Below are 58,206 nucleotides of genomic sequence, written 5' to 3' on the forward strand. Positions count from 1 at the left end.
CATGTATGAACACGAATATACTTAGACTGCGCATGTATGAACACGAATATACTCTGACTGCGCATGTATGAACACGAATAGACTTTGACTGCGCATGTATGAACACGAATAGACTTTGACTGCGCATGTATGAACACGAATATACTTTGACTGCGCGTTTATGTACTCTGACACATAGTCACTGCACAGAAATGTACGCGAATACACAATTAATAATTGCTTGCGTACGCACACGAATATGCCCAAGCTGTGCGTACGCGCGGTTTGCTGGTCGTATGCATTTGAGTATATTTCTCAATGGGAAGCATCGGCATTGCAGGAGGGCCCTTGTGTTGAAATAAAGCGCTTGTGACCACAGACATCGACGCAGACAATGTGAGTTGGCAACGTGAATCTTGAGTGATACTGTCATCTATGTTTAACAATTGAATCCTGATTCTACTTAAACTATAGTAAGATCTAGTTTTGTCACATGCTGACTGTGATCGTGTGTATCGCTCTTTCATATAGATGCAGTGTCCATGTTTGTATTGTTTATTCATTTGAGTGAGCACTCATTCATTTGTGTTCAGTGTCTGCTTGTGTAAGGCTCATTCATTTGAGTAAATGCTCATTCATTTGTGTGATGTGTCTGTGTGTGTGTATCGCTCATTCATTTGAGTGGTAATCTTCGTTCTTGGTCACGTGCAGTGTATGTGTTTGTATTGTTCATTCACTTGAGACCGAACCTCCTCTTGAATGACAATGCAGTTTTTGCTGCAGTTTTTGTCACTGCTCTGCAGACTCTGCAGCGTGACATGACACTCTTCCGGTCACAAGCAGCAAGGCACACATGCTTCGAGTCTAATGCGATTTTTATTTGTAGAAACTCGTATGGATTTTGTTTGTTATATTCTGTGTTTTGTTGAATGATTTACACGAAAATAAATTTTCATTCGTCTTTGGATTATTCTTATAGATATTGCGATTTTTCTTGATTGCTGTACGTTTAATTATTTTAGAACGGAATGTTTAATTTTTTCTCTCTATTTACATTCAAATATTTGTACATTGAGTAATGCGTTCGTACGAGTTTTATTTTTTAGCTGCGCTAGATGATTTGACGAACTCTTTGAGAAATCAGCATGAATTTGAAAAAAAGAATTGTGAATCGTATCAGCTTGATTTCCTGAACTTTATAAGAGGAATTCTAATTTTGAATTTAAGTTGATAATCTTACTTTAACGCTTGTTCACTGTCGCTAGTAATGTAAATGTGAAATTATACAGATTTAAATCAATTTTTATAAGTATGAACACGGAATGATTCAATGTTGAGTTAGACAAATTTATTATTTTTTTATGGTATTATTGTATTTTATATTGCTTCTTATATTTCTCATAACTTCTGTTCTGCTGTTTGACAAGGCGTATTTCGATCTGATGTTTTTCTCTTCGTAGAGTGAATTTTTATTTCAATTGTAGCTGACTGAAGCAATCGATTTGATTGTAGTAAATTTTTATTTTAAATATGGCTGGATTTTTTTGGTTTTCTAATATGGCAAGATGAATGCGTAATTCGCGTCTGTTGAAATTCATTATCATTTGAATCCAGTTTATCGAATTATTCCGAATTAGGTATAAATCTCATATACCTAATTCGGTGGCTCCTGTAACATGAGTTTTGGATTGACATGGATGGCTTGGGTAGTTGAGACTGCGTGAGCCTTCATCGCGATTGTTTGTTTTCAGCAGCACTCGAGCAGCGAACGACCGCTCAAAAAATTGTCTCAGGATAAATAAAGGAATAACAGCGGCTTTAGAACCTGAGCCTGCGGAATGCCCAAGCAAAAAAAGGTGTCTCCATTTGCGAGTGGGAGTCGGTACTATTTTATCAGCTTTCGTAAAGAGTTTAGTCTGTTGCTTGAACTTCAAGTTATAATAGGTGATCAACATCACGTGTGTGAAAGATTTTATGGATTAGTGAGCTGGTTGTATGAGCTGTCGTAAGAACTGTAGACATTAACTGCAGGCACGTCTAGCGATAGCCTTCTAATTTCTGCTATTTCTATTTACGGTATTTTAATTTGTTTAGACAGCACTCATACTAATTTAATTCATGTTAAACTTTGTCATCTTTTATCTCTCTTATTCGCGTTTTTAAGCAATAATTTTCTTTACATCGAACTTTTTCTTAATTACTTACATTGTTTTTCAGAACTCGCTCATTCCCGCCATCGGCTGTGACGTGGCATAATTCGATATATTATCTCTATTTGTATTCAGTATCCCGACTGTAACACCCACAGTCAGAGGCCCTCACATCGATTCGGACTTGGATTAGAAGGAAGGGGTTCGTTTTCCTGTTTGAAATAAATCAGCGTCCGTGAGAAGCTTAACTTCATATTTGTTCTCACGCGTGATGTTGAGGTTCAGGCTCGAGTCGTTAAGAAGACGGGTAACCTTGCCGCTCGCACCCTTGGCATGATGTTCAAATGTGGGTGATGTTATGTCTCCCGTATTTCATTAATTACAATTTAATGATGACGTAACTTTAATATTAATAAGCACAAATTCTCTAATATTCGAATTGAGATTAGCTAATTTCTATAATTACCTCCACCAGGCAAAATTTGAGTGAGATTTTCTTAAAGATGCAACATTAGAACATAAAGACAATATTATCCCACATTGAGAGCCAACACGTTGATGTGGTCAGATGCCCATGGTGTATATGGTGACCAATTATTTTGGAGTTGTGCATCTAAGTGAGTGTGAAACGGAGGGATGTTTTGACAAGACAGCTGAGCATTTTTACGATTTGCAAGCCAAAAAAGGCAATAGCGTTCAATGGCGTTGTAAATGGGAGTATAAAATAATTAATAAAATGGAAGGTATGAAAGTAATACATTTAACTATGGTGGAAGTCACAGGAGATGTATAATTAAAACGACCCATATCAGCAAATTTCATTTAATACATTGGCATAATTTGGAGCAATAAGAAGCTTCTAAACGCATCCTTATTCTGATGACTCCTGCCGCATTATCAACGAAAATTTTCAATCCCTGTTTGGGATTAACAACGCCTGTTGTGGGCGGGGCATGTGAGGCGTCCTGAGGGCATGCGGGCTACCCTCGCTTGCCCTCAGTACAGCACCTGTCGCAGTGCACCGCCAGGCGTGGTCCAGTGAGCGTGTTATGTGCTTCTCGACCTGCCACGCTTACAGGCGTAAATTGCTGCTAATCCATGCTACTAAATATTTTAATTGATGCGAGATCAGAGTCTAGACACGTTATCATTTATAGACACAATTATTCGTAATTCTCGCTAAAGAACCGTGCGTAGTTCTTTAGTTTGTCGTTGTTTTTCGCATAATTTTTTATATTTGTATACCATCTAAACAAGATTTAGATTTAATGTGATCAAAAAGTTGAGCAGAAGAAGCTTGTATTATGGACGCATTGATGCTATCTTGGTGACCACGAAAATTATCAATAATCTCGCATGAATCTATAACTGCCTTCTTGTGAAAGCTGTTTTAGAGAACAACAATAAAAAAACTTGGTGAGTATAAATTTATGCAAAGGAAATAAACATATTTTTAATATTATTTCGTTTGTCATGCATCGCAATTTACCATATATTATGAACTCGAGAAGACTTTCTTTTTATTGAAGCGAAAAATACAACAAGATGCGCTATTAAAAAATTTGAGTCATATCAGGTTGAGGGCGGCGCTGAGTTAAATTAAGTAATTTGAAAACATACCAGTTGATTTTCTGGATAATCTATAGTCTTTCGTATGACACGTACACCAGGCACGACTTTCACGTATCCGTCTGGGCGGGGCTTTTATCACTCATCGCAATATCAAAAGAATCGAAGCTAATGGAAAAAAGTTCAAAGCATTGGCTTTTACATATATGTGTGTGGAATTACAGATTTTTTTAATTAAGATAATACTCAATCCAAAAACCAGCAAAGTAAAAAATCAATTATTATTTTTCTCATTATCCATTTTCGCATATTGGTATGTAAAGGAAATCTGCATTTCTCTACCTCTTCTTCGATTCTACAATGGATTATGAGGACCGTTACTTACATTGTTCACGTATATTCTATTATTCCTTCCTTCACTATTCACATATATGTATATAGGAGTCACCATGTTTGCCAAGCTCCGTTTTGTCATCCACAAAAGCCAATTTTCGTTTTGTCATTCACAAAAGCCAATTTTCATTTTGTCATTCACAAAACCAATCTTCGTTTTGTCATTCACAAAAGCCAATCTTCGTCTTGTCATTCACAAAGCCAATCTTCGTTTTGTCATTTACAAAAGCCAATATTCGTTTTGACATTCACAAAAACCAACCTTCTCCTTGTCATTCACAAAAGCCAATTTTCATTTTGTCATTCACAAAGCCAATCTTCGTTTTGTCATTCACAAAAGCCGATCTTCGTTTTGACATTCACAAAAACCAATCTGCGCCTTGTCATTCACAAAAGCCAATTTTCATTTTGTCATTCACAAAAGCCGATCTTCGTTTTGTCATTCACATAAGCACCAATCTTCGTTTTGTCATTCACAAAAGCCAATCTTCGTTTTGTCATTCACAAAAACCAATCTTCGTTTTGTCATTCACAAAAACATATCATCGTTTTGTCATTCACAAAAGCCAATCTTCGTTTTGTCATTCACAAAAAGCAATCTTCTTCTTGTCATTCACAAAAGCTGTCACGTTCTCCAACCTGCGTCGCGTTGGTCGCCCGTGCTGCTTATGAGCAGTTTTTATTGAGCCGATTGTCCTTTGTGTCCTTTCGGCTCTTCCCGAACTCGATTTTCGCTTTAACTTCATTCACTTGACTATTGTCCACCCAATGAAAAAGTCGGTGCATGAAAAACTTCTTCGAGCTGAACTCTCATGAGTTTTTACGAGAAAATAAAAACGTTGCTTACATTTTTGATTGATGATGGTTTGAACGAAAATGAGTCGCACAATATACGTGCGTTTTTTGTCAAGTTAATTTTATTTAATACGTGACTTGAACGTCTCAAATAATATCATTGATCAGGCTTAGTTACACTTATTTTTATTCGGTTTCGGGAAAACCTTTGGAATTTATTTCATTGTCACATACTAGAAATATTCAGCATGTGATCAAGAGTTTTAAATGATATCAAGTAAAGTTTATTTATTCTGCAAATCGTCATTCGTACAATTGCGACCTTACCTTCATGCTGCTCATGCCGAATCTATTTCTTATTTCCTATCATCAAAATATTAATTCATTAGCTACACTTCCATATGTGTGTGTGTTTAAATTGTGCTTATAGTTTACGTTCTTTCGTTACAGGCAAAATGCACCTCGAGAGCGGGCCCGACCCCGCGCCGTTCTATTCACCCTACGGCAATCAAAGCTGTGAACTCGCGGTGGTCGAAATGTCGGAAAATTTGAGGTACTTTTCAAGACAGCCGTCTCCCGACACTACTTACAGCTCACTCTGCAATAATTATCTTCGAGACAACGCCTCTCCCTCACAGTTCAATGCAAATACCAATCTTGCCTTCAACCAAACTTATTGCACGGACCAATCTGAACACGACAAGCAGATGGTAGGCGAGTGTTTCACGACTGCCATTCATTCGATGCCTCTCACCCCTCCATCCATTAATGTGGAAGAGGCCGAAGGTTGCATTCGGGACACCTCGCTGATGACCTCAAGCAACGCCATCGCCGAGGCCCTTGGAGGCCTCAATGAGGACTTCAACCTCATCGAAGATGAGTGGTCGAGTTCACTGGACTCTCTGCTGACGGAGATACCGCCAACAACTCAACTGCCGGAGCTCGTTGTCGGCGACCAGAATGAGAAAGTAAACGCAATTGCGGAGACACTATCGCATTCGGGTGAAGTTTTGGACAGCATTCCACTCAATCAACTTTTGAACTTGCCAAATCCCGGTACATTCGAAGCAGTCGTTGCTACTTCAGAGACGACAACTCAATGTTCTCCCATGAGCATTTCTCCTTTTGGATCCTCCTTCCCATCGCCTCAAACTTCTCTCAGAAGTTCATTTAATTACGGACGCCGGTTGAAGAGATCACATTCCGCCTCACCTCTTCATCCCGAAGGTCTCGATGTGAATTCCATAATCAGGGTCTCCCCCAACTGCTTGCAATCAAGACCACAGTGCTCAGGGAACAATTTTTATGAAAATAATTTTATTTCATCAACAAACGGAAGTTACGGACACCTGTTAACACGCCCGGAAACGAACAATAATAATGTCCAACGATCCAATTTGAATTTTACCAATTTGCTCTCAGATTTCAATTCAAGAGCAATTCGTCACACCAGGTCATCTGACTTTATGAACGCAACGAACCCTTTGGAATCGTCACCCTTTTTGCTCGATAGCTCGAAAAAAGATAGCTCGGTTGATCAATTTCTTTATCTCGAGAGGACTTCAGGCAATGTAGAGCAAACATTCACTCCAACCACTCAATATGAACCACCATCGATATCACAGACCTCATTCCCTCAAGACCGCTCCTTCCTTTACTCCACATCAAGTCAGTCGCCAAAACTGGACGAATTTACCGTCAGTTCCTCATCTTCGCGACCTCCCCTCAGTCCTCCGCACTCGAGGGGCTGTGCAGCAGAGGAGCCATCAACACCCGACGACGACTTCACCGAAGATGAGCCCCGCGTGTGTCGCTGGGTTGACTGCAACGCTTCGTTCAGTGACCGGGCGGCGTTGTCGCGGCACATCGAGAGGGCGCACGTAGACCAGAGGAAGGGCGACGACTACACTTGCTTCTGGGCGGCGTGTCAGCGGAAATACCGAGCGTTCAATGCCCGCTACAAGCTGCTCATACACATGAGGGTTCATTCCGGGGAGAAGCCAAACAAATGCACGGTACGTAGTTTGATTTTAAATTCGATCATATTTAAAATCTGAATCGTTACTATTAGAAGACATGCAAGTTAACTCAGCTAGCGCTAATAAATAATTTAATTGATTAATTTTAATAATCACTCAATTTTTGAAGACATGCAAGTTAACTCAGCTAGCGCTAATAAATAATCAAATTTATAAATTTTAAAAATCACTCAAGTAATGAAATGAATAATCCGGTATGACTGTGTTAGTTTCTCTTATAGTTTATCCTCATTTATCGTATTCACGTGTGAGGTCAAACGTCAATTGACTGTCAACAGGCACTGAACAAGTTCGTTCACTTGAACTATTATGTGAACCATTAGTTCGTATAACTCAGCCAAATTTTAAAAAATCTCTGTATAATTATTTCTTTTTAAGTTGATTTTCATGATTTTTATGTATGAAATCTTTTAAATTTCATTCAAGTTCCTTCAATGCTGATTAGGACTCGTATGTCGTCGTGTACTTCCTATTTCTGCTCCTTTCTTTTATGTGCGTCCTATTATCAGCTTCTTTTATTCTGAACTACTTTCTTATAAAGGCATCTTAGTCCAGAACTTTTATTTGTTCCTGGTCTTCTTGTACCGTGAAATTTTCTTATACCGGGACTTCCTCTTATTTCCTCTCAAGATTTTTTGTACTATTCCTCTCAAGATTTTTTGTACTAGACTTATTCATATACTGGGTCTTTTTCATATGCTGGGATTTATTATACTTTGACCTAACAATACCCGGATTTCTTCATGTACCATAAATATTAATACCGAGCCTTTATCTTATACAGGGACTTCTTGCATGGATGTCTTCTAATATCGAAACTCCGTCCTATACCAGAACTTTTATACCGGACTTCTTCCTATACCGGAACGTCTTATACCGATCCTTTTTCTCATACCGGTACTTCTTCCCATACCGTAACTTCTTACACCGAGCCTTCTTCTCATATCATGCACGGCTTCTTTTTCCCCACAACTTTTTAACGATACAGAACCGTAGAAGCTGCGTCTTTATTACTCATTGTTTTAACGTTTAGAGAAACAGTTGGTAAGTAGGAGACGAGAAGTTGTCATGTGTCGAGACGGGCGCTGCATCCATCATCCTCGAGAGCCTCGCAGGTTCAGTAATGCGACACCGCCTCTTCAAGTCGCTGCCGAGGCCTTGCATAGGCAACATTGCTCAACATTTTCATCTCAGTTGTCGCCTTGCGTTGAACAATAAATTATTTCAATAATTGAACATTGTTTAGAAGCGATCGGGTTCATTTCGTTGCTTTGGTTGCGTCGAATTAATAGTTGTCCTGGGAAAAAGTGTCCAATAGATGATCTTTAGTAACGACTTCGCCTGCAATATATGCACGGAACTTGTCGGCGCGGTAGGTATGAAGCAGCAGCTCGCGCTTGCAATACTCGAGTACAATTTAAATTGTAATTTGAATGAAATTAGACAATTATAAACATAATCTTCGTTTTTAATGATACTATCGTTCTAAAGTGTAGATAAAAAGAGTACATTACAACTTTACAAGATAATAACAAATAAAAAAGACATGAAAATAACCTATTTTTTAATAATTTTATTCAATTTGATTTATTTGAATGCTAGAAACTTAGCCTGATTTCGGGCACAAAGACAGTGAGGAAGCTGAGCGTTTAGTGCCTGCCCTACGTTAATGCTTGTAGCTGATACTGCGACAACACTCACAAGTGTTGGTGTCGGGTGTCATAGCACCAGCGCTGTTAACGGCTTCGTGCTTAAACCCATTTCCTTCCCTCTTTTTATTCGGTTCTTCATGTTATACCTTAATCTTATTGGCTTTTCACTAAAGTAAACCTGGTCTCTTGTTTCTACTCTGGTGCTCTTACCGCGTATTGTCTCAAACTGGGAGCGTCAACTATAATCTCAGCTAAGGTCATTGCCATTGAATCAGTTGGCGTTTACGTCGCCAGCCTTCAATAAAACCGATGTATATAATAAAAACCGAAACCATAGTTTTATAGCAAGCTCAAAACTGCTTAGGAATTAATATTTGTTCATCGAAGCTTACAAACCGCAGCTCCGAACAGTGAGTATTACACGGTTTTTGTTGAAGAGCTGCGAGCTTAGTTTAGTCTCTGGTGACTGGCGACTCCTGACATCGACGTTGCACAGTTAACCCAAATAATGCATGCGGCTTTTAGTACTATTAATTTTGGTTTTATAGTCTTATTCATTTTGGTTTTATAGTCTTATTCATTTTGGTTTTATAGTCTTATTCATTTTGGTTTTATAGACTTATCCATTTTAGTTTTATAGTCTTATCCATTATTTTTCATTATTGTTCACAGTTCAGCGGATGCGACAAGGCCTTTTCTCGACTGGAGAACCTCAAGATTCACCAACGGAGCCACACAGGCGAGCGGCCGTACGTGTGCGTGCACCAACACTGCAGCAAGGCCTTCAGCAACTCTTCGGACCGCGCCAAGCACCAACGCACGCACCTCGACGCAGTTAGTGTCAACTCTCTAACTAACAACCGTTATTGCACGCACCTCGACGCTTTTAATGTAAAATTTCTACTTAACAACCGTTTGTGCAGATTTGTTCTTTTCCCAATTTTTGTGAAAATGGCCTCGCATGACATGGTGTGTAGTGGCCATATTAATGGCCTCGCATGACATGGTGTGTAGTGGCCACATTAATGGCCTCGCATGAAATGGTGTGTAGTGGCCACATTAATGGCCTCGCATGAAATGGTGTATAGCGGCCACATTAATGGCCTCGCATGAAATGGTGTGTAGTGGCCACATTAATGGCCTCGCATGAAATGGTGTGTAGTGGCCACATTAATGGCCTCGCATGACATGGTGTATAGCGGCCACATTAATGGCCTCGCATGACATGGTGTATAGCGGCCACATTAATGGCCTTGCACGACATGGTGTGTAATGGCCACATTAATGGCCTCGCATGTAATGGTGTGTAGCGGTCACATTGGAGGAATGGAAATGGAAGAAGGCAGAAGCATAACACGGTTGTCGTAGTGTGATTATTAGAATTTTAAAATCACAATCTTGAATCGAGATAAAAAAATATATTGCAAGAACTAAGAAAAGTAAACTCATCAATTTTAAATGAAACAAGCCAGTCATGAAATAATGAATATTAATGATAGTAATCATTATAAGTAATGATAAAATTTGTTCTAATGTACACACGTACGTATCACAGAAGCCGTACGTCTGCCACGTGCCAGGCTGCCACAAGCGCTACACCGACCCCTCCAGCTTACGCAAGCATGTGAAGAACCACAGCGCCAGAGACCAGCTCATCGCTAAGGTTCTTAGACTGACATTCTCACATAGACTAACATTCTCACTTAGACTGTCTAACATTCTCACTTAGACTCACTCACTGACTGACATTCTGACTTAGACTGACTGACATTCTGACTAAGACTGACTAACATTCTCACTTAGACTCACTGACTGACATTCCGACTTAGACTGACTAACATTCTGACTTTGACTGACTAACATTCTCACTTAGACTGACTAACATTCTCACTTAGACTGACTAACATACTCACTTAGACTGTCTAACATTCTCACTTAGACTCACTCACTGACTGACATTCTGACTTAGACTGACTGACATTCCGACTTAGACTGACTGACTGACATTCTGACTTAGACTGACTGACTGACATTCTGACTTAGACTATGTATGTATTCACTGTATATTGTACATTACAGCGCCAGTAACTGCATATATTCGCTGTATATTGTAAATTACAGCGCCAGTGACTGTATGTATTCGCTATATATTGTACAGTAAAGCGCCAGTAACTGCACGTATTCCCCCCAGAGTCGGTCATGCGACAACTACAGCAGCGTCCGACGACCTTCCCTCGCACCCTCGCCCTCCCTGCTGACGGGGGGCGACAAGCCCGGCTGTCCTAACGCCCCTGGTGCTGCCTCCACTCCCCAGGCCGAAGGTCAGGGGCGAATATTGTTTATTTCAGAACAAAATAAATCTTTAATCTCATTTATTTTGATCTAGTATCGCATACATGACCTATTATTTATCAATAATAAATATTATAATTTATTTCTCTTCCTATTCATTGTCGAATTTTTCTTCAACCCTGATTTAAGTTACTTATATTCATGATAAGTTATCGCGACACAAAGATGGTCTTCTGTACGAATACACAAAAAAAAACTGCCTGGTGATATCTTCTCATCAGAAGAGTTGTCTCTTCAAACGTGATGCTGTGACGTCATATTTTAGCCACTACTATCAATGCAGTTACTCCGTCTCCATAATGTAAAAGCTGACACGCATAGGTTGTCAATTCTCAACAGTGAACAGTTTATGCATAACAGTGGTTTTGCCGTGACGCTAATAACAATGTTGCAGCGCTGCCGTATTAGCTTCAAGGAACATGATGCTTTTATGGTTCTGTTAGAGACAGGCAGTATTGAACCTTCAGACACATCGTTGCGGTAGGACAAGAATATATTGCAGCTAGATCACAATCTTGAACGTCCACACCAGGATTATTATTATTATTATTTTACGAAGCATTTATCGTGGCGTCTGTTCCAACGAACTTCGAGGGCACGTCACAAATAAGATTAATAGCAAGCGAAAAATAAATAGACACATGAAAGGATCGGAACGGATAAAATGACTAAGCTCTAGATTCATAGGCTCTACGAAATAGTTCCGTCTTTAGGCGTCGACAAAACACCTGCAACGAAGGAGCCGAAGTTACGGAAGCCGGCAGACTGTTCCAGGTTCTGGCGGCGTCTTCATCAAGATATCGTTCATTTTACTGAAGGATCTAAAGATCACTATCTTAATGTTGACAGAATAATAGTTCGTTAACCAGCAGAATCATGATCTCGTAAATCAACCATCGTATTTGGTCAATATATTTGGTCATTAACATAAAGAATAATGATTATTGTTGTTGCAGGAGGAGACTCCCCGCCTCCCTGCGCCGGGGGGGACGTTGTGCGTTTCAGCCTGCGCTGCCACGTGCTGTCGCGACGCCCGCGGGACATCCACGAGACAACTGGACTCCCGCAGCTCGAACTGGCATCCCAAGAGGACCTGGATCTCTGGATCAGCTGAGGCGCTGGTGTCAGGAAGGTCTGGATCAGCTGAGGCGTTGGTGCCAGGAAGGTCTGGATCAGCTGAGGCGCTGGTGCCAGGAAGGTCTGGATCAGCTGAGGCGTTGGTGCCAGGAAGATCTGGATCAGCTGAGGCGTTGTTGCCAGGAAGGTCTGGATCAGCTGAGGCGTTGGTGCCAGGAACGTCTGGATCAGCTGAGGCGCTGGTGCCAGGAAGGTCTGGATCAGCTGAGGCGCTGGTGCCAGGAAGGTCTGGATCAGCTGAGGCGCTGGTGCCGGGAAGGTCTGGATCAGCTGAGGCGCTGGTGCCAGCAAGATCTGGATCAGCTGAGGAACTGGTTCAGTGTATTTGATCTCAGTCGACGGTATTTCATTAGATCAGTTAAGCCTTTAAAGACAGCAACAGGCAGTAATTGTATCAATAACACGGATATCAAGAGGAAGTTGAGTGCTGGTTTCAACCAGATAATATATGAGGTTTGCAAATGCTTTTGTACATAGAGCACCAAGTTAAACAATACAAATTTATTACAATACTCAGTAATGTATTTGCCGGAACGCTACTCGACCACACTCTGCATTGCAGGATAAGTATAAGTCGTAGTCGTCATTGGATAAGTCGTAGATTTAAATTTCATCAACAGAGCTTAGCTTGGAGCAAAAGTGCAAACATTGCGAATTGCGCTGTACAAGATGTTCAATGATGATAGGTCTTTGCGATCACAATTTAAGCCTTAAACTCAACACAAAAGTAATCTTAAGTTATTGTGATACCTGAAGTGGTACAATGGGCTTTCACTGGTGTGAGCGAGTATTAATACATTCGTCGTCACTCCTTGCAGTTTTTTTACCACAAAATAAACACGTGCAAGGTACTGCGGGACGCTGCATATTACACCAAAAACAAAAATAACAATTGTTAACATAATAATTGTTCACGGTTAACAAGCGAGCGAATGAAAACGCGTTCGACACTCGTTCTTGAGTTCTTAACGGGCGTCAACAGCCAAACGTTTTCGCGGTGTAAATAAACATCGAGAAAACTTGCACGTGCCTAGTGCAAAGCGACTGCTAGTTCAGGTGCATTGCAACGTGTGATATTAGTATTTGGCCAAAAAAATACGTGTACGATGATAACGTATCTGAAGAAAATTTTATAATAGGAGTTGATGGCCCGACTCGATAAACGTGGCTTGGATGAGGTTCGTGTATGCGTTTACGCAGGCCAATGACGCATGTTCCTGACGCAGTGAATGTCACGCACGAGATAACAATGCAGAGGCGTTATGCTCTATTCAACATGTTTGCGGTGCTCTCATAACACTGAATATCAATATTAGTCCAATAAATTACCATCACCCAAATTAATCATACAACTACATAACAAGTCCAAGTGATAGATTAAAATTATTTTTACGATGAAGAATAAATTTGTTTAGTTCCAGAAATTAATAGAACTACATAATATAAGGATATGATAAACCTCTTTAGGCGTCAGGACGCAGAAAAGGACACTTTTTCAGAGCACAGAATTGCAAAAATAAAATACGCGCAAAATATCCACCGCAGTTGATTCTTAGTCGGGCTTTTTCCCGCAGTATGTAGCAACGCTTCCTGTTTTAAATGCATGATTAGAAAATGAAACATTTGCAAATTGCCATCAAACTTTACGGCTATTTCGTTCTACCCCCGCGGACCGCGGTATGTTGCTTGTCCAGATCTGGGCACCTGATCCAGATCAGGTGCCCAGAGGGCACCTGACGCCCGTCCTACCCTCGCGGTACGTAGCAGAGCTGCTTGTCCAGAGGGCACCTGACGCCCATCCTGTTGACGGTCTCGTCGGTGAGGGTGACGCCCCGCGGCGCGCGGATGTCGAAGTTCTGGACGAGGGCGGCGGTGAAGAGGAAGAGCTCCATTCGGGCCAGCGCCTCCCCCACGCACTGACGCTTGCCTGTCAACGTGCAGACATACAGTGCAATAGTTTATGCAATTATCAGCGCTTTTTAAATAGTTAAATTACTTGCAGAGGCTGTAGAATTTTGTTTTTCAGTGCTACAAGGTACTAATCAATATCGTATATTCGTTGGTTGAAAATTTCTGACGGAAGACACATTGTTAAACTATCCAATCGCGCATAAAGAACATAAGTCTATAAACGATTCATATTTTTTCTCAAAGCCTAAACCGTGATATTTCATTAAGAAGATATCTTCAGGTTGCTGAATGACAGCAGAAGGGAGGCTCATCAGTATTTTTTATAACAGGAAAAATGAGCATTTACTGGTATGGAGGTTTTATGACGTGAAAAATATGTCAAAATATTTCTTATACACTACAACATTCATGTTTTCTATAGGAAAGGTTAACTGAACTGAATGAACAATGAGCAAAAACGGCATTTAGTATTTATAAATTTTCAATACATGAATGAAGCCTGATTGAACACAACGAAAAACGGGTCTAGTAGATTCAATCCTCGCATAGTCAGAAATTCTCAAACTCATAATAAACATCAGAATTGTTAAGTTTACACCATTGAAAAACTTTAAATAAAAATCTACATGAACTAAATAATCAATTACCGAGGCCAAAAGCGAAGATGCCTTCCCTGGGCGCGACGAAGTTACCGGCGGGGTCGAGGAAGCGGTCAGGGAGGAACTCGTGCGGGTGCCTCCAGTATTGCGGGTCGAAGTGGATGGAGTAGTTGCAGACCGTGATGGACGTGTCCTGGTAAACGAACATTCACTGATAAATGTATTGAGTTAACTTTATTTAGAATTGATTGTACTGAACAGCTCATATTGTTTCTATTTATCATCACAGAAACTGTCCAGCCGCCGCATCAAGGCTGATGTCAGGAACCAGTGACAGAACTGATACAGTCTGTCAGCCACCGCGTCAAGTCTGATACAGTCTGTCAGNTCTGTCAGCCACCGCGCCAAGGCTGATACAGTCTGTCAGCCACCGCGTCAAGGCTGATACAGTCTGTCAGCCACCGCGCCAAGGCTGATACAGTCTGTCAGCCACCCCGCCAAGACTTATACAGTCTGTCAGCCATAGCGCAAAAACTTATACAGTCTGTCAGCCACAGCGCCAAGACTTATACAGTCTGTCAGCCACCGCGCCAAGGCTGATACAGTCTGTCAGCCACCGCGCCAAGGCTGATACAGTCTGTCAGCAACAGCGCCAAGACTTATCATTGAACTGAACTGATTTTTTTTATTACTCACAATGTTAATATATCAATGTCTGTGCGCTATTTCACTAAGGCGAAGTTCGCGCAAGCTACAATGGAGGAACATTTTTGCGTATATAAGGGCTGTTGACGCACCTATCTAGGATACATTTCGCGTCGACATATTAACTGGAACTGTTATTTGCTTCTTAGTGAGAAAATAGCAAGGCCTCTAGAGCAGATGGCGAGTTGTCCAAGTTGTGGAGTCCAAGCGCCTAGTGCAGGTAGTGAGTTTGGCTCTACGCCCCTAGAGCAGGTGGCGAGTTTGGCTCCAAGTCTCCTATGCTCCAAAAGCATAAATGAAAACATTTACTAGCAGCACGCTTAAGTCCTACGCACCACATCTCCGTTACCTACGGAAATGTGACTGCAGGCGCACCAGCGGAGCTGCATGCCCCCTACGTGGGATATGTCCACTTAATTTGGGAGCATCGACATATAGGGATGAAGTAGCCTAGGATACCTTGGGGATGAATTAGCCTAGGATACCTTAGGGATGAAGTAGCCCAGGATGCTGGTGTCCTGAAGAGCAGAGTGCTGGAGGTTGAGCTCCAGGAGGGAAGAGAAGCGCAGCATCTCAGTGATGAAGGCCTCCAGCAGCGGCAACCTGCAACAATCGTTCGTCGTGAACTATATACATAAGTATTAGTAAATAATAATTGCATAACCATACCAACGACGGTTCCTAGGATTTTTGGCCAGCTGTGGACACGCACACATTATTGTATGAGCAGCCAAAAACTAGCGTATCGCGAAATTTAACTACTAATTACTTGTCATTAATTGAAAAATTTCCTTTAGTGAAGATGGCTTCAAAGGACATCAGTCCCTAGGACCTTACCAAGCCTCCCACGCAGGGAAGTAAGTAAGTCAGAACACACTTGCAAATTCTACTGATGAAAATGTACAGCGTTTACAGGGGCTTTTTTATTCGAAACAAATTAGATTGACAGTTACGGTTCTAAAATAAACCATAATTACTGCCAATAGCAGTTAAATACTGACAATCTCAACAAACGGGTTTCCGGAAAACAGAACCTGCTTATGCAATAATTTTTTTGGTAATCAGCTAAAACTCAAAACGATAACAAATGAGCATCAGAAACTTTAAAACATCACGTGCGGCAAACGGCTGCCTGCGCCTCACTCCTGGTTTATGCACAGCACGCGCGGTTGCCTGCTCCTCACTCTGGTTTATGCACAGCACGCGCGGTAGCCTGCGCCTCACTCTAGTTCATGCACAGCACGCGCGGTAGCCTGCGCCTCACTCTGGTTTATGCACAGCACGCGCAGTTGCCTGCGCCTCACTCTAGTTCATGCACAGCACGCGCGGGGCTGCCTGCTCCTCACTCTGGTTCATGCACAGCACGCGCGGTTGCCTGCTCCTCACTTAGGCTTATGCAGAAGCGACACGGTTTCGTCCCTTGGGACGACGTCGTCTATCTGTTGCCGCAGTCGTTCTGCCACGTCAGGATATCGCGCCAACAGGAACGCCACCCACTTCAGCGATGAGCTCACAGTGTCTGAACCTGCTGAGAACAGGTCTGCGATGACCTGCATGAGACCTGCAATAGCGGGATAGGTCAGCAAGACTTGCATGAGACCAGCATTGTCAGGGTAGGTTAGCGAGACCAACATAAGACCTGCAGTGTCAGGGTAGGTTAGCGAGACAAACATAAGACCTGCAGTGTCAGGGTAGGTTAGCGAGACAAACATAAGACCTGCAGTGTCAGGGTAGGTTAGCGAGACAAACATAAGACCTGCAGTGTCAGGGTAGGTTAGCGAGACCAACATAAGACCTGCAATGTCAGGGTAGATTAGCGAGACCTACATGAGACCTGCAGTGTCAGGGTAGGTTAGTGAGACCTGCAACTGAAGGAAAATTCAGCTGTACTAAATACACCTAAAAATGTGACAACAAGCTGGTAAAGTGTAAAGAAAAGGGAAAAGGAAATTGAATAACGGGAGAGACTTAAAAATGAGCCATTGCCCGCGCGTGTATGTTTATTTAATTGCTTAACTATTGCTCTGGCGACATGTCTTGAACAAAGCCAGCAGCCACACCAGCCAACACCTCTATTAAGGGATCTGTGCTCCGTCAGATTGATGTTATCAGTGAACTGCCAGCAGGAGCTGCGTAGCGGTGCAAGGATGAGCTTGGCAGTTTCTATGAAATTTTGACCGCAATTTATGCGCTTCATAATACGTAAATGAGGAAGCATTAACTTTGCTCGTGTTAACTGTACGATGTACGTGTACGTGGTATTAGCAACGATCTACCCTCATGAAACCTTTGTTGGAAATCCAAAATTATTATCTAGAAGGTAAGAAAATAAAGTATAATTTAATAAAATGATGAAAAACTCTAATAAAATTTTACCCCCACCATATTTTACCAATATTTTGAAAAAGATAAAGTCACTCACTGCCTTTCCTGAAGAGGTTGTCCGGCCCCCCCTCCTTCATCCCCTGGAGGTAGGCGGTGATGAGGTCTTCGGCGTGGTCGAGAGCGTCGACGTCGCGCCGCTCGTGTTCCTCGATCGTCTCCTGGGCGATCGTTCAGAGAAATGCCAGTCTTCCACGTAAAACATTATTACCTTACAAAACATCTATCGGAAAAAGTAAAGTCAGAACCAAGTTTGATGTAAAAATTTTGCAATAATGGGTACAATTTTGCATCTATAAATTCGGAAACAAACTAATTCTTCACTTGAAGAAATTGTTTCAAATCCATCACATTGAAAATAATTGCTGACAGACTTGAAGGTTTTATAAATGATGCGATAAAATAGTTCTTTTACCTACTTCCAAACAAACTGTTCTTATACGCAAGTGATAAATCAGAAATGTAATAATCCTCCACCAGTCATTGCTATCCATTAAATTTCTGAAAAAAAATCAATGCAAATGTAAAACATCGTCCAGCTTCTTTCTTGCACCTAAAATTTTGTGATTAAAGGCTATCGTCAAAGGATGTGATGGTCGTCAAAACTTTATCTCACGTTGACCATCTGCTGGCGGTATTTGATGAAGTCGTCGAGCAGGCGCTCTTTAAACAACAAATTTCGCACAAACTTCGGCAGCTTTCTCATCCACGGGAAGAACATTGGGAGGAAAAATAACGGCGTCGCGGTATCTTGAAGTGCTTTGTTGGCTTTATAAAGCTTGTCCACTTCCAACGAGTTGATATCGTAGCGCCGGCCTGCCCAGTAAAGTGAAAAGAAATAGTTTATTTACAGAACTTAGAACAAACCTAGCGTCTGATTAACCAAACCGTGAAAACACGAACGATGTTTTGATCCTCTTGAACAGAAATAACACATAGATCTAGAGGCAGAATCAAAATAACGATGGAACAATCTTGGGTCCAACTTTACACCTCCGACTGATTTCACCAAACTAAAACGAAACTGTAATACGTAGAGAAATCCTTCTTGTCTCTAATTTATAACCCTATTATTATGGGCAACTAGTGCATATATATAGTTTCAGAGTTACTCTCCCTGGTGATCGCACATTATGTTGCTAAACCGATTGAATGCTAGACGCTGAGTCAGCATCAACATCACGTGAGCATGACCGCTTCCAGGCTTTGGCGGAAGCTTCAAGCCTATAAAAGGGCTAAATACTTTGACAAATTCCTCTCACAGTAGCTTGCACAGCCGCAACGATGTAGCACTCATTGTAGGGTTTACTCCGACCTGACGGCCGAAGATGTTAGTACCTGTCAGTATCTTTGTATACCGACTGAAACGCCCCACCCCGTATCGAGATAAGTCTAAGATGGAAGGTGTCTTCACTTATCCCTCACATATTCATCGAATCTCTGTCCTCAGGTTAAACCTATACAATATATACTGGCGGGAACATCCAATTGCTTCTGACTGGATTGCTAGCAGGAACTGTCATAAGGATTGTCTGGGCTTCGGCAATCTCGATCATTACAACTGTGGTGACAAACGAAATTAAAGCGGAATTTTCTGACGTCATCTCTGTTATGAGTTGTGCCGCTTTCATGAGTCATGTTGCCATCACTGCACTGGCAAATTGTGATGGGCTTGACACCATCCGCTAAGCGGCACATCGGCCATTAACCTGCCACTAACTACCAGTTGCAACACTGACAATCAAGCAGCACACTAACCTGACACCACTTGCCACAAGATATTCAAGGAGCACACTGACCTGACACCACTTGCCACAAGATATTCAAGGAGCACACTAACCTGCCACCATCTGCCACACGATGTTTAAGGAGCACATTAACCTGCCACCATCAGCCACACGATGTTTAAGGAGCACACTAACCTGCCACCATCTGCCACACGATGTTCAAGGAGCACACTAACCTGCCACCATCTGCCACACTATGTTCAAGGAGCACGTGATGAAGCTGTTGGGGAATGTAGTTGGGCGTCCTTCGTATTTCCTGATGTCGTCCACCAGCTCCTTGGCCTCCAGCATGATGGCCTCCTCCAGGCGACTCTTGCCCATGCCTGTTCCAGATACGCATTATAGGTTCACTAATGGCCGGAGCCTCAGCATATGAAAGCTGCTACTTGCAAGCAATTATTTTGATGGAAATTTAGAATGCTGGATCTCTGCAACACTGGATCTACGTACATTCAACATGGGAAATAAGGTTTAGTTTTTATACATTTTTAAAATACCTCAAAATAACAGGAATACCCTTCATATTTGTCCAGTAGCATTTGCCTTTCAACGAGGTCCAGGACTCTAGGCGGGATTACGTTGACCATATTATGATCTTACATAACGAAGAACAAAGAAATTGTGTATAAAAAAGGCACCATTAAGTGGTAGGAGGCCAAACAACGGTAATAAAAACTACAGTCACTTCTTGCTTCTAATCATTGGTTTAGATTAGCATAAGTCGATTCTGTCGGACTCGCCACGCAGCTGCCCCCGCTGCCGATTAGCAAGCTTTAGCATAGTCCGGTTAGAGCTGCTACGGATTGTTGATAGCAAACCCACGAACTTTCTTTTAGGTTTTCGATGAATTTACATAATAACTGCGCGTCGTCATTTGTAGGTAAGTAGATACATGAACGAAGGAATATTATTTATATTTAAATAAATAAATATGAGAGCGATTGTCGCTGTGGCAGATTTAAGGTACCCTGGGGGAATGGGGGGAAGGGGGTACTACTCACCCAAATTACGGAGGCTGCGCAACACGAAGCGACGCTCGTGAGTCCACTGAGTGCCTTGACTCACAATGATACCTGAGTGATACAGTACAATAGAACAATGATACCTACACAATACAACACAATAAAGCAATGATACCTGCACAATACAAGACAAGACAATGATACGTGTACGATTTAACAATACTGTTGAGAGCTTTTAATAGAGATGCTTATCAATGAGAAAAATAGCTGACGGTTAGTCGGTTTTGCCAAACGCAAAGTAGAATAATAAATCCTAACTTTGTACCAGAGTATAGATGGCGCCTATAAATCGAGTTATGGCATTACAACAAAAATTTAATTACGTAAAAGTCCCGTCACTAACCTAGTATATTTGTTAGAGAAAGGAGAGGGGAGAACATGACGAAGAAATTAATAGAGTGATAACAGGAGAGTTCTCAGGGACAGACCAATTCATCCATCATGTAGAGCCAATTAAACATAAATGTTTGACCTGAGGCTGACAACTCAGTTTTATGACCGACGCACGATTCTCCGGTTTAGAATTAGTTTTTTAGCAAAAAAGTGTTTACTGTACTAATAAGTTCGTTTACTACTTGAATATACAACAACGTACGAATTATGAACTATAAAAAATATGCTATACGCAGACCGACAAAAGAAAAGTTTTCCTGCAATGATGGTCGATTGTGATGCATTTGCTGGATGAGAGTCGTCCAATGATATGAGAATACGACCCAGAAGTTATATCCATATATATTATTTATATCTAAATATCGGACGGTAGAATTTGTTTTTTTTAACAAGTTTGATTGAAGGTCAGAGAATGAGTTTCATCTATAATTTTCTTATTGGCTTTCTCGATAAGTCGAACTGTTTTTTTTTATAAATTGAGAATCTAGTTACCGAAAAACATTCTACATTACATCAGATTTCACGTACTGAAGTACTATGATGATGTAAGAGTACATTATATTTCATTTTAAGTTCAACTTTTTAATGCGTTATTAAGACTAGCACCGTGAAGTTACCTCCAGTCTTTTGATCGTCCAAAGTGATGTCCCTGAAGACGTCGGGTCTCCCTGCGAACTCGGCCCGCCCAAGCACCTCCTTGCAGGTCTTGAAGTCGAACAGCAGCACGCAGCGCAGCGACCCAGTGCGCATACTGCAGCACACACACGATGAGTGGCGCATGAGATAATGTATTATAGAACTTGCCTTGAAAAAAACATATGTTTGAGAAGTCTTCACCCACTATTTAGGATACTTATGCCAATAGAATTTGCGTCGATAAAACACTTGTTTGAGAAGTCTTGACTCATTATTTAGGATACTTAAGCCAATAGAACTTGCGTCGAAAAAACATATATTTGAGAAGTCTTGACTCATTATTTAGGATTCTTATGCTAATAGAATTTGAGTTGAAAAAACACATGCTTACAAAATCATAGCAGTACATTTTATTTTGAATACTTATGCTATTTATCCGAGATTTCTTGATGTTCAATCCTGCATGCATTCTGTAAGTTTTTGTAGAGGATAACGTTAAGTATTCAAGTTCAAAAGCGGTATAACGTTGGGATTTCGTCCGTTGAATTTTGCCATTGTATGTTAATTCTGATTTTCGAACTGAAAAAAACTTTCTCTCTATCGCTCTAGTTGTCCAGGATGCCAGCGTCGTCAATAACAATTATTCCATTTTATTACCAAGTTGTGTTTCGGTTTCAACATTTCATGTGATAGCTCAGCCCAAGTTAAAGACGCTGACTTTTCAAAACATAGCATTCTTAGCTGTACGTTAAACGTTCGTTTTATAATTAATACAATTCTATATCTTGCCTAAGCTACCACTATTCAGTAATGAAATATTTAATTGCGGACAGAAGCCACAGATTGCAGTATAAGTATAACACGTCACTCACGTCACGATATCGCCGTAAACACGTCACTCACGTCACGATGTCGCCGTAAACACGTCACTCACGTCACGATGTCGCCGTAAACACGTCACTCACGTCACGATGTCAACGATGTCGCCATAAACACGTCACTCACGTCACGATGTCGCCGTAAACACGTCACTCACGTCACGATGTCGCCGTAAACACGTCACTCACGTCACAATGTCGCCGTAAACACGTCACTCACGTCACAATGTCGCCGTATTTCTCTCGCAGTTTCTGAGCGTCAGTGCCGAGCAGCAAAGGTACGCGTCCGAGGAAGGGAACCTCCCAGGGACCTGCGCGAGAAAATGTCAACATTTTGATATATTACGACGATTTTTAGCATTAATTCATACAATCGGATTCACGAATGATATTTATTAATGTCTTGTTTTTATAATTTCATTTAAATTAACACTGAATCTTCAGGGTTTTCAGTGAAAAAAGAAAATACAATTTAGAGCAACGCTTTTGATGGCCCGTTGACGGCGCTTCCAAGAACTGCGGACTTTAAGATGAGATAATATAATATCGTAATTATCAATTCCAATAATAATACGGGAGAATTACAATAATATAGGATTAAAGACAAGCTGACCTGGAGGCATGTTAGCAGGCCGTCTGTCTCGTACGATTAAGAAGAGCAGCAGCAAGACGAGCGTCAGGATAATTTCCAGAAACATTTTTTGGACTCCGAGTGGCGGCAAATCTTCTTGAAATAATCGTGTTCAACAGAAGGGAAGTAATTCGTTAATTACCGCGTACAATAGCGTTCTGCAAGTAATACGAAGACGACAGCTGCACGAGTCAGCGTTCGGAAACCTAAATAAGAAGTTGATTAATATTATTTTACTACATATCGCAACAACCCTGGAATATGAGACATTATACACAAACTAATACAATTTAGACATATATTGAGAATTTATATATATATATATAGGTCAGATTAATTTATAACACATAGGATTGAAATAGCGACACATGAAACCATTAACTGTTTAGTTGTAGCAGGTTAAAAAGTTCAAAATAAATTCATCAATAAACGATGGTTCAAAAGCGCAGTTTTTTTCCGAGTACATCTTGACTGAGACGCATTTAGAATGAAATTTGTGCTCTAAAATGTTGGTCGTTTCAGTTGTTGATACAAACGACACCAGACATACATATGTTTATGAGCAAGTTGCCTCTGTGTTACAGTTCAGAGTGGCAGATGGGAGCAGTGGGTTGAGGGGTTCGATCCCAGCTTGCTGTGAAAGTTCTGGTCAATCGGCAAGGTAGTCGGGTGGTAGAGAATAGCAAGATTGAAGCAGTTAGTTGTAGGCTCGATACCCTAGCAATCTGTAAAAATTATGCGATGTCTAGAATCGGCGGCAGGTCAGATATGGGGTATTCAACCCTGACACACTATTTTTAGTTATTTAATGGAAGTAACAATCCTACAAATCCCGACCGACTGGTTCGATAACCACATGATGACCACGAAACTGTTTTAATAATAGCGGTTTCAGAGTTTAGTAGGCCGTCGGCCTGTCGCTGATTCTTAACATCGCAGAACATTCACAGTATTTTGCGGTCTCGAACTCGCAACTCACTATACTACAATTCTGCAGTGCTTAACCGCCCGGCCACCTCTCAGATTCTGACCAGAAACTGGCGCACAGAGCTGGAATGGGACCCGCGCCTCTCTGCTCCAATCTTAACTGTAACCACTGGGCCACTCTGCAAGATCGCGCTAGGAAGATATCATCACTTTTATTTATAAGACAGATCGTTTGAAATTGATAACCGGTATAAAACCATATGCCCTATGGGCACAAGTCGAAAATGCGTGTCCTTCTGAGTTCTGACTGGATACTACAAGAGGGTTAAGTGTTGTGGCCAAGCAACAGGCACTTTACGGCAGATGACATGCAATTTTATTTAGAACTCTGAATGTTTTTCGCCTGTGAGTTGGACGAGCGCGAACTTCACCTCCTTAATAATCCAGTATATAGGTAGAAGAGTGCAATTCTCTACTTATCTTTGAAGGTTCATGAAATTATGAACTCTTTTAAGAAAAAAAATCTCAAGTAAATCATCTCTGTTTGGCCACAAATTTTACTTTTGTATGACGTTGGTGCGTCTACAATACTACATACATGAAGCGCGCTTAGGACGAGACAGGCATCAGCTTATTGAATCCAACTCTTGGAATCTAAAACTACTAACGCACGTTAATACACAATTCTGAACGACACTATAATAAATTCGCAATCTGGTGAATGTTGTGTCGGTTTTAGAAACGAAAAATACCATCTCATGTTCTGCGTAAGAAACACTAAGTGCAGGCTTCGCACATACGAAACCAACCACAATCACACCCAATTGATAATGTCAACTTCGAGGAAGATAAACCTCTCAACGTTGGTTACATGGGACCGTTCCAAGTCTGCTCTATAATAAACAATCATATAGAGACCAAATTGTTACACAATGGACTTATCGGCAAGACTGGTGCTACATATGAACGTCAGAAGCATAACAAGGGCCACATATTTCATTATCGGACTCATTGCTGCACATATGCAAGGGTTTTTAAGCGCCACTATGTCGCACACGACCAACCTCAACAGAGGAGACCGAGCAACTGTTGACAGTTGACACAGAGCTCAGTGCGGCTGAGAGCGATTTTACCCAGTACCCACTACTGATGGTCCAAAACTAGCCACATTGCTTACATCTGACCTACCCCCGTAAGTCGAAACTTTGATAGAAGTTGAACAGCGATCAGACTGTGAAATGAATAACAAAACCCGTTGATACTAATATATTAACTATTCATATTAAAAGAGAGATCGCAGCTGAAAAGTTAACGGAACAGAACGTGTGAAATGTGCATTTTTAGTGCATTTTCTCATTTATGAAAAAATGCACTTTTGTGCTCGCCATGTCCGTCTGTCTGTCCGTCCGTGATTTCATGTTTTCGTCGACGAGAAAATGCGCTCTCTTGTCACTCACTGCAGGGAGTACTGACTTATATTTTTTATAATAAACTTTGGTGGAGTTAGATATTCAGACTAATGAGGTCTGCTGATGGGCCCAACTTTGCAATAATTTTATATTAATATAATATAAATTATTAATATTTTCACACATGTAATGTCGAAATGCGGGAGGAAAAGTCAAACAACGAAGTTGTCATTACTTAAAGTTTAATCAGATTATGACTCATACTAAAATATACTTAGGCAATCCGTCAATATCGTGTAGACAAAAATCTTGCTTGGAAGCTCATTCTACGAATCGCCACGGAGCACAAAACGTGAGAGTGGAAAACAGTTTGCTCATTGGCTTCAGCACGAATATTAATTCAATGTAGTAAGCTTATGACTCGGTACAACATTAAAAGATAGAGCAATTCTATCAAAAATTTGTCATGAATTCAATCATTAGATATGGTAAAGCGGCTGGCAGCCGAGCATATATAATGCTGATGAGACGCACATACTGCTAGACCCTTTGCTTACAAACTTCAAGGCTGAGCGGAACACACGTATGCAGTTGGTTGGGGGTGTAAACATTTCTGGCGTACGGCATGGGTGGAGGTCATAATGTTTGAATTATTTCATTAAATTTTTGGACGAGATCTCATTGCGCTGGTTTGGGTGGAAGTTATTTTATAGTTATGACTATTCCAGTCATAAAAATGAGACACAGCGATGAGCGTCTGCAGAAAAATAGCTCATGATTTTGTGAGCTCAAGACCGGAAACATTTCAGGATACAACCTTGAGTCAAGCAGCAGTATGAACCAGATTATCATGACGATAAGATATATACAAATAAATACTATCCTTAAAAACGAAGAGCTTGCATTGATCAGCCATCACAGGACTAATGAATAGTCAGGATTAGTCTCCTCTTAATGCTAAATTATGAGCCATGAAGTAAGTCAGGTTCGTTCAGAAAATGTTATTTTTAGGCACACAAAATACTACATTAAAACCAATACCATTGAACCATCATGGTTGGATGCGGTTATTAACAGCCAATGTCATCCGCAATGAGGTCATTTGCATCCGAAGTAGAGCAAAGGATTAGCAAAAGAAGGACAAAATTTCTTGGTAATTGTCATGCTCGTAAGCCAACACACACGAGACGGAAAGCTCAAGCAACTTTTTTTACGGAATTTAAGTCATTTTGTCAGGTCATTAAGAGTTTACATTTCTAATTCATTTTAAGCATTTATAAAAAAAATCATTCAAGTATTAATTGTTCCTCTGTATTTTCTACTTGTATTAAAGAAAGAAATACGCGTACGAGAACATAATACCATAAATGCACATGGAACTTATTATCGACTGAATTATTTTAACTAGGGTACAAGGCACTCAGAAGCCTAAGGCTCGACCGGCGACGAGGCCGCCGTTCTCGATGAGGTCGTTGCTGATGGACGTCATGGCGTCGAAGTCGCTTTTGGTGCTGCCTGAGCGCGAGCCCTTGATGTGGTAGCGGGCCCGAGAGCACGCCTGTGACCAACACAACAATGGATATTTTGTTAATACGAAAAAAAACTGCATTGATGTTAATACTTCATACTTGCAAGCGAATTGTTGGCATGAAGAGCACTTAAGGTACAACTTACGAAAAAAAGTAACAAGCCAGTTTGGTGATGCAGCGGCGACATTTCGGCTCAATTCAAATGCAATTAGGTTTTATATTCATGCTTACTCGAGGCTTTTGAATGCTGTGCCACAATTTACTTCTACATTGCATAGAGCATAAACAAGTCCTCATAGAACTCGTGGCTTCACACATGACAGCGCCTGAGGTGCTCTCACCAAAAGATATTTTAACCACTGATTTAATTTCACTTGGCTCAGAATCAAAATTCGCAAAAGATTCTCTACTTGTGTTATGAATTCATGCGGTACTTGAATATCATGTTATCGCCTTTACCTCATTGACCCAAACAGTGGCGAGTTTTTTCTCGTGTTGGGCAGAAGGAAGGTCGAGCTCGAGGCTCCTGGTGGCGCGACTAAGGACGGCGGCGCAGCAGTAGAGGTCGATGGCTGCGTTAGCGATACGGTTCAGTTGGAACTGTTGATCAACGACGTTGTTGCCGTACTTGATCAATAGAGACTCGCATGCCGAGCCGAACTCCTCAACCGTCTACAAGAAAAAAGATTGTTATCTTAAACATAAACTAACGAATCAGAAGCCAATCTCACAAGTATCATTCTAAAACGAGTGGAATATTTATCTTCGTAAGAATACTAGTCGAAATTTAAACAGTTCGCGAGCAATTTGCTGCATGATGGCTTAACAAGTATTAGTAAATATGTACTTGGTAAACCATCGAGCACCAAAAGCCTCTACGGGTTCTAGCCATTCAGAGCAGCAGGAAATTGAGAACGGAGGAACCGCTAGACAAATGAGTGAAAAATACCTGGTTGTGCTAACAAGTGAAATCTGAAACAACCGAGAAATATAGTATTAAAACTTCAAGTTAACCCAATGTATACGGATTTATAAACCATCCATAATTTTATTCTTAAGAAGAGGCCAGGGAACTAAAGTTTGTGTCAGTAGACGAAGGGCCAGTAGAAGGGACACCTAAGAATGGCTTTGTGAAAGGTTACGCTTCAAGCTTAGTTAGCTTCCTTAGTGTCTATTTCAGAGTTCACGAACGTCGAATTGAAGGCACAATGTTGAGGAACAGCCAAGAGCCTCGACTACGTCCAAGTCCCGACATGCATATACGAACCAGAAAAGACGGGGAATAATCACATTAACGACGTTTGAGACCTGGTCCTTGGGAATAATCCCTTTAGCGACGTTTTGGGCCTAGCCCTTGGGGAATAATCACAGCGACGACGAGGACCCGGCCCTTGGGGAATACTCACCTTAGCAACACCGAGGGCCTGGCCTTTGGGGAATAATCACCTTAGCAACGTCAAGGGCCTGGTCCTTGAGGCTGAGGAAGACGTCAGGCAGGGGTCCACTGTGGCTGAGACCCATGGCCCGGATGGCCCGCTTGCTGCCCTCGTCCAGGATCACGCCCAGGTTCGCCGTCGGGTTCTTGATCGCCGTCTGAATGGCGCGCAGGTGACCCCCGGCGTACTGAAGACCTGCAATGTCAATAATTTTTACCTAACAAATAATAAGGACGCAGAATAAAAAAATAAAAAAAATAAAGTATAAATAATCTTAGAGATGCCAATAACGAAGCACAAAAGACCTCGAGTCTAATACAGTTCGTGTAGTCTCTATGTTATACTTTTGTTTTGTACCATAAATTACCATCACGGAAAAGAGTTGTGATACTACAAGCATATTGTCGAATCGAGTTACTTGCGTACCCGACACTCATCTCGACCACGCACTTACCAGTAAGGGCGACAAAGAGGCGCAGGATGTCGTTGGTGCCCTCGAAGATGCGGAAGATGCGCAGGTCGCGTACGACGCGCTCCAGCCCTGATTCCTTCATGAAGCCCATGCCGCCCATCACTTGGATGGCTTCGTCTGTCACCCACCATGCCGCCTCACTACCGAACACCTGCACGCAAGTTAACCTTTGTCAATGCAACCAATGATCAATATTGCACTTGGTTACTCAACACGTTGACTACGATTGCTTCATCTTGAACAATTATTTCATTTTTTGTACTTTTTTTAAGCAGGGTTGCCAATTTATGATAGGGGTACTTCCTAATTAAATTTTTAAATACTGCAAAAAGAAAATAAATGGAATTTTATAGCGGAACCTACAAACCTCATGCAGTGGTGGTAGAGCTCTTCGTGGCATCAAACTTACGCAGTGATGATTGTGCACTACACGGCATCAAACTCACGCAGTGATGCCTGATATAAGCGATATTGAAATCCATCACACAGCAAAACAGCCATATCGCTAAGTCACTGAAAGTGCCGCTCGTTGTTGAATTATGAGCTCATAGTTGAAATCACAGTCGTGAAATGGTTAGAAGTCCTGGTAGCCTGAATAAAGCGTAAGTAATTCAGACTTTAGATCATATTTTAATATCTTATTATAGTTGTGAAAAAGAGCCAACTGCTATTTTAAGCAATTATGGGCAGAATGTGACTTGATGGAAAAGTTTTAGTTGCAAACCGTGAGCGCGAGTTTGTTTATAGTTCGGAATGGCCGAGGGTATCAAAAGGGCTGACCCTTGAGGAACTCGAAACTGTCGCGTCGTCCCTTGCTAGGCTCTTATGTGCGCAACGTCTGCCTATATTAGGACCCTAAAATTCACGCTAAGGGGTTGTTCTATTGTGAGGACCGTCAAGCCAGTACGGTCTGCAGCCATCGCCGACGTGAGTGACGGCTCTGAACGTCGGCCGACAGATCAAGAAATAATGGCGCGGCGAAACTTCGAGTCACACATGTCACTACGACTCCGATATAACCACGTCAAAAATCTACGAGTAACGGCCATGATTTCGCCACATTTGTAAGGTCAACATCATTACTACGTCTGTGACTTGGCCGTGAGATGACACGAGAGACAACAAGACGTCCAACGATTATAATGCCGGCAATCAGGAGATTCAAGCTTTCGTATGACTTGAATGTGCTTGTTTAATATTATATGTACCAGTGTTTCATTACAACACTCTCTGCACGATTTTTGCCGTAACCTATTTCATACGAAAACTTATACACGCGAAACTTATATACCGAGTAAAGACTAAAACGCTACGGACGCAACCAGAATAAATTAAAGCAATTGACGATCAATGAATAATAAAATCATAACAATGAAACCTATTTTCAATTGTTTTGAATTTCCATAAGCTAATCAAACCTTAGGCCAGTAGGTAGCCCTGGTAGAGCCGATCGTCATGCCATCAAACTGGGTAGTTCTGGTAGCTTGCGTAATTTTATTAATCTACTGGTATTCTGTAACCGCAGTTATAGGTGATGAAGTTACCTTGGAGATGGCGGCCTCGAGGTGATATTCCTTAGAGCCGCTATCCATGTTCGAGGAGATCATGAAGGCGAGTGACTCTGTGACGTATTGCAGCATCGCCATACGCGCCAACTTCTCCTGTTATGGGATCAACAGGTTCTTAGATACTATGTACAAGATCATAGTAAAAGACTATGTACAAGATACAAGATCATTGAAAAAGACTGTAAAGAAGATGATTATAACAGACTATGAACGTATGAAGAGCATTGTAAAAGACTATGAAGATCATGGTAAAAGACTATGAAGAATACCATAGAATTTACAGTAAAGAACTGCACTAATAATGCAGCACTGCATGGACCGGCAGCTGTTATGCTGCACAGTATGGAGCTGCAGCTGTTGTATCAGATAACGCTATAATCGTTGTACTGTTTACAACTATTGGGCAGACCCCACGAAAATATAACTCTATCTTCATATTTTATTGCAATTAAATCAGAGCCCTAGCTATAATTGCAATAAAATAAACTCAAATGAAGGAATATTAAGGAGAAAAAATTAATTTCTCAGTGAGTGTCAACTTGATGAATGCCATCACAACAACTCGCCTGGATGGCGCCAAACTCGTGAATCTTGCGGCCGAATTGATTTCGGTTCGCGGCGAACTCAACAGCTTTGCTGATGGACGATCTCATGGTGCCCGACATGGCCGCCGCCATACCAAACCGTCCGTTGTTCAAGATTTCCATCGCAATCTGAAACATTGGTAATACCGTAAAAAATTTATTGTTAAAAATGTGCACTCAAAAACCCAAGCATGGCCCAATTTTGATACAAGGCAGGGCAGTAAAATATTTCCTTAATACTAAAACTAGAAAATGTTTCAGCAAGATTAAAAATGTTAATTCACTCGGCCTGTCTTGAAGATTGCGAAAGCGATTGCGTCTCTTCAGCAGTCTTTTGCTTTTCAGGAGTTTAGTTGGATTTTGTTGATGATGTAATGCGAGATAAAATTTCGAGTTGCTTATCAGGCTTTGAATCAACATGCACAGTTGCTATCATGTAAGCCTGAGACGTGTACTGTACGAAATATTACCGCGCAGGCGCTAGTGAAGGGCGCGTTCAAGTCTCGATTATTTTTGCTGCATGAGCAGTTAAACGCGCAACAACTTAGTCGGAAATAAACGCAGACAACGGCTAATTTCCAACTGAACTGTGCAACAAATATCTGAATATTAGTCAGAGCTATCATGAGCTGGTGGTAGTGAATTGAAAAAATGTCATAGTTCATACGCCTAGTGGTCGTAGTGTACTATATAAGCTCTGCGTAAAACACACTCATGTTACCTAATGATAACGCAATTACCTTGAAACCTTTGCCCACTTCGCCAAGCACATTTTCGGCAGGTATTTTAACGTTGTCGAAGTAGACTTCGGTCGTGTTGGAGGCCTTGATGCCCATCTTCTTCTCTGGCGCGCCGTTTGTCACGCCACCAAACGAACGCTCAACGATGAAAGCCGTCACTTTGTCCACCATCTCTCCTGGGCGCGACAAAAAAGTTATTTTTAGGTAAATTATCCCAATGTAAGTTCACCAATAAATTAACAGAAGAACGAGCTGTTTTAGCCACAACTTAGTGACGATAAATTTTCTATACCCACGATTTGTGTCATGAAGACGCAACATATACACATTACCATTTAGTTTGCCTTTAGATCATAATAAACACACCTCATTATTAAATGATAAAAATTTCAGTAATCCTTTATCACGAAAATGAATGAATGTGCAATTGAAGCTTATTCATTCGGAAACTATTTCTTAAACAATTCGGCAACATTCTAACAAAAACTTGGGAAGGGCAAATCAAAAATTTTGTTCCCTAAACACCTATTCCGCAGATGCGCTAAAAATCAATTACCTGTTCGCTCGTCTTTCACTGGCGTTTGAGCGAAGACTGTAAAAACTTCGGCTATTCCTCCATTGCTGATCCAGATCTTAGAACCGTTCAGGATCCAGTGAGAGCCGTCGTCGGAGGGCACGGCACGAGACCTGATGGAGTTGGCATCAGAGCCACTGGAGGGCTCGGTGAGGGCAAAGGCTGCCATGTGCTCTCCTGACGCCACTTTGGGCAGGTACTTCTCTTTCTGCTCCTTGTTACCCGCGATCAAAATGCCCTGAACGAAACGGGGGCAATTCAGGAGGAGTACTGTACATTAGCAAGAGCACATATCATTTTAGATCTAAATATCTTAGATTATATTTTACTTTAGAATTTAACTGATATATTGGAACTGAACAACTTAGTAGGTTCGATCGGTATTGCATATATAAACCCCCCATTCAATTCCACCACGTTGCACGAATAGGGAATTGTTTGGGTTGGGCAACTCGTGCGCTGGTACGGGCCTAGGAACAATGGCGACATTTTGCGAAACACACGGCGAATATATTCGTAAATCGCCCTTAAACTTTTTGAATCACATCGGCAAAAATTATATTTTATGTATTTGTAATCTCTAAATTCAGAGACCAAATTTGTTCAGAGATTGGAATCAAGTTGGCTATGGAAATTACTGAAGCACGGGAATGGGACTATAGAAGAATATTATAGAGGAGAAGCAAGTATCGGAACGTGAAGAGAAAACTGCTGTGATGAAGTGGAATATCATAGTAGGAGAACAGGTCTTGGAAGATGAGAATATTTTCAAAACTCTCCAAAAATGTCATGGATTTCACAGGGCATGGACAGAAAATACCACTGAAAGACTTCTTTGTTGCCCAGTTGGGCTTCAACCAACAGAATCTCAATGCTATGCCTGTGATGGTCAATGCAGACATTGAAACGTTTGTAACCAAAAGATTGAGTGCAGAAATATATTTCCATAGATTATCTACAGCTTGATAAACTATCAGCGTATCATGAGAAACAAATGGCTCCCGGACAATGAGAGCAAGAGTCCAATATGAGTGATTCGAGGTGCAATCAGCCAGAGATGAATAATTGGTAATATTGAGTTAGAAGGAGATTAGCTATATCCACTTAAAACATTACTTAGAACGAGAAAATGAAGTTTGTCATCAGAACCGATATAACTTTACCACCTACCCCGAATATATTTCGATTTTACCACCTACCCCGAATATATTTCGATTTTACCACCTACCCCGAATATATTTAATAAATTTACATGACAGGACACCCACTTCATGGTGAAAAGCACCCACCTTGAAGCCGATGCTCTGGTGGGCGCCCAACGTGATGCCCACCCCGAGGTCGTGGGCACCCACGATCTCCACGAGCCTGGCGTACATTGTGTTGTTGCAGCCCACTCCTCCCAGCTCTGTCGGCACCTGTACATTTTCACATTATATTTATCACAAAACTTTCAATCCAGAACCGGTTTAGAAATTACTTTCTTTTCATTGAAATCTGGTCCGTAAACGAATGCACAATTCATAGTTATTGACTAAATTTAAAGCTGCAATTTACTATACTGACAACAATATAGCACTACAGCACATATACACCATAGCGCAACAACACAAAACAGAAAAAAAAACATGAAAAAAACCATGAAAATAACTCATGACATTCATTAAAGCAATGTTGCAATTAAAGTCAAAAACCGCCAGAAAATACCTCAAGTCCCTCATTCCGACTAACGAGCATTGTTAATATAGAACGCAAATTACAAACAGAATGGCGATATGGTTTGAACACCACGAGAGCAGCCCACCTGTAGACCGAAGGCCCCCTGCTCCCTCAGCCCTTGCATGGTCTTCTCGTCAACGCGTTCCAGCTCATCGTTCCGGGCTGCGTCATTGCATTCCTGTGAAACAACACGCACTTAACACACATTTTCAGCATCACTCGTCACGCCGCTCGTCTTGCAGCGGCAAGACTCGAGCATCACACGACTATTAATGAACGTTTATTTCTATTTGATAATTTAACCGTCATTCGTCACAAAATGAATTACAATTAACATATTGTCTAACATTCACAGAAGGTATACAGTATAATGACCGAGTGGTGTGGTGCATATATACGAGTGTTCAGGAATGACTATCCTAGAATTGAAGTAAGCGTGGCTACCATGCACATTGCACGATCCTGCTTGTACAGTAAGTTAGTAAATATAAGTCTAATTTCTAGAAGTCAAATAAATAGCATCTCATCAAATAAATTACACATACTTTGTAAAAAAGTAAACGCTCACGAATTATTTATTACGAATATTCCTCTATAACGCCGGCCAGTTCTAATAATGAAGAAGCTGGTCTACGCAAACGTTGTGGTCATCGCTATGAGCATAGCAGTGCCAAAGGTCGCAGGGAACACAGCAGTAAATAGGAAACAATATATTTTTATTAATATCATATCTTCGGCTGATTTGATGAAATAATTAATGTATATCTAATGTTTATACCTAAATTAAGCTTCAGGTGATAGAAAGAAAATTAATTGAAAAACCCTATCAATTGGATTAGTATTACAGAGAAAATACCAACATAGGCCATATAGGCCTGTTGAAGTTCAACGTTTTCTCCGTGCTTGGCTCCTTCTATGTCTTCCTCTATGAGACTCGAAGGAAATTTTTCCCACCCTTAATAATTTTTGTCGTCGTTTTTTTAATTTTTATCAACTAGATTTCGTTTGTTTTGTATGTTGTATTCATGCTTCGTAGTTTAAGTAGGTAGCAGTTCCGCCAGGGTAAGGATTGACGTACCGGCCATCATTCGATCCATTCGTCCGATATTGGCTCAGCTTTCATAAACGTAACAATCATGCCATAAATAATGACAAGGCACTCTCGCTCTAGGGTTGAATATCTTTTCTCTGCACACACTAGTTTCCTGCTCGCATAAGACACGGGGTGAGGCACGTCATCGTAGTGGTGGAGCAGTACCGCGCCAACACATCCGTAGAACCAACTTCCGATTAACATCAGGTAGTTTCAAGATGGGATCGTTGCATAGGACCGTTTTTAGTTTCGTGAAATTGGCCAGCAACTCTGGCGTCCAGCAGATAGGTTCCCGCACGTACTTTTTCAGTTGATCGGATACCTTGACGCAGTGAACGACGAAACATTTGTATGAATTTACGACGAATTGAAATCAACCCCAGAAAGAAGCGAAGCAACTTTTTCGTCTTAGGAGGATTTATCCCCACTATTACACTCACTTTGTCTTCTTGCAGTCTAATCATACCTTAGCCAACAATAAACCCAAGGTAACTGATGGATGCGAATCCAAATTTGCACTTATATAGATGGTCGTGCCTTCAGATGTTAGACGTAACCTGGCGAAAACATTGCGCAAGGCGCACATGTGTCTTTCCCAAGTGTCGGCGTACACGTAGATATTATCAAAGTAGAAGCTAGAAGGATACATTTTCAAGGCCCTGTAGGACGATTCTCATTAACCGTGCATACCTAGAAGAAGCATTGACCAAGCCAAATGGAAGGCACACTAATTCCATTAATCCTCGACGCGTTGGAAATGCGGTCAAATGTCGCGACCTATCCGTGAGTGGGATCTGGTAATAGGCTCACGTCAAGGCAGCTCAAAAAAGTACTTTGCGAAATTGCCCCTGCAAACTGGTGCAGGTCTTTTTTCCAAAGGGCTCAGCGGTTCAGCTTGAAAGACGGTAATACTGTTCAACATTCAATAATCTACGATCATTCTATAACTTTGATCGGGTTTACGAACCATAATAATAGTTGAGCAGTAGGTCGAGGCAGATCGTTAAATTATTTTCATCTCCAGTAGGTTATATGCCTTCTTATCGAATGCGGCTTCAAATGGACAAGCACAGGACAGAATCTGGTCCGTTTGGGCACAGAGGTTTTGAACTCTGTCTTATTCTGGAGTTTCTGTACATCCCGGCACAGGAGATTCAAGGGCATCGTCGTATTCCTCGATCAACGTAGGGACGTCACGTATCTGCTCGGGAAAAAAATCCTCACAGATAGTAGCGCGTTCCATCGAGTTTACTTCGAGCGTCGTGAGAGCATCAAGGAATAGCACTTTGTCACCATCGGTTATCTTTCATCGATGTGACAAGCCTGACAAACAAAGAAAAGGTCAGCCTATGTGAGAGCTTGAATTCCTGTCTCGTCGACAACGTCTCTCTTCAGGAGGTTGTCATGGTATTGTCGCAGCGACCTGTCTTAATCAATGACGTAGTCAACCCTACTTTTCTCCTAAACTTAGAATGACCCCTTCCATGACATCGGAAGTTTTTTTTACTGGAACCGGGGAGGGAAACGAGAACTTCATTCCCCACCGCAAATGAACGATCTTGCGATTTGAGAACAAGATACGTTTTATACTTACTTACGCTTATGTCGGCATTCTCCGGGGCAAGTTTAGAGCATTCCCGTATCTTACCCTGCAGGTCAATAGCATACTGGGAGAGGGTTCTCACTTCGCCCTTGAGGTTGCCAGCTTGCCAAAGGTCCCGAAGAACTGCCAGAGGGCCTCTAACTTGCCGACCATACTAGAGCTGGAACGCAGAAGCCGGATCGGTCGCTTGGTATTTCAAGCTAAACAAACAAGGTCGGGATCAGACATCGATTCCAGTCTCGCGGTTTGCCGGAACTATGTCATCTCTTATAGTTACTCTGACTCCAATTTCGGCTAATGATCTGATCTTATCTAAGCTAGGAAAAACTGTTGTACCTTGCGGAAGCGTTTGTGATCTACTTTGAGGGAATCAAGTTTGGGTACAATAAGTGGGTGCAAGGATTTGGCGTTAGCGGAGGATCACGTCACCACAGCCTGCACAGAAGACAAATCTTCTGTGAGCGTACAATGCTCGGTGAGCGACTCAAGTCAAAGTCATCCGGGTAATTATCATCCATGACTCGTGGGGCATTATTCATCAACACAGAACTGCTTTTAACTGGAGCAAGAATAGATTCGGTCCAACCGCAAAAGTTTTTACATCGAATGTAATTTCTAACTACAGGAAAACAAGTTAGACCGTCCTAAATAATCAAATAATTCAACAGTCGCCCGCTTTGAACCATCAATATCCGGAAGGAGGAAGGACACAGTAATGGCAAAGCAAGCAGTATCACGCAAAATGCTTGACACTGGCAATCCATTGATAGTCCCACAGCACAGATATTTACGAGACCGAGACCGGATCGCTCAAACAAAATTGAACAGAGGGTGACGTCGGGCTGGGCCAGGCGAAAAACAAGGCCCCGAAATTTTTCGGGCCCTGGCATTTTTTCGAGCCCAAATTTTTGGGACATTTTCGCCTCACATGACCCGAATCACCACAAGAAAAATAGCGCTTGGGCATATCTGGTCTCTTGTCTAATTTGCGTGAAGGATTTCGAGCTGCAGCCGCTGAGACGGAGCCTCGTTTCCCTTGGTATCAGCCTGGTACTTGGGATTATGGCTATCCTTAGGACAAGCTTTGTGGGCTGCGGTCCAGTTATCAGCTAGGGTCACATGTCGCCGAGCTGTTTACAATCTTTTTCTTTAATAAACAATTGCAATGGTGGAGGGAGAGAACTTAGAAACTGGTCAATGATGAAAAACTCACGCAAACTCGCATAGTTTTTGAGCATCCCGAGGCATTCTAACAAATAATCTAACCTACGGTTGAGCTGAGTTGCAAACTGAAGACAAGTCTTACAGAAACCAATACGCGCAAGGCGAAATTTTTGGCGGCAAGTCTCGTGGGTTTTATTGAAATCACTGAGTAAGGCTTTCTTAAGAGAATCATAATCGCTGGGAACACCAGAAAATATGGCAGCATAAATTTGTACCGCTTTGCCCGTCAACAACGTTCCCAATTGCAATGCATAACTACAGTGATTCAGCTGTAGCAGCTCTGCAATGCGCTCAAAGCGTATAATGTAAGACGTTATCTCTTCGTCGTCGCGGTACAAGGGCAGTTTAGGTTTGGCAGCGGCATCAGATAACAACTGAACATATAGAATCGCGAGGGTTCCTCAACTCTAACATCCTAACCTGGTTCTCACTTCTCACGTCGCTCGCGCTCTGCAGCCAAACCTCCTTTCTCTTGTGCAGCAGCTAAATCTGCATTGGGCGACGCCCTTTCAGCTATCCGTGTCTCGATAAAAGCTTTGCTGCTTTTAAATGAAATTTGTAATTGCTTCCCCTTGCAAACCCAACTGTATTGCTTCGGAGCGCAATCCAGCTATAGTCGGTATCGACGCCATTAAATCTTTATAATCGAAATACGGCACAATATGAAGTTGGTAAAAAAAAATCAGCGACGATACAAATGTTTGCCTAAATACAGTTCTCAAGTTTCAAGACAGAAAAAATACCCCTATCTGATTACAGCTACCATTAGACAAATCTTTCAACAGCGAAAGTTACTGTTAGAAAACTCGCAATTAACCGATCAACACTAGAAATTGCAAATCCTAACAAATCCAAATGGAACAACTCCCCGGACTACCTCGGAGTCTCTCTCTCTCTGTACGCGAGAAAAAAAAAAACAATTCCGACCGCTAGTCAGGCTGACTACGTAGTCTTGATCAGCTTATGATGTTGCATCAAGCCATCATCATTCATCGACACAAATGTCCGCCGGTAATATCACCTGGCCCTACGGTAGATATTCCTGAACAGAACTCGAACTACCCAATTAAGGATGACAACACACAAATACGGTTGTAACTGATGTACAGCAGCAATTCTTTCACCACCAATCTGATAAGCTTTTCAAATTAGGCGATTCTCTTAAGGACTCGTCACAGTTGTGAAAATGCTAAGGCGAGATGAAAGAAACGCCAAGCTGACGGCACGTTAGCGTTCCGTGTACCTCGTCACGAGAACTATGCACCAGGCTATTTCAAAGAGGTTCTTGCAATCTTTTATGATGATACACACAAAATAGATAAGTACAACGGGGATTGGGAACGCGAATTGCAAGCCCAATACAATCTCCTCAAATAAAAAATGTCATTATCTTAATTAAAGAATTGAGAGCTGCTCGCTATATTAATCCAACAGACCCTGAATGCGTTTGTTCCTACAATGTCGTCTATTTGCTACTGTTCGCTCTATGGTAAACGTGCAATTGAGCGATTTATGAAGCATATTTGGTCAAGTATGCTGCCGGTGCCGACGAGAAGTGCCAAGCGTATTAATGAATGACTATTCTAATGACATTGAAGTGACGGTGCAAGGTCTGCACCACGAAAAGATCTCGGGTGCCAGGATTATCCACGAGGAAAAAAACAAGCGGGACGGAATTCATGAATCGCTAGCTCGTGAAATCTCACGGAAACGATATGGTTTTTACTCGGTCTCCCCTATGTTTGCTCGAACGTGCATTTGACAAATTTTTCACTTTTGCAACTGAGCATAGATGGGCCGTTGTAAAAACTTCTCGCAGGAACAGTAAATAAAATTAGGGCCTGACAATGCATTTTTGTCACTGAGAGCGAATTTGCCTGCATGGAGACGTTTCAAAGTCTCAGTTGCTTCAAATGTGCGAATATCATTTGTCCAAGTTGCAGGCAGATTAAACTGTAGGATTTTCACTCAGGCCGCCTGAATTGCGTTGCATCCGTTCGCCTTTTAACAATATTCAGTGGTTTACAGGCGCACCCGTTCGCAAATATCAGGCTACGGTGGACTTACTCGCCTGTCCCTGGATTGATGACAATTGCCGCAAATTAAGGTGCATGTACGTTACCTTACCGAGGTTACAACGTACTTGCGAAGAAAGCTTCTCTTAGCCAGGAACATCTGGCATCTCTGAAATGCTTATTAATCTGTTCGAGATGTTGTCGTTGGAACTCCGTGGCAATGCTCAAAAATCGGCCGTTTTTAATGCTTATGTAGATTCGACATGCACTGCAGACGTTGACGTAGTTCTAACTGCTGCTAAGCCTAAATGCTTCACGAGTTTCTGGTTTCTCTAAATTCCTGATATGAGAAGTCTTATCAGGAATTTAAAAGCAAAGAAAATAGCCAAAAAGTTCACCATTTTTTAGGAGAAAACGTTTCGGAACCTAGCTCCATCGTCAGTTGAAAACCTAGAACACAGGTACAAACAATTAGTAACCTAAAATTCACATTCAAACAATTCATCTAAACTTTAGGAACACTAGAACCAAAATCGAAAATAAAGTATTCTGCACTCTCTTCAAAAAGCTGGTTTAACTGAGGATGCTGACCGAACTGAGGACGGAGCAAACCAAATACTGAAGAAATTGGTAATGCAGGACTGCGAGTTTTTCCGTTGGGCGCTAAAGCTTAAAGCAATTGATTTCTAAAGCTGGCCACCGATGGTATGCGCGGGGCGCAGCCGTAGGGCACAAATTTTACTCTTAAATGAGCCCTGGAGCCAACACCTAGCTTCAACGTGCATTAACTTAGCCTCAGAACTAGAAGCCGCAGACTACGCTCGAACTTCGTAATCCTGACAAGCGACACACTGCCGAAAGATAATAGCGCCGTAGGTCTTCAGCCAATGCTGAAGCATGCTCGCTCATAAGCAGTCAGTTCCCCATCCGGCTGTACCTACTCCGGCCTAACCTATTCACGCTGCCCCGGCTCCCAACCCTCTTGCAGCCAATGACTGGCTCTACCAGCACACTTGTACCGCCTTTCTAGCTTCTTGCAGCCAATGAGGTTGCAGTTTCCACCGCTCAGTTTTGTTTTGGGTGGAGAAAGGTTGAAGCTCGTATAGTTTAGGCCTGAAGAGGTTAGGCCAGAGGAGGTTTGGCCAGATGCAGTATGGCCATGTTTACCTTTGGCAAGCTTATTTTGAGGCTGTGGACATCTGGCACTATGGCTTTGAGCACTTGACTTCATAGGCCGTTATGCACTCTAGCGTTCTTACCTTATGGAAAGGAATGTGAACTAAGTTTGAAATTTGGCAAAGCTGGCCTCCGGCATGCGCCCCGTCTGCACAACTATTTTAGGACTCAATGCACAGAGTATTCTGATGTGAAATTGGCCAGTCTTCTTGATATAAGACGAACGCTGAAAACAAAGTGGAGAAGCTAGAAAAAAGAATCGCTCTAAACGTTCAGAGGTGCTTGGCGGTGAACACTTGCACCTCTTTTTCTAACTTCCTGAATCCAAGAGCAAACTGCAGAGCAGTAGCTTCATAACTCACTAAGCTCAGAATAACCTTGGCAGTTTGATTAAAAATCCTTTTGGGTTGGCTCACCTTAAAAAGATCGAGATATTAATCATTGAAATACTAATTAGACTTCTTCTGGCTTATCTTTTAAATCTTTTAGAGGTCAAGAACTGCAATTCACCGTTATGGGTGTGCTCTTTCTTGCGTCTGGCGACGCAGAATAGCTCAAGCCAGTTGAATGTAGGCCAATTTGGCCGAGTCCGGATATGTACACTATGTTTCAAGTATTGTGCTTGAAGTATTTTAATTATAATATACTATAAACTGTGTTTCATCGCGAGAGCTTGTGCCCGACAGTTACCATGAAGTTGCTGAAAAAAAATCGGCTGTTGAACACGCTGTTCCAAGTATTTTTGAAAAAAAAGCTGACCGTGGATAAGTTCACATTTATCTCCTTTCTAAAGGACGAGGCTAATTTCAAGGGAACAGGCAGCCTGCAAATAGTTTCATAGCCCGTCAATTGTGGCGCCAAATTTCATACTCATTAAGCACGTGTGTATATTTACATGTTAAACACAATAGTCCGGATTTATAAGAAAACTGAATTTTTAACGATTTACATGGGAATAATTCGGACTCACGACAGGTGCGCGTTACAAAAGCAGCGATGCGTGTTGATTACATTCTAACTCACCTGGAAAAATTTTTCGGTTGGGTCGATAAGCATGTTGAGGTTCTCGGTCTGTTCTTCTGTGAGAACATTGGGGTAGGGCAGGATCTGGTCCGTCACCAGCCGACCACAAAAGATGTTCTTCACGAACGACGGCGAAGTTTCAGGTGCCGACTTCGGTTTTGTTTTCGTTGAGGACTGCGGCGCTGCGGCCGTCGACTGCCATCTGCGCAGCGGTGTAAAGTGAGTCAAGGGGGGTAAACAAATTACGTTTGGCAAGTCACGTTAGCCATTACGGCAGGAAAGGATTAAACGGGCATTCGAGGGAGAACATTACGGCATCAAGGGGGTAAAATAATCTGTGGCGGAGTAAACCAAACAGCAACAAAATAGCAAATGTCCAGGGTGCCCAACAAATATCTCATCAGAGAAGCTAAGCAAACCAGCTAGAGGCGCAGCAATTTGTTTGAAATAGTTTACATAGAATACCCCTACAAATGCTTTTACTGAGTAAAATTAGAAACACCAAGTTATGAGCAGTGGCGTGGAAGGGAAGGGCATTGTCACTGAAGCACTTACATATTTCAACAGAGCAGTGTGTGACAGGCGGAGGGAGCGAAATTATAGAATGCAAAAAGCCAAAGGTATAGAATGCTCAGAGTTAGGAATGGTACAATATTCAAAGGGGTTAGAATATCCGCTAACCACCACTCCTCCAGTTATCTTTTCTAACCACATAATTAAGAACTCTTCTCTCCTCACCTCCACCGTGCTTCATTCTCCTTGTAGCCTCATTATATTATGCAAACTATTCAAATTCATATCTCTTCTACTTAGTTGTAGCCTTTTCTTTGTTCTCAAGTTAAAACCTAACTTCCATTCCGTCCACCTAAATTATAAACATTCCTAAATTCACCTCTGTAATAATTTATTCTCCATCCTAAATTCATGTCCATCACAGCCTCTGCTCTACCTACATTAGAGCTTTTCTACATAGGCATCCGTAATAGCCTCTCGTTGTTTACTTCTGCCTAGTGCCTAGCGTCTTCATTCAGCACGGTAGCTGAATAGCCTCAATCGAATGGCTGAATAGCCTTTCCTCTGTAACGCCTAATCTTACTTTTCGTGCATCATCATCCCCACTCTCGTGTGGCCACACGTTCTCTGAACAGCAATGCGAGCGCCTAGTTTTTAGGTCGCTTGCGTTAGGTTGCTGCGCATCAGTCTCAGAGTTGGACTTTGGACTCACGAGGCGGTGAGAGGAGTGACTTTTGGACCCGCGAGTTTGGGGGCGGAGCCAAGAGACTGCAGCTTGCAGTTGCACCACCACCGCCAGATCATCATAATTAATATTATTTCTGAACATGTTATATGAATATTGTTGTGATAATATTGTGACAATATAAAATAAACTCCAAACTCGCGAGTTTGGTGCGCGCTAAAACGCCTGGTTCAACTTACAAGTCACATAGATAGCAGCTAACTGTTCCATTCAAGAATCGTGATCGACATAGTATTCAATAGTACGAAATCCGAATACAAACACTCATCATTTCAATAAATCCTACACAGACAAGGATATATTTTATTAAATGTTTGGAATTGCTTCTCATTGTATAAAATATACTCCGAGCAACCTAAAATTTGTGTCCTCCACTAAAATGTGTACAGAGAAAGCTTAAACCTATTGATCTGCGGGCTTACATTTACAATACGCAGTTAGCTCAATGATTTTAAGGGGAACTGCAAAGCTGAAATGAGTACTGACGGGTTTCCTGTGTTAATAACACCTAAATTAAATGACCAGGAAGTTTTCATCCATTCAAATTAGATCATTCAAGATGGTTTCGAACGTTGAATGATGAGTAAACAGGTCGTTTTAGATGAATGGGCCTACGCTATGACCGTTATATACGGTATACACATCGCCATGATGATCAAGGATCAAATAAGATAGCCAATTGGTAAACATTGTCGTTTACGATAACTCGATAAGGAATGAATGCACACTGATAATACATGATTAGAAATGTTAAATAATCGCTGATGTTCTAAGGATATGATAAATATAACTTATCGAGGGAGGGCATGTATATATGATCTACTCACGAGCATATTTACGTAGTAAATTCCCCAGATTATGCCGCACTTGAATGTTGCACAACGAACTGCAGTGAATGAATGAATTATTCTTGCAAAAAACAATATTAATAATAGTTCCTTAGAATATCTCTTCGATCATAATCAGCATTTAAGTGCTCGGAAAGGAACTTCGCAATTGCGGCATCGGGATTTAAGTTTAGTAATCTAAAACAACACGAGAAAATTCAAAAATAACATCTCTCGAGATTAGGCGTCATGTGGAATAAAGGGAAAACTAATCCCAGTTATCTCTTATAACTCATAATTAACATTTAAATGCTCTAAAAGGAACGACGCAATTGCGGTTTGGGACAGACGCCAGAATTATGTATATGTGCTTGGGGTCACGCAGAAGCTTGGTCTCGGCTCTGAGATCTCTGACGTCATGCTGGTGGCGACGCGTGATTGGCTGGGCCGAGAGGCGCGTCAGCGAGGCAAGGTTTCCACATGATTCAGCTGACACGCAAGCCTAACTATGCTACACAACTCACGTCAATGTTCACAAAAATGTAGATATAACAATGACGATTTTGTCGATACTTTCCACGCGTTACAAACTAAGGAACCCAAATGGCAGTAATTTTTCAACACTGTAAATTCAACTGTGCTATTGACAATAATAAAAAATATATATTTGGGTTGGGGAACATGCTGGGAACATGCTTCGTGCATACCCCATTAGATGATCGATATGATTAGGCCCCAGACAAGTTTTGGAGGACTTCGATGGTACGAACAAAAAGAAGTTGAGGCAGATTCCTCATAACCTTTTAAAAGGTTGTTAACGCCGTAATGGGTAGTGTTCAAAGCATGAAAGCAGGTGAAGGAATTTCAATTTCGTACATTGCTTACGTACTCAGTCCGTATCAACGAAATTCGACCACTGAAATGCTCAGCTCAGTCCTAGCTTTATTAGTCTTTTATGAACAAATTGCTAACACGCTCAAATAAACATTCGCAAAGCTCTCGTTCTGGTCAGCCTTTTCCCTCTTTTTCGTTTTGTAGTTTCTTTTGATTTAGTATCATTGGTTATTGTGTCAGGTCAGGTATACGTGTTCCTATCAGCGTCTTCATCTCAGCATTCTAAATTCCTTGATTTGTGCCACGAACGAAATTGTGAACATTCAGCTATTTCAAAACCTTAGAGAACATCGTGATTCAAGTTTAGTCATCGGAAACGTAGGAAATTTCAGAGATAACATCTCTTGAGATTAGGCGTCATGTCGAATTAAGGGAAAACTAATCCTAGTTATCGGTCCCTCGTGATAACGCTGAACAGCGACACTACATCACCATATGACCTTGTATGATAACGTTAACGGAAGCTCTATTAAGGTCGGTCCAGAAGCCATATTTTGCACAACCTCTTGCCTACACAGTTAAACATGTTGCAGATATAACGTTACGTGTAGACGGAAACACTGCACAGTTTTGAGTCCGTAGGGAAGACTGAACAGTTGCAGCGATAATCGAGCTACAGAGCATAAATTTCCTTTAACTGTGCAGACAAGTCGGCGCATGCGGACGGTAGCAAATTTTTTCGATTCATTTTGTTCCTCATTTTAGATTCGTCAGGCGGAAATGTTCCCGGGAGCAATGTAGGGGGTAATATATGGGGGTAATATTCTAAGGAGTCACCGAATTTATTGCAAGGACTAATTATAATAAGGTTAAGAAGCAAGTTAGACAAGGTTTAAGAATGAGATTTTAAAAAGCTCAAGTAAAAAAAACGAATTAGCGAAAGAATACATTATGATATCATTAATGGTTTAATCAGTAATCATGGATTATAAGTAGTAATTGTAGAAAAGCAAATTCACTACTGAAAGGATTTACAAAAAATTGACCGCAGTAGTACCTCTTTCATGACGACATCATATAAAACTGAGAGAAATATATCTCTGTAAAGGTATCTCTGCACCGTGCGGACGCACTAAAAATTGCTGCATTTTCATTTAGTCCAAAGACTACGCAGATCAAAAATAAGCGCCATGGACGGCCTCTACGCGCCAGAAATTGTCAACTACTAAATTCAAATTTGATACCGTTGTTTGAGCACAAACCAAGTACATTTGAAATAATTCGCATAAAACTTTGCAGTTACTAATAACTAAAGTAAAATCGACACTTATAAAACATGAACGATTATGTGGTTATCTTATGAGAATAGTTCATTTTATTTGTTGCAGAATAAATCATACAAATTCTACAGTAGTTCTATAGCATTGCCAGGACGCTTCCTATAATTACCTAGGATGAGGAAGTTTTCGATAGACTCAAATCACAGGGGAGGATATGTGCGCCATATCAATGGAGAGGTAGACGAAGTTCTTATGCAACGCATGGAGTTGCTAGCAACCTTGACATATAGCAAGGCGCTTCCGTGAACAGCTCGTAGCTCCAGCCTAAAGTAACAGTTTTATCAAGTTCGTAACTTTGTTCGTAATTCAACAAATTTAATTATGAAAAGCTTGTGCAACACGACGTTTAACAATCAAACTGCATCAATAGACTGTGAGCTGATTAAATAACGAGTTTGATACAAGTTAAAGGTACTAAAATCGTTATTGCTCAGTCATAGCGGCGTCCAGGTCGGCCATACAAAATCAGTTACGTAATTTTCTGCTTCAAATTTGCTACGCACTTGATGTGCAAACACAATCATCAAGGAAAAGTCCTCGATTGTTTGAAGAAATCGAATGAGGATTTTAGGCAGCTTCCCATGTATAAAATTAAATGCACAGACGAGTGACGAAGTAAATAAATTTGTACTATTCAACAACTAACTTAGCTTGCTCTCATCAGTGCTCAGGAGTGAAAGATTTATTTTTGGTAAATTGTACAGTAAACAATGCTCGTAGTGTCAAGACAGTCCAAGTGGAAGATTGCAGGCTCAGGCCATTCATGCCAGCAGCCTCGTTGTACAGAGAATAGGGAAGGTGGAATCAGTTTTTTTAATTGTATAGCCACAACAAATAAAAGCCCCGGATTACAAACATCTTCACTAAGGAATATCACGGAGAAAGACCAGAATTTGTCACAATTATGATGAAAAGCGACCAGATCCGAGTGAAGTCAAGCATTTGTTTGCATCTTGTTTTGGTCGCGGAATTAATGATTTTGTTTCAAATAACACGCATGGTAAAAAGAGACTGAAAAAATATACTGCGTTCCAGGAATGGTTTGTGGTCGTTACCTTAGGCAATAGTATGCGACTATATGTATCATGAAAATTGTTATAATCGCCCATCAAGAGTTATATGAATTTCATGAAGAAATGCACTTAACTTTGCGCTTACGCGACGTTTCAATCCTCGTCAATCATTTCCTGGTTCTGAACGCATGTTCATAAGCAGCTGGCGCACTAATCACACAAATATCGGGTTATTCTGCAGGATGTTCGAGACCTGACTGGGTAAATTTACAATGCTGTTAATGTTTTAAATAAGACCAGTTTCCTGCTGTTGTAACAGATAGGAGTTGACATGCAATTCGCAGGCGTTTCGGGTCATCACCCTTACAAAGAGCGATCTAAGTTAAGCATTTGGCATTAGTTTAGACAACAGAAACTACATAAAAGACGAAGAAAATCCATTTCCAGGGACAAGTAATCTTCCTGAACATAAGGCTTTGTAAGTTGTTCATGGTGTTGGATAAAAATATTAAAGATTCCAAGACAAGGAGGCCTCAGAGTGCTCAGACAATTGAATAATTCAAACTCAAGATTTGATTGAAACAAAAATCATGTATTAAATATTATAGTTTATTATTTGCTCTGTTTTGCTCTGAAAATTTTGCCTCAGACTGCCATTAGGGTAACATAAAAACTAGCAGAGCCTCAATTGAGAGAAGGATACCATAAAATGGGGTGACTAGGACCATTTTTAGCGCTGGTACTCTTTGCAATACAAATATTCACATATTAAATACATAAAATATATCTTTATTGCATTTATAGGCTATCTCACGGTACTTCAAGAGCCATAAACACAATTTTTTCAAGCAAGAACTCTGAGCTATAGGATTTTCTTTTCCTAGAGACAAATTGGTCTAAGTCACCTTGTTTTATGGTAAAAGCCTTGTTATTTTAACTAAACTTTTTGAATTTTTAAAAAAGATAAATGAAGCAAACAATATATGTACAACTCCTTTACAAATGTAATATTTTTTGCAGGTGACAAAATAATTGTAAAAATTTTGTGACTAACAGGTTTACCACACACAGTTCAGAACACATAATTTCAGCAATTCGAGAATTATTTCCTCAAGCAAACTTCTTGTAAAATAATAGCTACATGATCTTTTCATCTAACTCAACAAATTTCATATTAAAATGAAAATTAAATTTGTTAATGTGACATTGAGAGTCCTCTGTGCATGCATAATGTGCAAGGTTTCATACACTGAACAATAAATCTGAGTTAGCAACACCTGGTAACCTTAGATAACATTCTTCACAAATTTGACTAGGTAACTTATCACAAATTTGACCTGCGAATCAAACATGTTAGTCAGTAGATAATTTTTATTACAAGTCATAATTCCACAAAAAAGTGGGCAATACTTTTAATTCTCATTCAAGTGCACACGGCGGCCCAAGCGCATATGGCAACCCAATTGCACACGGCGGCCCATGTGCAAATGTCAGCCCAAGTGCACATGGCAGCCCAATTGCAAATGGCAGCCAAATTGCGCATGGCGGCCCAAGTGGACATGGCAGCCCAATTGCACACGGCGGCCCAAGTGGACATGGCAGCCCAAGTGCACATAGCAGCACAAGTACCCAAGTACACATGTTCCCATGTCAGCCTCCCCTAACTGATGGTAAGCTGACCTGGCTTGGTGGCTTTAGCTTGGAAAGCTATCAGTAATTGGCTGATGAGGTCAAGATCTCATACGTAATAATTTTGATATTTTTAAACTAATTAACAATACCCTGGCTAGAAATTTGGCATGAAAAATCACCAAAATGCATTTATATATATAGTATCTAAGACAGTGGTAACTGTAGGAAGATTTATTGAGCCATTTTCCTAACTGAAAAACTAATAAATTCAATTCCAATAATTGCACGTGTCTGACACAATATATCACTCAACATAGGCAGTGGATAGAGAGTAGAATAAGAACTAGATAGAGAGTAGAATGATAGCCTTTTCGAGATGAAGGGATGAATTTGGCAATTTTTTTAGTTTTAGATGCCAATGCACTGCAATAAAAACAATATAAATTTAGGACAGAGAGCAGTTGCCAATTGGAATTCTCCACAGACAATAATTTACACCGCCAATGGATAATGTATATTGGTGAATGATTAATAAGAAGTTATGAACTATTGTGCTTTACAATTGGTAAAGAGGGCAAATACTTATGAATATCATGATTGTAATTGAACCTTAAATTAGACTTGGATCAAATCATGGCTTAGAAAGCATATATATAATTTTCTCTCTAGGGTTATAGCAGGTATTATAGGAAATATAAACTTTCTACACTGCAAAGTGAAGTTTCCTTTCATATTTAAGCTCACAAGATGAAAAGCTATCAGATTGTTAACAAAACTTGTTAATTGGGTCACATAATTCCAAATTTAACCAAAATACTTACTTTGGAGAACAGTAATTTGAATAATAATTTCAATTTTGCAACTCTTAGGCTTTAGCCTAAAATGACAAAATTGGCAAAAGCTGTCCATAATCAAGCCAAAACTCTACCTCGGTATAGAAATATTACCCTTGCTCATGGCAGTGTCTCTTGCCTATTTTTTTTTAAATCAACATAGTAAATCACCTGTGAATTTATGCATTTTTAGCTGTGATTTTCAAAATCAATGTAATATCCCTGATATTCTAGCTGCCTATGTGCAAGGTAAATTATATCCCATATAATTGTTAATATAACTATACAGTAAAATTGGAAATTTTCAATTTATTTAAACATGACTTTGGACAGGCATGGAATATGTATATCTACTTTTCCAGCCATGATTACAATCAATGACATTATGACACTTAAGTTGGCACTTGACAGATACTGCACAGTGCACATAACTTGGCAACCTTGCCGCTTATCACTAAAAGCAATACGTAGGTACATATACATATAATACTTGTCACTTGTCAGAACTACAAAATGGAGGGTTCAATGACCACATGATGGCTATGAAGCTCTTTTGATTATGTTTGGAACAGGATTGGAATTTTACTGATTATGACTAAAATTTTGTAGCTTCAAGTGCAAAATTTTTCATACATTTTGAACCTTGCAATCTGATTGTGCATTTTTGTTACCAATTAGTTTTGTTAACAATTAGGATAGGAGTTATTTCATCTAGCAGCAATCTTGCTGCTAGACTGCAGCAAGATTGCTGCACTGCACACTGCACTGCAGTGAGTACTGACTACTCACTACTGAGTGTCAGAGACTCAGAGAGCGCATTTTCTTGTCAATGAAAATGTGAAGTCACGGTCGGACAGACAGACAGAGGGAGACAGGGACAGACAGATGGATGGACATTATGAGCACACACGGGACACACCACACATAGCACCTTTTTTCCATAAATGAAAAAATGATAAAAATAGATCATTGTTCTTATTTCAACTGAAGAACAAGAAATCAGAAAAGGGCATTGAAGAAGAGAGTGTGACCATTTCTCAAATTATAAACACTGCAGCCATTCTATTTTTTTAATTTCAATTTTTCATATCAAAACAATGGATTAAAAGAATGGATTAAAATATGAATTATAGTAATATAAGAACTTATGAAGCACAATCACAATCAGGAAACAAACTCTGTATACAAAGCATGAAGCAGCAAGCAAGGAGTAAGAAATAACAATCAACATCACACCATGAAATATGGCTTGGCCATATAACAATAAAGTCAATAATTAAAAAAAAAAGGTGTCAATCAAATACTGACAGCTGTCAAATTTTTAATCAAATGTCACACTTGTCAATCAGCATCAAAGTATTTGGCAGTACCGAGAGTACACATACTAATTGTACCCAAAGTTTGAAACTAGGGCTCAGTAATTGGGCTACGTGTAGGCTACTACATCTAATTACTGACTTACGTTCGACGGTACGGTTACAGTACTATACTATGGTACAGTAGGTACACATTACACAACTTAATAAATTAATCGTATTATAAATTACCCACACAGCAAAAAAAACTAAAGGACACTCATTACAAGAGTGACATGACATACCTTACACTTGCCGTTGATGGAAAAGATTGTGCCACCAATGCCCTTGGGGCAGCCAATAACCTAGCTCGAGATGAATGCATACTGAAAACGGGACCAACACTCAAACCTCAGACTCTCACCGACGCGACGGCTAAATGTATACTGAGCAGTGTTGCCAGGTTTTTTCTCTGCGAGAATACCAGATTGCATAGCTCAAAATACCAGAAATATACCAGAAATTCTATTGTTCGAAAACTGACTAATACCTCCAAATTTAATTAAACTATTCGTCAGAAACGTTGGTTAGAAAAAGAAAAATATATAGATCTCAGTACTCACTGCAGTGACTGACAGAGAGCGCATTTTCTCGTCGACGGAAACGTGGTCACGGACGGACAGACGGACATGGTGAGCACAATAGTGAATTTTTTTCATAAATGAGAAAATTCGCTAAAAAGTATTTTATGTACTGTGCATTTATCAGTGTGGCACTTCTTCCCCTTCGCTTAACATGAGCAAGCCACGGAAACAGGTCATCTTCCATTTTCATACATGCTTACAGGTCATCTTCCATTTTCATACATGCTTGCATATTACATTAATCTAACATTTCGGGTTTGATCACTTGTTACAGCTAAGCAGATAGCTTTTGGTCCGAATAAGGGACTGCAGTACCCTAGTTGAAATTTTATTTCGTTACTTGTTTTTCACATAGGTGACTTGTGAAAACATTCACTCCACGAATGCATTGGAGACCTGGTCAAAGTAGACACGTGGTGCAGTAGGCAGCCAGTTCTATGAATGGATGATGATTTTCAAGATCAGTGAAATATTGTATGGCACCCCCGAATTCAAGTGACACTCTATAATTCAAACCACCAAACAAAAATGGTGGAGCTTGCGTCGCAGAGATCGGTTCGACAACCTCACTCGTCCTGTTCCCTATCATCACTGATCAGTAATCAATCAAGGATCATCACTCTCGTGTTCATATTGCACTAAGCACTTTTGTTAAATGTTAACAATTAGATTGGGGTTATTCCATCAAGCGGTAAACTTGCGGTTCCAAAAATGGCGGGAAAGCTCTAATCGCGCCGCTCTGAAGGCAATCTATATAATCCACTCCTACGCTGGAGGAAGTTCAAACTTCAGAGGTGGAATTTAATGCAGTAAATTTGCAGTAAGTCAGAAAATACCAGAAAAATACCAGATTTAGGCATATATACCAGATCTAAAATATTCATACCAGACACCTTCTGAAAATACCAGATTTGTGAAATCTGGTATAGAAATATACCATCTGGCAACGCTGAATTACTGAGGCTCCGTCTGAACAACTGAGTGCTGGCTGACCTGAGCTCAGTGAGCTGAGGTAGTGATGTTCTCTCAAAAGTAGAAACTTCTCGTACACATTGTCACAGTGACTCCAAATACAGTGTTGCCAAAAATTTTTCTCGTAGAGTATACCAGATTTCACAGGTCAACATACCAGATATATAACAAGTTTTTTTCTTGTCTAAAACAGATTAATACCAAAAAATGTAATGAAAATATTCTTCAGAAATGTCGCTATTCTTCATTGCTCGGTCAGAACCTTTCAGTTGGTCAGAACCCTTCTCATTGTGCTTGGCCTGTCGTAGAATTAGCAAAACTGAACATAGGTCATTTTTTTTTCTTCTCTTACGTAAAACTCTGACACTTTCCTTACAAACATTACCTACTGCCTGCCTGGGGAAAATTGTTACATCACAGGCGCATCTTACTCCATTTAATTTGCAAAATTTGAAAGGGTAGTTTTCTACTACGTTTCAAGTGTTTTTTATCTATTATCAATTATTAGGAATTTATATAACTGGTCGCCTACATTTTAATGGCAAGTTTAATTTCCACAAAAATGGGATTTTTTAACAAAATTTCTCAAGTGACAACTAAAAACACGATATTGTGTCCGAGAAAAAGTGAAATATAACAAATATATTGTTTTATTATGTGTTCGAGAAAAATGTGAAATTTAACAAACATATTATTTTATATCAGTCAAACTCCCGAAGTGTTGGAATACTCCAGATTTTAGCAAATATACCAGATCAAAATTGTCCATATCAGACACGGTCTCAACATACCAGATTTGGGAAATCTGGTATGAAAATATACCAGTTGTACAACTGCTGTGCTTCGAATGAACACAGGAACGTAGCTTCAAACACTTCCCTTCCCACAAGAACTTAGCTTCTAGTACTTCCGGACTACACTTTATCAGCCGCAAGTCATAAGACAGATGACATCCATTGAAGTAGTCCGATCAGCCCACAGGAAAACAGCCTGCAATAGTTTGGCACAGAATCGTCTGCCAGTGCTCGAAAAAATTTTGCACCACTCTGACACAGCATGCCGGAGCCTTGCAGTGAATTTGAGGACAGCCTCCAAGCACCAACCTGAGGACCGCTGAAACCGCTATAATGTTTTGATTTATTTTTAGGAAATTTTGCTTATAAAAATTGCTTTGAGTACTTATGTGGAGCTCTGTTTGCAGTATCATTTGCAGACAAGAATGATTTAGAAGGTGGCTAAGGAATACTCTTTCAGCCTTGGAAGCGTTATGAAACTCGCATAGGAAGCCTGCCGGGAGTGTAGAATGGAAGTGCCGGCACTGAAGAAGTAGGACCATGGCCTGTTGTGTAGCCCCAATATGCGAGGCTGACTCAACTAGTATTGAAATATTGTGCTCTTCAGAGAGGAACTGTGGTCCGGGTGTCGCATTCTTTCTGTTCGAAGCAGAAATAACCAATAATATGCGTTTAAAAATTACTTTTTAAATACAACACTTCTTAAGAATCCAGTGTCTCAGATGTTACACATGTACAAAGAATTTCCAATTTTATTATCAAATATTAAAAAATTAGTTTTTAATTTAATTTTTATAAAAATAAATTTTGCAAATTCTGTCAATTGAGTCATGCATTGTCTCTAACTTTACGGAAGTGTGCAAAATTTCAGATCGATTGGAAAAGTAGAAGTGTGTTAAATATCGAATACAAGATATGTACTAGACAAAATTATTTGTTCAAAATTTTTAAATTAAAAATTTTTTATTTTCAATTTTAAAAAAATTATATATTCTGTCCATTGATTCATGCATTGTCTCCAACTTTACGCAAGTGTGCAAAATTTCAGATCGATTGGACAGGTAGAAGTGTGTTAAATATGGATTTTAAGATTTGTAGCAGACAAACAAACAAACAATAAGAAGTGAAGTTAAAGAGAAGTGTTGTAATAAAATACTTAAAAAAACTTTTTAAAAAACCACGTTTTTCTTGTGGACTAAAAAGTAGAAAATAAATTATGGTTCGCCCCAAAAAAACGTGTGTCGGGCAGATTTTTAAATTTTGGAAATTTGATGGTGAACGTACAGATTACTTGCCTTGACGTACGTATCGATGATACGCAGCGTAAGCGCCTGCTCGTCTATAACGTAAGCGCCCGCACGTCATACTATATGTATATACTATATATATACTTTACTCAATTAAGCCAATTTAGGTCTCTAATTGCTAGTTTTTATGATTGTATCTGAAATTGTTTGGCGAAAATAGCCTGCATGCCGAATTTCAGATCTCTAGAGCAATCAGAAGTGGGCTAATTTTCGTTGTCAATGTTAACAACAAACAAACAAACAAACAAACAAATAAACAAACAAACAAACAAACAAACGCGAAGCTAAGCTAAGAAAAACGTTTTAAAAACGTGTTAAAATAGGGTTAAATTACGTTTTGAAATTAAATGATCGGAATTAGTGGACTTGAATGTTGCTCATCATTTCCATTCAGAGGATCTTTCATTAATGTATATCATTAATCGTTTTAAGTTCATTTTCGAGGCGTTTTTTGTGAAGAGTATTTCGCAGTGCAAGGGGTATTCGAGATACCGGTAAGCGTAATGAATATTTACTTTTTTAATTTGGTAATTTAAGAATAGTAACGAATATCTAATTCCCTTTATTCAATCTTCAGATATTTTATTATCTGCCCCGTACAATATTTTGATTCTTTGTACCAATAATTTTTAATAAATAGTTTTGATTTTATCTATTTATTGGTAAATGAGCGTTCATGATTGTATCTATTCATTGCGATTTAGCAGAAGGAACCAAATGTTTTTTGTCACTTGAGTTCTGCCCCGGGGTGGAAGCCATAAATCTCCAAGATGACTAGTGATGAAAAGGTTCACGTATAACCAATGTGTGTCGTTAAATTTAAAATCTACCTCAAAATTAAATCTAGAAATTAGTATGAAATTATTTTGACTGGCATAGGTTGAAAGACGCAAGGCTAAAATATTTGTTTATTATCATACGAAAAAAATAAACGACTAGTGATGAAAAGGTTCACGTATAACCAATGTTTGCAGTTAAATTCAAAATCTACCTAAAAATTAAATCAAGAAATTAGGCTAAGATCCCTGTCGGTTAATTTTGGGATTTGTCCAGGGTACTTTTTTTGATCAACAGCCGTCGAAATTAGCAAAAAAAGATTGCATAACGGTTTTTTTGAGCGTTGTATTTCCTTTGCGATGTCCCGTTGGCTTCTACAGCTTTTTGCATAGGCCAAAATCTGCGCCTTCTCGGCCTCTGTGAGTCTTGTCCCCTTTGCATCTTTTTTACTTTGAAAAAATACAAATGAGGACAACGAACTACACCAGAAATACACCAAAAGTACCGTAAATGGCGAAAATCATGATATTCTTTATGTTGCTGTACTTTTTAACGTGAAAATAATACAGAAAGATACTAAAATGAAGAAAAACCCATCATGGTCGTGTAACAATTTTTACCTAGGGTTTTCTAAATTTCATCATTTCTTCTCATATATTTTGAAAAAATTATTTTGTTCGTATAGCATTGGAACCGTTTTAAAACGCAGTTTAGCCTCGTTTAATTAGAATCCTGAATTTTTTATGCAAGAAAAAATATTTAGAGAAAACTGGCAGTCGTATAACAATTTCCGCCACTGTGTATATGAATTACATCAAAAATGAACCAGTCCATTGCAGTCGCTGCATCTTGCAATGGATAACTGAAGTAAGTTAAGATTGGAGCGATGCGTTCACTATTGAGTCGTGCAAAACTTAACGGAAAATTTTTATCTCGGGAACTTAATTATTAGCTAAGTCAAATTTAAAATTGGCTCTTTATTATCTATTATTTAAAGAGATTCAGTACAATGCTATATAAAAACGGATTTGGATACATGACGGGAACAATTTGTATATATTTTATAGTTACCGTTCAATAAAATGTTTTAGTACTAGGCACATTTTCAACATATATTGATGAACATCAGAAAGCATAACAACATGCTCACAATAAAATATTTTTTTACGATAGATTTTTCTTCTTATTTATCATTGTACAGATTTTCTACGTGTCAAATACTATTTTATGCAAAACTATGAAATAATGTCTACCAAATGTGATCGGCCCACTTTGTTCTCTTCATGTTTACCCTTTGGAGTAGGATCGTCCTCGCTTTAAAAGAATTTTGTGACTCTTACGAGTCTATGTTACTATGTGGCTCATTCTACTTATAATAGTGCGCACAGCAGGTGTACATATGCCGTTATCATTAGCCTTGAAAATGAGTGTATCTCTGAAAATGAGTGTATGAGTTCCAACTTAACCTACTTTATATGAATATATGATGATTTGTCTCAACTTAACTGTTTTATATGAGATTACCAGTTCTTAGATGACTCAGCAGTCGGCAAAGGATATCTTGAATACCGTGCATTTGTACTGTACCAAGCAACTGCCATTATGCGTTCAAGTGTTCGCCACAGATGATAAAAATGCCGGCTTTCGCTGCTAAAATGTTCGATAAAGAAAGGATATTAAAATATAAATTATTGCTTTAAAGTGTTTCAATAATTTATTAACGAACATCACTATCTTCTATAATGTATAGCCGATTGCTTCGTCGGCGTATCGAAGACTTGCGACCAAATGGTTCTAACGAGCAAGAGTCGTATTCTTTGTTCATCCTGAACAACAGAAACAATATGGTTTAGTCCGCCGCTGACGACCAGGCGGCAACAGCGCCACATAACTATAATAAAATACTTAAAAAAACTTTTTTAAAAACCATGTTTTTCTTGTGTACTAAAAAGTAGAAAATAAATTATGGCTCGCCCCAAAAAACGTGTGTCGGGCAGATTTATGATTAAAGCGAAAAAAGTAGAAGTGTGTTAAATTTCGATTACAATATTTGTAGCAGACGGACAGACAGACAGACAGACAAGAAGTGAAGTTAAAGAGAAGTGTTGTAAAAATAAAGTCATGTGACGATGTGAGTTAGTTTAGTTTAGTGTCAGGGCCCGGCATTCAGGCCACGGGGAGAACAGGCCACAACAGCGCCTCATAGCTGCCACCTACCAACAGCACAGCTACGTGACAGACAGGTTATTTAGTCTACTTTTATGAAGTTTAAATAATCCCATCAATAATGTGATGATGGCAATTATTCAATTTCTTTACGTTTGATGTATACGCGTTACATTATGCACAGCTAATATTGAACAAATATATGATGCAGTTTCTACGAAATAACAACTTAACTAAACACGATAAAATCCTGCGCTATAGTTAGAATAATATTACGGCACCTATAATACTGAAGGCGAATAATCGCAGGTAATAATGTAATTAATAATATACGTTTAAAAATTACTTTTTAAAGACAACACTTCCAAAGAATCCAGTATCTCCAATCTTACAGATGTACAATGAATTTCTCATC

General features: G+C 40.3%; 3 protein-coding genes across 3 annotated transcripts; 1 reads left to right on the plus strand and 2 right to left on the minus strand.

Annotated features, from left to right (window-relative positions):
* The first annotated feature begins 3,486 nt into the window (after window positions 1–3,486).
* LOC108669784 (zinc finger protein GLI2) lies at window positions 3,487–12,877 on the plus strand. Its single transcript, XM_047884691.1, has 7 exons — window positions 3,487–3,545; window positions 5,337–6,901; window positions 9,250–9,411; window positions 10,133–10,240; window positions 10,769–10,905; window positions 11,886–12,347; window positions 12,381–12,877. The coding sequence occupies exons 2-7, from the start codon at window positions 5,342–5,344 to the stop codon at window positions 12,541–12,543; spliced, it is 2,592 nt and encodes an 863-aa protein (XP_047740647.1). The 5' UTR covers window positions 3,487–3,545; window positions 5,337–5,341; the 3' UTR covers window positions 12,544–12,877.
* On the minus strand, window positions 11,981–23,222 carry LOC108669785 (cytochrome P450 2L1). Its single transcript, XM_018157194.2, has 11 exons — window positions 22,993–23,222; window positions 22,600–22,690; window positions 21,483–21,616; window positions 20,452–20,523; window positions 19,627–19,773; window positions 18,280–18,479; window positions 17,704–17,824; window positions 16,668–16,842; window positions 15,767–15,884; window positions 14,625–14,769; window positions 11,981–13,993 (listed from the first exon to the last, which is right to left on the minus strand). The coding sequence occupies exons 1-11, from the start codon at window positions 23,075–23,077 to the stop codon at window positions 13,812–13,814; spliced, it is 1,470 nt and encodes a 489-aa protein (XP_018012683.1). The 5' UTR covers window positions 23,078–23,222; the 3' UTR covers window positions 11,981–13,811.
* Window positions 23,223–25,571: 2,349 nt separating this feature from the next.
* On the minus strand, window positions 25,572–51,576 carry LOC108669783 (very long-chain specific acyl-CoA dehydrogenase, mitochondrial-like). The gene is made up of 12 exons (XM_018157191.1): window positions 51,437–51,576; window positions 42,100–42,301; window positions 34,051–34,143; window positions 33,539–33,664; window positions 32,232–32,487; window positions 31,676–31,851; window positions 30,918–31,064; window positions 30,328–30,444; window positions 28,766–28,934; window positions 28,322–28,506; window positions 27,335–27,547; window positions 25,572–26,904 (listed from the first exon to the last, which is right to left on the minus strand). The coding sequence occupies exons 1-12, from the start codon at window positions 51,514–51,516 to the stop codon at window positions 26,767–26,769; spliced, it is 1,902 nt and encodes a 633-aa protein (XP_018012680.1). The 5' UTR covers window positions 51,517–51,576; the 3' UTR covers window positions 25,572–26,766.
* Window positions 51,577–58,206: the final 6,630 nt, after the last annotated feature.

Source organism: Hyalella azteca, unplaced genomic scaffold, assembly GCF_000764305.2.
Source record: "Hyalella azteca isolate HAZT.00-mixed unplaced genomic scaffold, Hazt_2.0.2 contig15945, whole genome shotgun sequence".
Classification (NCBI taxonomy): Eukaryota; Metazoa; Arthropoda; class Malacostraca; order Amphipoda; family Hyalellidae; genus Hyalella; species Hyalella azteca.

Bases quoted from the DNA above. Each gene is read 5' to 3' on its own strand.
- LOC108669784 (XM_047884691.1), top strand. From the start codon at position 5,342: ATGCACCTCGAGAGCGGGCCCGACCCCGCGCCGTTCTATTCACCCTAC. The intron at 6,902-9,249 runs GTACGTAGTTTG...TATTGTTCACAG, and splicing joins AGAAGCCAAACAAATGCACG to TTCAGCGGATGCGACAAGGC. The intron at 10,906-11,885 runs GCGAATATTGTT...TTGTTGTTGCAG, and splicing joins CCCCAGGCCGAAGGTCAGGG to GAGGAGACTCCCCGCCTCCC.
- LOC108669785 (XM_018157194.2), bottom strand. From the start codon at position 23,077: ATGTTTCTGGAAATTATCCTGACGCTCGTCTTGCTGCTGCTCTTCTTA. The intron at 18,480-19,626 runs GTTAGTGTGCTC...TTTACTGGGCAG, and splicing joins AGTGTGGCAGATGGTGGCAG to GCCGGCGCTACGATATCAAC. The intron at 15,885-16,667 runs GTGAGGAGCAGG...CGATTGTTGCAG, and splicing joins TCGCTTCTGCATAAGCCTAA to GTTGCCGCTGCTGGAGGCCT.
- LOC108669783 (XM_018157191.1), bottom strand. From the start codon at position 51,516: ATGCATTCATCTCGAGCTAGGTTATTGGCTGCCCCAAGGGCATTGGTG. The intron at 34,144-42,099 runs GTGAGTTAGAAT...GTTGTTTCACAG, and splicing joins CAACCGAAAAATTTTTCCAG to GAATGCAATGACGCAGCCCG. The intron at 30,445-30,917 runs GCGAGTTGTTGT...ATCCCATAACAG, and splicing joins ACGAGTTTGGCGCCATCCAG to GAGAAGTTGGCGCGTATGGC.